This window comes from Sturnira hondurensis, unplaced genomic scaffold (assembly GCF_014824575.4).
Source record: "Sturnira hondurensis isolate 20B ecotype Veracruz unplaced genomic scaffold, ASM1482457v3 Scaffold0006413, whole genome shotgun sequence".
Lineage (NCBI taxonomy): Eukaryota > Metazoa > Chordata > Mammalia > Chiroptera > Phyllostomidae > Sturnira > Sturnira hondurensis.
Window position 1 is genome coordinate 3073288 of NW_028079044.1, and position 72089 is coordinate 3145376.

Consider the following 72089-nt stretch of genomic DNA (forward strand, 5'->3'; position numbering starts at 1 on the left):
GTCAACATTTTATTTTGATTTTTAAATTTTTACATATTTCATTGTCTTAACATAATGATGATTTTATAGTGGGTCAAGGGCTTTGCAAAAATTATTAATTGCCAAGAATATTGCCTTTGTTTTTTTTGTATTTTTCTTAAAGTTCATGGTAGGTCATATTTCTTTCTTTAGCCATTTATACCAATACTTAAGAAGCTTCATTCAATATTTTGAATAAAATTTTTATCAAGGCAGAAGAAAATACTATGGTAAGACTTCAGAAGGAATCCAATTTCTTTATTGATTTACTTAATTCCCCAAACACAACAGTAGCATTTAATACTACTTGTACCAAATTAAGTAGTGTATTCTGTACGTCTTGGGCTGTAACACATGCTGCCCCAGCCCAGGTTTGATCAGTCACTTCTGTACCCGCTGGCTTCCTGTAGGTGGAACTGGGCATCTAGCTCCTCATCTCAGCAACAGGCTCTTCCTTTCTGGGGATTTTCTGATACTCAGTGTAGAAACCCGAAGCAATGCTGATCGCTCATGGCATGTACAACCTCACCATGCTAGAAGGCATTCACTCAGTGGGGAATCCTAGAACAATGGGAGGAAGCAGCCAATGGATAAATGATTTCTCCCAGCCCACAGATAAAGCATTCTGGGGCAACTTTGACACAGCTCTCAGGAGGGCCCAACAGGACTGAGGACACATTGCTCTTTGTGGTAACCGATCTGAAAATGTCCTTTTATATTGGTTTTGCCCTCTTCTTCCCAGATTAACTCGCATTCTTGTGTCAGTCTCTACTTTCTTAGAGAACACAGTTAAGACAAATAGAAAATGTCATTTTAATTTCGTCATATATTTTATTGTACTGTGTTATTTTATACTTTTATTATAATTTTATTTTTGAATATATATAGCATATATATATGGATACATACATACATACATATGTATAAGGGAAGCACCCCAAAATCAGAATTATCTTCGAGACAGTGGGCCCCTATAATACAGGCTCTTCCCCTTTAGGGGGGTGTTCTAGGATCCCATCTGTATCATTGTACCAGCTTGTGCTGGTGTGAGAGGCTGCATTTGGCTTCAGCGAATACTTATTAAAGACTCATTCAATGCATACATTCACCCATTTCCTGATGGGCGATTCTTTGGCACACTTGCACACACCGTGCTGAGTGTTCAGCAGTTTTTGACCAAAAATGGCATGACCCTATGCCCCAACCTTCCTATTCACCTGATCTCACCCGGCATGACTTTTTTGTTTGTTTGTTTGTTTGGATGAAAAAAGTCCTCAAAGGGAAAGGTTTTGCTGATGGGGGAGAGGTGAAACAAACACCAGCAGAAGCCCTAAAAGGCATCGGAATTGAAAGAGTTCAAAAACTGTTTTGAGCAGTGGAAAACAAAATCTCGATAGGTGTGTTGCATCAAATAGAGAATACTTTGAAGGTGACTGAAGTTTAAACATGTAAGAATAAATACACAACTTTTTATAAATAAATTTCATTTTGGGAGTCTCCCTTTGTACGTGTGTATATGTGTGTGTACCTTGTACTTTTCAAAGGATTTACAAGCCATATCTATTACTTTGAAGCCATAGGTAGGCAGCATAATTAACATTTATTTCATAGAAAAAAAACTAACATACAAAAGGGTTAAGCGATGTGCTCAAATGTTTCTCCACTCAACCAGTATTCACAGACTGGAGTAAAAGAGGTGTCTTATATGCAGCTGTAACCAAACAATCCACTATATATCTCTTACCTTGAGTTAATGTTGATAGCACTTTAGTAAGTGAAGCTTCAAATGATGAAATAGAATGACCAAGGCCTTTTCAGAAACTGGATTGGCATCCTAATTATCCTGCACTCGGCCATTAGCAGCGAACCACTGTTCCATCAGCAAAGGTCATGAAGGAGAAGAAAGAGTGGCAAAGCACTAACTTCTAGAAGTTTTTTTAATCCCAAAGAGCCTTCAAGACAATACTAAGTAGCAAACACTGCTGGTAGGTCATCAGTTATTTCAGTCTTATCAATATGAGAAAATTTTACTGTCACTTGAAACTAACAGTCTTCCTCCCCACGTCTTTGTGAATCAAACCTTGAGAAAGTATTTTCACTAAAAGGAGAAAAAAATGCTGAGGTCCTGAGAAGAGATCCTGAAAATATCTGCTTTTTCAAAAAGCAGAAATATGTCACCTGGAGAATGTTTATCTGCTTAAAAATAAAAAGGTAACACCATTATGTCTTTCATATATAAATTACTCAGCAATAGAACTCTGCCCTCTGACCTCTCCTTCTGCATTCTCCGTACTATTCAGTTTAGCCTCACCCCGCCATGCTCATTTGTCTCTCTCACCCTGGACTCAGTCTGTCTTTTACTTGGAACACCCCTACTGCATTGTTATAGACTAACAGGTCACAAGGGTTCCCTGGGCTTTGCAATCTGTATTATCAGAATGTAGCCTTGCTTTCTGGGGCACCAAACATATATGTACATTCTTGAACATTGTGCACTGTGCAGTGGAGAAATAGAGGCTAAGGTGACCTTACATTATAATAGACAACATTCTTGAATGCAGTGTTGGATTATTACATAAATGTTGCTTTCCACTTCCATTATAAAAATAAAAATGCCAAATACTAAGTTGTACAGACCTTTTGATTATGTTGATAATGTTTTCTTTTAAATTCACAGATTCTTTTTTTTTTTTTTAGGTTCCATCATGACTTGATAAATTTGCTTTAGGCATCACTTAATTTCTTGAGACAGGAGTGGTTTGCAAGCAAAGGACTTGCTAATTACAGTGTTATGGAAACTGGCTTTGAAAAATCAATCATTTTTATATATCTGGTTCTATAACTCAAATACTGTTCTGCTCTAGTTTTACCAAAATATAATGTACAACTAATAAAGCACACTCTAATACGAGAACGAGTAAACTATAGCTCAAACTTCAAATATGGCCCACTGCTTGTTTTTGTAAATAAAGTTTTATTGAAAAACAGCCCCACCTATGCATTATCTGTTGATACTATATTCTGACTGAATACAAGTTTGTGCATCATGCTAATATTTTTCCTTACCATGGCATGATAAATCTGTGGGGAGGAGAAGAAGAAATCTATAATCATTTCAGCTCACTGTGCTTAGCATATTGGTTCGGCAGTATTCTTTTAGTTGTTGCTTATAATTTGTTTTGTTTCATGAAGCATGTAATTCTTTCATAAGTTTGGGATTAAAACCTATATAAATAGTTAGGATACATCAGCATAGTCAGTGGGTTGTCAATCTTGTTTTAAAGGATTTAAATGAAGGCAAATAAAAGATAGGCTGTCAAGGCAGGGACCAAACGATGATGCACGTCTGTGTAACAGATGAGGGCTCTGAGCACCAATGCTGTATGCAACGCAGCCTTGGCTCCAGGGGCTGGTGACTGCCGCCTGGCTGGGCCAGTTAGCTGTGGGGTAGTTCCAAAGGCTGAGACCTTTATTTGTGAGGATTCAAGTGGAAGAGATTTCTGTCCACCTCTTTGCGATCAGGCCTTAGAAGCAGATTTCACTTACATAAATATTAAAGTACGAAGCCTGATTCTGAGTATATTTCCCACAATGCACAATAATTCTGTTAGTGGCCGCAACTGGCCAACTGTTAGAAGAGAAACATTCTTAACTCCTGACCTTGGCATTCTTAGAACATGTGATTTGGGGCTAAAAGTGGTCTTAGTGATTTTTTTATTTCAACTCTCTATCTAACTTATAAAAGTTAGATAACATGCACCAGAAAAGTTAGGTGGCTTGTATAATGGAGCCAGAAAATTAAAGTGAAAATCAGAACTAGATTGCTTTAGCTTCTAGTTCATATCTTTTTTTAGCCCAGCATACTTCACTTACACTTATTGACTATTTTTCTGACAATTTCACTTTATCTATTTTAATATTATAAACTTAAAATGACTGATTTGATATTAAATGAATGGTTTAATACAATTCACAGAAGTAAAATTATTTTAAATTATTAAGAACTCAAATGTTATAAAGTTTTGCTTTATATTTATACAAAGAAGCAATTACAATTATGTTTTTTGTTGAGGGACATAGAAAAGAACCTCTTGCATGAATCATTCATCTTACTTTATTTACATTATTTTCTAATTTTCACTGTTAGCATTCATTTTATTTAGTTAAACATTCTTCTCTTCCTATTATATTTTTTAGAATTGCAAACATTTCTGAGAAAGGCAACATTAAGTCACTGGTACTTTATTTTGAGTGTTAGCTCCTAAATTACATTATGATGACAAGGAGAACAAAAGGTTTGGGAGCACAAGAAACAGTAAATGGAGAAGAGAAATAAAATGCTTGAAAAAAAATTATGGAAAAAAACACTAACAACAAAATTTGTCGTTTGAACATCTTTTACTAGCCCCATGTGGTGCTTCAAGCCAGATTGCAGTAATTCAAATATTCCAGTAATGGGGAACTTTCTGAGGAATTCTATACCATCTATAACAACTGCAACGATTATTTGAGACAGTTAGCCTTTATATTGAACTAAAATTTATCTCCCAGTAGTTTTTTCATTAATTTTTATTTCCTCATCCCCTTGACATGCTTCCCAAGAATACAAGGAATGATCTGGCCTTTTCCATAAACTAAATATGCCCTTTTCCTTCTGGGAATATATTGTATTCATATGTCACATTCCTCCCACAGCTGCTTTATTTTCCATGTTGGAAAATAAAACAGACCAACACCTTGTTATTTTTGCTAGAATTAAATTGATGGAACTCAGACTCAAGTGTTATGAAAGGTATCAAAGAGAAACAACATATTTTTATTTTTTTAATCCACAGGAGGGAGAGTTAAAGGAAGCATAATGGGCTTCGATGCCTGATGCTGAAAAGGGGATCCATTCCATAATGAGGCACCTGGGTGCTTTCAAAGAATCAAATCAAACAAGTTCTACAGCTTTCAGGAGCTGTAGGTAAATATAAACTTGCCAAGGTACCAATAGGGGACCCAGAAGATTTAAGATTCTTCCCATTGGGTAAGATGTAGAATAGAAATTAGAACTAAAATATATAAATTCTGAAAAATCTGCACATGTCTGTAAACCTTTATCTAATAGCTCTGAGGACTTGCCTTTCAACTTCTCAATTAATTGAGAATATCAGTTTGTCAGTCTATACAAATAGTTCCTTTTGCCCTTCCAAAATAATCTATTCACAGGTAGGATGGGAAAATCTCCCAGGAGATATCACTTTTTAAAAAATATCTCTTTTGACAAGTCCTTTTCCACTACATAACATGGAAATTCCAATCTGGGTTGATGTTTGTTACTTAAAGTTCGTAGCATCACAGAAATTAACCTACTTTAGAGGGAGCTCAAGTCTGCCCCCAAAGGCAGTCAGATGTATGACAGGGTACTTAGGACAAACTCAGTTTGGGAATGCTCTCTCCTATATAAACACATATGCCTGGAATTTAACAATAAGAGAATAAGATTAAGGCCTTACCACTGATAACATGTACATTTATTTTGAAAGAGTAACCCACCTATCCCTGATAAAAATTTTTACCTTATGGTACATTTTTTGAGTACCTTTCCAGATACCACTAGTTGAGGGAAGAAGAAAAGCAGGAAACTGAGACCACCAAAATTGACTTTGTTCACTTGAGAAATCCTTCGGCAGTAAGAATGGTTGCTCTTCAAGTCACTGAACACCAAACCAGGACCCTTAATATATTTATGCAAGTTTCTTACTCAGTGTTTATATTAACATATTATTCCAAATACTCTTTCTCAGCTCTTTCTCTTTTTCCTGTTACTCTCCTTCCTGTTGATTTAGTCCATATTCAAATCTTAAAATGGTCCACCTTCTCTGGGCTTCTGCCCAGACCACTGCCCCATGTATCTTAAATGCCTCTTTTTCATCCATGCATCTAAATTTTCTCCTTTTCTAGGCAAAGAAATCTGGGAACTTCACCCTTATTCATACCCTGTAGACATCATGGTTGATGCTCCATTTTCCAACCTGGCCACCAACCATTTTTTTTATTGTTGATACTACGCACTCCTATGTTCACAGTGGTGTTATTTACAATTGCCAAGATATGGAAACAGCCCAAGTGCCCATCAGTAGATAAGTGGATAAAAAAAACTGTGGTGCACTTACACAATGGAATACTACACAGTTGTAAAGAAAAAAAAAAGAAGGAACTCACCCTGGTTGGTGTATCAGTGAATTGAGTGCCAGCCTGTGAACCAAAGGTTTGCTGGTCTATTCCCAGTCAGGGCACATGCCTGGGTTGCAGGGCAGGTCCCCAGAACGGGGCACTTGAAAGGCAACCACACATGTTTCTCTCCATCTTTTACTCCCTTCCTTCCCCTCTTTAAAAATAAATAAATAAATCTTTAAAAAAAGAGAAGGAACTCTTACCTTTTGCAACAGCATGGATGGAATTAGGGAATATTATGCTAAGTGAAATAAACTAGTCAGAGAAAGACAAACACTTTAATGATCTCACATATATGTGGAATCTACTGAGCAAAATAAACTGGCTACTAACCATTACACTGTTTTATCTAATTGATCTGTTGCCTATGCAATTATTAGTGTCTCCAGTTCTCCAGACTACCTTTCAGTGGTGACTGTCTTAGATCACAGACTCCTGGAGCTAAATGTTTGGCTCATATTTGGGAGAATGTCCTAGTTAGTTATAGAAAGGAAAGAAATCTACCTTCTATTAAGTCTTTTATTCATCAATTCCTCAATCACAATCCATTACAGATCTGCTGTGGGCACTCAAAATTACAATCATAATGACTCTTTCAGACTAAAATTTTGTTTTCCAATGACTTGGTTAAATGGAACATAAATTTTCTGGAAAGAGTAACATTACCCATTAACAGCTATTAGTTCACTATTAGAGTTTAATTTATAAGATTATCTAATTGTCAGGTCATAGAGAGCCAATCCTTGGGAAATGGGACACAAGAACAGGAGATTCAATGACATAAAAGGACATCAGATATGTTTCAGGAATTAGATGTTGTTGGTATACCCTCTTGTCCATAGCTTTCCCCAATCCTATGCTCACTCAGAGGCTCATTTACCAGTTGAGGCACAGGAAGTGCGGAAAAAAGAGAAAAGAATCAAGCATTTTCCGTCAGGCAAGTTCAGCATGTAAATGTAGACTAAATGCTTTTTGATGAGAATGACTACAATGAAGAAATATTATTTAGCATTTCTACAGAAAATTATTATTATATTCTTTCTATAGGATTTTATAATGTTTTCTCCACTGGAGACCTTTGATTCAAAAATGAAATCTCTAAAGAGGGGATGGAGGAGAATATTCAGCAGATTACATGCTCACTCCAGGATCAGGGGCACGCTAGAATTGGCCCACTCAACCACCCTCATCTTCCTCCTCCTCCTAGGAAAACAATCTCCTTGCAGACTGACAATAGAGTAGCAGTGAGGGAAAAAATGAAACAATGGGATGAAAAGGTCTCATGTGTGATCATGAACTTTAGTGACACTTTTATTTCCAAGAAAGAAGAGAGGGCAGACAATTAGTTACTATTATGCAATTTCCTGGTACTCTTTTATTATGCTAATAAATATATCCCCTCAGACAAACTAGAGAGTGTATTAGAGCCTGTGATAAAAGCTCTTAAATGTGGATTTCCTTTTCCTTAGAGAACCAGATTGTACATTTATTGTTCCTTTGAGCAAAATGTGAGTTTATATTAGAAAGGAATTCCAAAGGGAAGCTTACTTTCCACTAAGACTTTTTAATATAAAACACACACACACATACACCTATATAGGTCCTACTTTGTGTCAGAATTTATGGTGCAAAATGCTTTATGTGTATTATGTCAACATATGCCACACTAATTTCTAAGGTCAATATTATCTCATTATCTAGGTTAGAAAACAAAGATATAGTTATATTCTGATGTTCAACACACTCAATGAACTTTTTAACGGTACAATATGCATTTAAAATGTGTTTCTGGCCCTGGCTGGAGTAGCTCAGTGGATTGAGTGCAGGTTGTGAACCAAAGGGTCACCAGTTCGATTCCTAGTCAGGACACATGCCTGGGTTGTGGGCCAGGTCCCCAGTGGGGGCCACGTGAGAGGCAACCACACATTGATATTTCTGTCTCTCTTTCTCCCTCCCTTCCCCTCAGTCTAAAAATAAATAAATTAAAAAAATAAAATGTGTTTCTGTATGCGGAAAACAAAAATAACACTCCTACAAAATTTGGCAGGATTTAAAACTTCCCAAGCTGGCTGTTCTCTCCTACCTCATTAAATGACAACTACTTGAGGGAAGAAAGCTAAGTAAGATGATACCTGTTTTGCATATGAGCAAATTAAGAGGTTCAACATCTTGCTAAAGTTATAGAGTCAAGTGGTAGATCTGAAACTAGAAATAGTCTTGTTGACACTCTGTATAAAAAGTGACAGGAAAATCACTTTACAGTAAGTGTTTACTACAATTTATGCATGCATATATTATATATTTATTTACTTTTCTTTTTATTTAAGATAACATATGTTTGATGTAAAAAATATAATAAGACAGAAGAATGTGATTAAGAAAAATTATTTCCCTAGCCAAAGGTGATTATTATTATCCTTTTGGAGATAATTATTTCAGGTTAATATACTATACTATAATATGTTATGTTATGATAAAAATGCTAAAATAAAATGTATTATAATATAATATGCTATTATATAGACTTGGATTTGAACTTTGGTCTTATCTCTTAATGGCTAAAATTATTTACTTCATGAATTTAACTTTGCTCATCTCTAAATGAATATAATAATGAAATGTACCTTACCTGAGGTGCAGATTAATTGCTATGGTATATGCAAAGCACTTAGTAGAGTTTCTAGCTCTGAGTAAATATTTAATAAATATTAGTAGTCATATTCTTTGTCTTATTATTCACATGCATATATGTTAAATATATCCATGAAATTTTTATAAACATAAAATTATTTTGCTATTGCTCAGAAACTTGCCAAATTCTCCTCTCTCCCACACATAATAATAACCTATGGATATTTTGCTACACCTACACATATTCATAATTATCTTTTTAATGGCTTCTTACTGTCTAATGTGGGGATATAGCATATTTTATTTAATGTCTTCTGTATTGATAAACATTTGTTTCTAATTATAAATTATTATAAATAATTCTGAAATGAATGCCTTCATGAATATCTGTCTCTACATGTTCAGCTATTTCATGAAAATAAATTCTTATTATTGGGATTAACTTATGAAAGAAAAACAATGGCAAAGGAGTTGGTTCATCTAAAACATGGTGTATTTCCAAATTAGCCAAATTGCAGAGGAAAAAAACAATTAATTCAATTGCATATTAGGCATATCAGTTGAGATGACTTAGTTGCAAGAAATATAAAAATGTTAATGAATCTAGGGTAAAAAATAAAAGAGTTTTCATCTCACAATTAGTATTATGAATATTTCTAGTTTCTTTCATTGTTATATTATCATAAGCAGTAGATCAACCCATTTATTTCTCTCATATCTTTAAGATAACTATTGCTATTCTAGTTTTAATATCCAGAACCATGAATCCAATGCAAGAAGAGATAGCTTTTTGTATTTCCTTTTATCATCACAGAAAAAGACGGATATTTAATTAGATAGATATAGTGAGACAAAGGGCAAGCCATGTGGGATAGAGAAAAAACAAGAGTGAAGAGAGAGAGAGAGAGAGGAGGTAAGAGCTTGAGAGAAGAAATAGCTAACCTCTTAGGCATTGATTCTTTCTACAATATTTTCTACAAAGAATCAGGAAGCAGTCTATTATAAAGGCTAAGTTTTTGAGAATGAGCCCACCATAAGTGACATTGGTCTAATGGAGAGCCTGAAATATGATTAAGTATATAATTTTTTTTCTCTTGGAGGGAAGATGTTGAAAATGGGGTACAAAAAAATAAAAGACTACTATTGTGGTTAAAATGTTATCTTTTAGATATCCCCCTATCTTGAAATTCTTAAGTCAATATTCTAGGGAACCAAGCCTATCATTATTCAAGATTGGGTTGCCTTCCTTTCGGAAGAGATAAGAATACATCAGCAAGTCCTTCCACACCTAAAGGCTGTTCTCTGCATACTAGTCATTGGTCTTCTTGTGTTCTCCTGGGCTGAGACTGACAGTACAGCTCTTAACAGAAGTCTTTGAAATAGGCTGTAACCATGTTATTTAACCGCAGTAGAGAAATTTTTTAAAATGCCATTCTAGTCCCCATCTGAAATTAAACTTACCCATGTTATTCAATAGCTCACTAGATGTAATCAAATGAGCACCACATATCTCCATATCTATTATAAGGAAGAATCCTTTATATTTTCTTTCCTCATAAATACTGAAGTCCTGGGGAATTGAGTTGCTAATGTGTGTTAGTCCATCTTCAATTTCTTACTGACTTCCCCTCAGTCAGAAGGATCTTGCTCAGATTAGTGATATAGTCACCTTCTACAGTGATAGACTGGACTGTTTACCACTTGTACTGTGTATTAATTTTCTAGAGCTGTCGTAACGTGATACAACAGACTGGTGCCTTAACCAGAAGTGTATTTTCTCCTAGTTCCGAAGGCTAGAAGTCCAAGTCCAGTGTGTTGGCATGTTTTGTTTCTTCCGACCACTCTCTTTCTGGCTTGCAGAGAGCCCCCCTCTTGCTGTGTCCTCACGTAGTCTTTTTTCTGTGAGTGTGAATCCTTGATGTCTTTCCTCTTCCACATTTTCCTTCTGATGTGGACACCAGTCAGACTGGATTAGGGCCTGCCCATTGGTTTTATTTAATCTTTTATAAATCTTTAATTTTATTTACCTCTTTAAATGCCCTGTCTCCAAATAGAGTCACAGTCTGAGGTACTGGTCATTGGGACTTTGACATAGGATTTTTGGGGGGTACACTATTTCAGCCTGTAACAGGTGCCTATAGCTTTTCTATTAAATTCAAAATTTTACAAATCTTAACAAACTAAGAATGTGAGTACTAACTTTTCTCAAACAAGCAAACATGATATTTCCCAATTTCCGTATATTGCTAAATATCCTTCAAGCATTTCTAACTGATGTTTGAAAATAATTAAATTCGAGTTTACTTCAGTTTGTCTTCTACCAAATGTAAATTTAAGATACTTTGCTCTTGGGTTTTGTTTTCCCAACACAGTTATTTAAATTCATTCTCAATGTATCCTGGAATAAAAGAGATATAATTCTAGATATTCACCCTTGGTCAAAGCATTATTTATTTAAGATTGGCAATTCTCACTTTTCTGACAAGAACATATCTTCGGCAAAAATAATCAACCATCAATTCAATATTTAATCCAGGTTTAGATTTGACTTATTAGGACTCTGTTCCCTCTTTCATTGGTTTATCTCCTTTATACCTTACTTTAGGGTCTTAAAACTATTTATTCATAGATAGATTATTTTAGTATCATAGCCATTATTTTAGTAGAAGCCTTTTGGCTTCTCCAGCTGAGACCCTTGTCATTGTAAAACTTTCCTAGGATTGCATGAAGGATTTGCATTAACCTCCTCTCAGATATTTATTTGTTTTTACCATTTTTTGTATCCCAGTCACTAAGAGGGAATTCCCAAATTGGTCTTATTGTTGACTAAATATGTGTAAATTTTAGATATTTCAGATTTTCTCCACTGCTTTCTGAACTGAGGGTGTTTCTGAGGGAGTCACTGAAGTAAATCTCACCTTCAGTCTTCCAATTTTCCCCTTTCTGGGCCTCAGAATATCTTCCCAAGTCACTTAACACTGCCCATATGTCCATTTTTATCTCCATCCAAGTGAGAGAGCCAGTGTACCATGTAAGTTCTGCCAAGTGGGAAGCCTGCCCCTTGCCACTGCCTTTCAGGGCCACCACTGAATGGGAGCAGAGTACAGCAGCAGTATATGTTGGGCTTACACACACCTATCAGGCTGTGTAGGTGAGTATAAGCCTAACATGTATAAGCCTTTATGAATCCAGCTTGGTATTTTCCTTTCTCTGCTAGCTTGTGACTACAAGGTGTGAGCTGGTAGGGAGGTACCAGAACAACATCAGCGGGTAACATGGGATCTGGGCTACCTTCTTACGCGGCTCTGTTCTGATTCTGCTCCTGCCTCATGTCCCACTGCCATCTTATAATGGATGTCTTCTGGACACTACCATGTTTATGACTTGGCTCAAAATAAATAGCTGTGGCTGGATAGTCATTTGATGCTCCAAGATCAGTTGTTGTATTTGTACCTGGGCCTAGGTACATAAAATATTTTTGCTATATAACCCTAGAGTTCTAAGTTGTGATTCTATTTTGGGGGCCTTACGACCACCTCCATATTACATAGATAACTATAAAGCAATACCATACAATCACCACAATGTATTCCCAAGAGGCAGAGTTGCTAGAATCATAGCATGAATCTACTGCCAGTTTGTTTCCTTCTTTGGGCCCCCGAAACTGTCATCTGTTTTTGGCTTTCAGTAACTGTGTTGGAGCAATATTTTCCAGTGTGCACTATGCCGCCTCTATATACCCTGAAAACGCCTAACAGACAATGTGCTTTCTCCTTACTGGTGGGAATTGGGAGGTGTAATAATTTGGTTTTTACTGTGGAGTGGATATCCTGGACTATCAGACTCCAAAAATTTTTAAAGATATGGCAAACCAAATTCTGGAACTCATGTTTCTCATCAAAGCCTCTAATGCACTTACTACTTTTTGATCACATGGCTTGGTTAACACAATGTGTTCAATATAGTGGACCAATATGTTATTCTGTAAAATATCTAGATAATTTTAGTCCTTTTGAACTACATTTAAGGAGAGTGTGGAATAGTAAAAATGAGAGAAGAAATATTGTTATATAGTTTTTACCTTTCCCATATAAATATGAACTACTTTTGTTTCTCATTTTGATAGGTATAGGAAAAGAGTACGTTTACCAGAACAATAGCAATATACAAGTCTTTATATGACTTAGCAAATAGATCTGTAATCATCACAGCTTTGATTGGGTCTAGTATTTGTTTGGGATTGAGTTAGATGAGCATAATTCTTCATAATCCATCTTATTTTTGTAGAAGCATGATTGGTGAAGTAAATGGACATATTATTGTAAATACTGCTACTGTATCCTTCTCCTGGGATGTGACATTGTTTTTGATTTAAACTTTTGTTTAGTATTGGAGAACAATTTTAAGGGACTCCACTTCATCATGTCCACCACAATAATCTTCCCCCCAATAGGCCAAGGAACCAATGTAAAGTTTCAAACAAACCACAGAGGTGTTCATTTAAAGAATATAGTCAGGTACATTGAAAATTACCCTGAACCTAGTAAAGCCAGCAAGAGTTGGACTTCAGTCTAAATTCATTTATTTCTTGTCCTCCACATTCCTCTATCAAAATTGCTATGATGATATCTTCTATTTCCAAGTGTTAATTTCAGCTCAGATCCTGTGTCCATTGGTCCTCCAAATGTCTTGGTACCCCTTTCTCTAGTGTATGGTATCTGAGTAAAAGCCTCTATAACCCTACGAAGAGGGGCAGAATTATTTTATATACATCTGTGATTTTTATGCAGCTCCTTCCTCCCCATCGATCAATGCATTCTGAGAGCTGGCTCGTGTCTTGAAACTGGGCAAAAGATCATGACTCTATTGGAGCAGCTGCCTTCAGCTTCCTGATTATTAACCATTGATTTATTCAGGGTATATAGATGGATCAATAACCTTTTTGACTGCCCATCTATCTTGCCTTTAGAAATGCAGCATTCTATTAAATATTTCCATAGCTCTCTGCAAGTGAGGCCATTTTGATTTCTACTCTGGCTTGCTGTTCAAAACAATACTTACACACATCTTGCTTCCAGCATTTAGGTACCACCGAGTGGCTTTTATTATTTTAAAATCCTAACATTTGCTTTGTTATTAGAGAAATATGTCTATAATCATACCATGTTCTTCAACTCTTCCTTACAGAGACAATCTCATGAGCTTTTTAAAAATTCCAGTGCTTCTTTTTATCAGATTATCCCTTATTACTTTGGTAAATATAGCACATTCATGACCCTATTGCAAAACAGTCACCTAATAGAGACCATTAATTAGTATACTCATTCTATCATGCCCAATTCTTTGAGAATGTTGATTCCCTTTTTATGTTGTAACAGCATTTCTGGCATTTTTATCTCATTTAATGTAAGTCATTGGCTTTTCTGAATGTGTGAGAAGCGACAAGATTCTATTCATTAGTATCATCCAGTATGATACATAAGAGTCCTTTCCAGGACTCTTATGATGTTAAATTTTATACCTCAGCTGTGTTCCTATAACTGATTTAATATGCCATATTTAAATTTCTCTTCTTTTACCTTTATCCAGGACTCTGAGAATCCAGTCACATGTTTATTCTACTGGTTTCTGCTGGTACATGCTGGCTGGGTCCTGCAGATCCTTTGGCATATAGCAACCTTTCCCTTTAGGAAGCTCAGCATTCCCCCCCACCCCCCCAACGCAATGATTCTGACTTGACCCTAGTTGTTAGTCTAATGACCAGAAGGAAAAGTGAGAGTCAATCTTAAGAAGGAGCCATAAGAGACATGCATTCTTGCAAGACAGGGGCCTCTGTATTATTTTGAAGCAAGTGGAGAAAGCACTAACTTTTCACAGGATGATGCTACTTACACAGCCCCAGACATTAAGGAGAATCTAAGGATTAATAATTTGCAGCTGCATTATCTCAAACATCCCCATTCAAAGTCACAGGGCCTCACTCCTTCCCAAACTCGGACTGAACCTTGGCATAGCAAACATGCCAGGTTTGAGAATTCAGTCTTTTCTGGAGCTCTACTACTCTTATAATCGAATCCTAAAACTGATCCTCTGCTCCCAGATCCTCTGTCTCAGAAAGGGTCAAGACTGTTAAACGTAATTGGGTGAGCAGCGCAAATTATGACCTTCAGATCTTAGGTAACAGTTTTAAGTAAATAGTGTTACCAAGGAGCCCTAGGGTCAGTTCACCGAAGAAGGTAAAAGAAAAATGACTGAGAATATGATGATAATTCTGTTCATTAGAACAAGCATAAGATTGTCAGAGCTACATGTTATGAGAGGAAACAGCATGGGCAAAACAGTTCTACTTACAGTTAGAGCTGATCAATACCGTGAACGGTATGGCTTATTGAATACATTTTACAAAATAGGGAGTATATCCTTCAAATTTGAACAATCAAATGGTTCAAAATACGTTAAGTTATTTAACCATGGTCCGTCACAAAACAAGTAAGAGCTAATATAAGGGCTAATAACTTCATTTCAAAATCTGTGTATGTGCATTTTTTGTACTACACTCCTTCATACAGAATAAAATATCTTGCAGTTTGAACCTAAGGTAGCAATTATGATAAAGGAGGCAGGAAATTGAATCTCAGACCAGAGGACATGTCAAAATGAGTCATGGGGAGGGACAAGTTTAAGTGGAGTTTAATTTAATGGCCCCGATGTTCCACGTGAGGCAGTAAATGGTGGGAGGCTATTGGGACATGGAACTGCTAACTTGAAGCCTTATAGGGAAACCTCTAAAAGATTTCTGAAATTGTATATATTTTTTCAAACTTAAGTCCTTTATCATAAGATCTTTGGCAAATATTTCTGTTTATGAGCTGAAGTAAATTTAAACAGAAAACTTCACAATTTTCTTTGTGATTACACAGCAGCAATTTCAAGACTGTTTTCCTTGGGAATCTGGTTGGTAATTACTACAACTCCAAAGCTAATTATGTTCTAATGCTAGTGGGACTATAGCTATGGATGAGAAGTCTTTTCCATTAACAGGCTCGATTTGTAGGCACGAGTAATTCCACTTTCGCCTTAAACACTTCTTCTTATTCCTACTTCTTAAGGTTGGATGGAGTCAATGATTCAATTGCTTCACTTTATAAAGAGAGATTTTGCTTAAAAAATGTTTAGTCAGAAAAGAAAATAATTTATCTTTTTAAGAAGCTTGTGACCAAACTGTATTTATGTCTACTGAGAGGTTCTAGAAACATAAAGATGCTATATTTTAATGACAAACTGGTTTTTATGAGAACTGAGACCTCTTTAACAAGTCAGAGCTAAAATAAGATTATAAATATGTTACATTAAATGAATAATCATAGACTATACTGCTGTGAAGAGCTAATATCTGACACCTCACATGAGAAGGATGCTGCTTCTATAAGCTATCAGATGTGTACTGAGGTGTGAGGCTTTAAATCTACAAGAGTATAAATAGACATGGGTGCGCAGTGTATCTATCTACAGTGTCCTGCATGGAAGCAAAAGGAACTGTGTTCTTTAGCAATACCACATTTGGGTAAACAAAAGAGCAAATTTATTTAAATGCAGTGTCACAAACAAATAAATAAGCATTTATTTGAATACATTATTAAGTTGTTTTTTATGAGTGGTTCTTTTTTTCTTTCAAATATTGTATTGTTCAATATTGTATTGTTCAATAGAGTTGTTTTATGACCATTAAAATATCTGAAAGAGACTAAAATATTTTTAAAAAATAATGATCAAAGGTCAGAGTTTTGGGTGCTGAATGAATGTGATAGACATTCTAAGCAGTTGTCCTAATTTATTTCTATTTACTGCAGTGAACTGAATGAGCACCCTTAGGACATTCATGCAATACTTCAGGGATAACCTCCTTAATGTGACCCTGAAACTACAAGTGTTGAGACCTTCAAATAATACACGATTTTATTATTTAAGTTTTATGAAACTCAATGAACTGTAAAAATGGAGTTAATAGATTACTTTTCATCAGAATTACATAGCTAACCTCATCTTTTAAATTACAGTTCTATATTATTCTGAAATTTAATGCTGTGTTATTTCACAATGTTGAGTTGCTTTCCATGAACTCCTAAGCAACTTAGGAAAAATGCCTAGGAGTTGGTATTCATTCTTTTTCTTTTTGACACCAGGTTTAATTTCAGCATAAATATTACAGCAAATAGCCACACTAGTAGAAGAGCTAAGAGAATAATTTTTCTTTTTTATTGAATTTATTGGGGTGACCTTGGTTAACAAAAGAATTATGTTTAGCAAAATATCAACAATAACTAGAAGAATCCTTTTTTAGGCTTTAAAGTAAGATGAAGTGATTCTCCCTCCTAATGTGCGCATGACTGGAAATGAAGAAATGAATATGCCAAACTGTGGAGAGATGTGATTATGATGGCTAATGGGTTACTAATTAGATAAAAAGGGAGTTTCTAGGATATAAACACTGAATTTGGGCTCCACCCCCAATGAATTGATAATATCTATGGATCTGAGTTCAAGTTTACTGATTCTATATTTTACCATCTGAAATCTCTTGTTGAGGCATTCATTAAAATTTTCATTTTTGTTATTTTATTTTTTGGCTCTAAAATATTCTTACTTTAGTTCTTAGTTTACATTTCTTGATTAAGATTGCATGTCTCTGTACTTGTTACTTATATACTTTCCATAATTCTTTGAATGGATGGATAACATCGGCTTAGGAGCTCTTGGGTACTTTACTAAACATCGTGCCTGCTTAAAATCTCTCTATATTGGCTACATTTTTTCCTGAGTATTCATTACAATTCTAGATTTCTGTGCCTGTCTAGTAATTTTTGGTTAAAATTGGACATGGTAGATGTTATATTGCAATACACTGTATTCTCTCTTTTTTTCTTGAGGTTTATTTGTTTTATTTCTTAAAGTGAATGATTATATTTTCTGGACTGAAACATTAAAAACTGTCTCCCTTACGGTGTGAGGATTCTGATGTCTTCAGTCAAATGTGTGTGTGTAAATCTGTCTGTTGGGGATCCCTTTAATGCCTATTTAATTTTGCAGTAAGTCCATATTTAAAAGAAGTCATTCTCAGCCATCTCAAACCAGTAAGGCTTCCCTCCACTCCTTATTAGGCTATGTTTTGTATAAGAAGTTTACAAAAAATCACAACAAATTCCAGGTCTGACCATGCTTTTATTATTTTTTTTTCTGAAGCTTTCTAGGTTCTTTCACATGTGCACAATTTTGTAAGATAGACTGTGATGGGAAGGAGTATGTACTTCTCCAATATTTTTATGGCTCTTTTGCTTCCAAAATCTTTACCTTAGCTTTTCTGTCACCTACCCTTAACTGAGTCTGCCTACCCTTTACTTCTGGAAAGTAAAGCTGGAAGTTTTGTTGCCTAAGCTGAAATGAATGGGAAGGTCTGTAGTCAAGGATATCATAAATGCTACATTTTTATTTTATGATTCAGTAACAAGTGCTGAGAAATAACCACTTCTCAAAATTTTACCTGCTTTTAATTATTTTCCAGTACCTTTCAATAGTTGTTTATAGTTATTTTATCTAGTTTTATACTTATTTCTGTAGAGGAAAATCACCCAGAAACCTCATGCTGCCATAAGCAAAAATAAAGTACAAGATTTGTGTTTGGGATCTTCTCCCCTATACCTAGATGAAATATTCTACAAAACCCATAACTTCAATGTTCATTATTATATAATAAATAGTCCTATTATTGCTGTAAGATTTTGAAACACAAGCTTAGTTAAGAAATGAGAATGTCTAATCCAAGATAGTAATAAAATGTTTGCATTGAATTTATGTTAATTTTTCTCTCTTCCCTCTGACCCCTCCCATCCCAGGTCAGTCCTGCTTCATGTAGCACAAAGACATAGCTTTGTTGGTTTCTCTAGCATTAAAGAAACTCTGTTCCCTAGTATCAGAATTAGTTGTCAGTCTCTGAGAGGTACATTGGAGGTTGGAGGGGAACAGAAGAATTAAGAGGGAAAAAAAAGAAATGCCTTTCCTGATTCAGTGCAATTTTAAGTTAGTTCCGTGCTTTCTCCACCTGGCAAGAGTTCAAAGATTCATTTAAAGTACCTATTACCAAAGACTGTTCACCTAATCTCCTTGTATTATGGAAAATGTAGATTTTTTTACCTAGCAGGTTCTTTTTGCTCCCCTTCAGCTTTTGTTTATCTGACAGTCTGCCCTACGCAGATACTATTGAGGTTTCCACTTTCTGGTGGAAGCCCTTTTGAATAGGACTTAAGTTAGCTCCAGGTCAGCCCCCTCTCCCAGGACCCACACCCAGCACAAAGGAAAGATTTCCGTATCTGATGCTCTAACACATTCTGGGAGCTCTGGCCTCTCCCAGTAAAGGCATATTTTCTGTGCTGCCATAAGCCACTTTCATTTCTCAGGTCTGAGTTAGGAACTGGTACATGATTGCCATATATCTGAGAAACATTTAGGAAGCTTTTGTCCTGGTGCATTTGAAGCTCATTTCACCATACTCTTCTGGGAGAATGCAAAAGGGACAAAAGCTCATGACAATCCCTCACACGTTTCTTATCCCCTTTTAGGACCTTACTTGGGCCGTGGGGTCTAAGAGTGGAGAAACTGACTACTAATAGTTTCCTTGTAAATTATGCATATGGGGATCTCACTTTGACATTTCACAGATACCTTATCTTGGAGTCTGGGTCAAAATGTCAGTTGTAACATTTTATTTTACGTAATTTAGTATAGTTCAGTGATTTTTCCATTCAGACCAGCTTACTCGGAATACTTGAACATTCTGCCTTAGGAGTGGTAAAATTCTTATACTAACTTTTGATCTTTTTAAACAATTTGATCTGTTTTTTTTTTTCTTTTTGTTTTGTTTACTGCCACTCAACTGCAGGTTCTATATAGGGCCTGATACAGATCTGACACAGATGATACTTGATGTTATTGAACAGCTACGAGGTCAGACAACCCAAAGCTATCAATGTGCTAAAATTAAAGTTATTTGTGGAACCTCACAGACATTTCCAGAATTGGTTTCTACCTCATAGATGGGAACATATTCAAGAAACCTAGAACAGGCTCACTGGTCTGATTCAGCTCTTCCTGGCATTGAAGCCCTATTTACCAGTGGCATGAACAGTGGGTTCTTTAATACAGCATTATACATAACACCTCTACAAACTACACATAAACTTTTTTTGTGGTTAAATGCAGAAAGTCTATGTGTTTTCCACCCTCTTCTTCTTTTACTTAGCGAGTAAAGCTCACTGGCATGGGAGTAGCCTCTATCTGTCAACCTTTGGCCAGTGAAGAGGATTCAGGAAAAATAATACAAACGTCAATCAGAAAAAGGAGAGGATAGAAAGGAAAATAATCAAGCCATGGTCTCAATTGTGAATTTCCGTGCAAGGTGCCCTTCTCCGCCACAGTGGGAACAGTTGACTCCTTCCCCTGACTTGCAGCAGCTGATGGGTGCAGGATCAGTTTCACCACAGCGACAACACTTCACTTTGGTGCAGTCTTTTTTGAATAATTTGCTCTTTTTGAATAAGCATGTATTGTGCAAACTACAAACTATAAAAAGTACATTGGATTGGAGGGCTGGAGTAGCTAAAAGCTTAAAATTCAGAAGCAAATAATTTAAGATCCAGGGGATTGGTTGACATTGAAGTTTTATGCTACTTCTGAGAAGCAGAATAGTATAATGTTTAAGAGAAGATACTCTGTATTATTATAACTTTTTCATTTCCTGCTTCAGCATTTGGTAGTATCATCTAGAACACGATGTTTCAGTTTTCCTCATTAGTGAAATTATGTACTGACATAAGCTACCTCATAAACAACAAAATATATTTATGCTAATTAAACCCTATAACACTTTCAAGCACATTTGAGCTCTCAATAAATCTTGACTTCTATAAACATTACTATCGATTTTTAAAATTGTCTAGTTAGACACCATAGAAATACCAACATATAATTAAATTAGTAGATATTTTCAGCAATACAAATATATGATCATAGTCATGGATCAATTCATTATCACAAATGTCCAGATCAAAAGTTATTAAATTTGAGTCAGGACTGCAGACTCTCTGGTCTGCTGGAAAGCTCTAGGTAAAGACTTCGTCCATGAGCTTGCAGGCACAAATACTGATTTCTTTCACAGACATACTGTAACCCTGTTAATATTGAATTTGGCTCAAGAACCAGGCAGGCCCTGGATAAATGAACATTTCCTATTCTTCTTTACTAACTGTGTAAGATCTGTGTTGTAAACGAATTTCACTTTAGACCTGGCAGGACAGACCCCGTCTTGCTCTAACAGTGTAAGTGACGGCCATTTCCCACCCATTAGGTACTCTGGGGATCAGAGAACGGAGGCACCACGATGTGCTGCTCTGCATGCGCCATTGATTTTGTAAGATTTTGTATCTGTCAGTAATTAAGTAATCACGTTAAGAATGTAAACTAACTTTACTGAGTATGTGCATGTCTGTGTGTGTACACGTATGTGTGTAGTTTTTCTTCACTAACCCATCTGAAATAATGCACATGGTTGTTTCCTATCTATCCGAAGTTACAATTTGTATCATTAAAATATGTGAAATAGCTGTCCAACCACTCAGTGTGTAGTAGTCTAATGCTCCCAGTAGTCTCTGCAGAATCTGTAGATGCCCATCTCCAAGTATAAATGTTTATTCATGTGAATACATACTTATTAACCACTATAAATTTGGTCAAAACATTCGATTTATCTGTTTTTCAGCAACTACTAGGTATAAATTTATGTTTTTTAAAAATTATCTCTTTCAAAATCTTTCACAGCTCACCATATAATTGGCAAATAACTATCTTCATCTGAGTTTCACTTAATGCCACAGTCAGTGCACAGACTGAATAGGAAAAGTAGTTCTGAATGTACTCGAGCAAATTAGATAATTGGCGAGAAACATTCAGATCACAAAGCAGTGATTTTTAACCCTTTCCACCTCATGGCACTTATAAACTAATAACTAAAATTCTGTGGATCACCAAAAATATATTTTTGCGGATCTGACAAAAATAGGTAACATTTTGATTTCATTCACACCAGAAGGCGATTATTGTGCTGGCTATGGTCATTTTTCTTAAACTCAACACCTAAGGGAAAAGAGGTCAGTGCCTTTGACTAAATAGTCAGGTGTTGCTTGCTTTAAAAATTCTTACAGCACACTGGCTGAAAATTGCCACTACAAAGCGAAATCACACACCCAAGTTAACAGATATGGGCAAGCTAAAAGAAAGTTAGTGGATATGCCTTTGTTGAAAATGAAACATGAACTCTTGTGGTATTTATTAGTAAATACACCACATACATATGGGAAGGTTGCCTGTTAGTAAATTTGCCCCCTTTTGCATGTACAAGCAATCTGTGAATTTTTCAAGTTGCAAAAATTTATAAAGGAAGTCAGGCCATAAAGGAGATACATGCTGATGTCATTAATGTCAATGCAACTGATATTTGCCCTGAGAATTGAAGTAAAAAATGAATGCTCACTGAAAAAAACTAAGACATCACACATAATGTGCACTACACATATAAATATGTACAGGGTGGGGCAAAGTAGGCTTACAGCTGTTTGTATGGAAAATAACTCAATAATTAACAAACAATAATATGAGGATAAGCTCTGTTTTGTGTACTAACCAGTGTGAACCGACTTTTGCACCATCTCACACATGTGTGTAGTTATGTGTCTCTCTGTTTATGCAGGCTCTAATGACAGCTTGGACTGTAGCAAACATAAAAATAGAAAAATTAGTCTAATCCTTCTCCCTCCTTTCCTCTCTTCCTTTTTACTTCAGTCCTTTAAAGTCTTACTAAGTTTATTTGCCTTAAAAAAATTCTCTGTGAGCACTAGAGTCCACAAAAAGTGCAATAGTCCAAAGATAAAAAGGGTTTCAAAATTATTGTTAAAAATATTTGAGTCATGTTTCTATTATTTATTATCTGGGTGACATAAAAATAATTACTTAACCTCCAGAAGCCTGTTTTTTAATCAAACATTGGGCTAAAATTACATGCTCATGTGCTTTTATGATAATTACATGCAAAATGTGTGGAAACTCCAAGGATCAAAGCCTGGGGCACATAAGCAGTTTAATAACTCACAATTTTTACTGCTGAGACCAGCCCTGAAAATAACACTTTAATACTAAATTATGTTTGTTGGCTCTTCTCTCACCTGATTTATAAAAGTTGTGTGCATCTTTTCATTATTGCTAGCAGTAAACATACTAATAAACAGACAGATCAATTTTGTTAAGTCAAATAACTTTGAATCAGGGAGGTTATTTATTTAGTGTCTCTCATTTTCAGATGGTATGGATTGGTTTCCAGCGACTTGCTCAAAATCACAAATTTATTTTTAAAGTACCCAAAACCAGATTCCAGGTTTTCTGTCCCTTGACCATTACTATTTCCACTATTATTCTTCACTTTATATCAGATATACACATACGGGAAGATAGACACATATCTATATATTTTTTAAATATTTTATTTATTTATTTTTAGAGAGAGGGGAAGGGGAGAAGAAAGAGAGGGAAAGAAACATAAATGCGTGGTTATATCTCACGAGCCCCCACCTGGGTACCTTGTCCGCAACCCAGGCATGTGCCCTGACTGGGAACCTAACCAAGGATCCTTTGGTTCACAGGCCTGCACTCAATCCACTGAGTTACCCCAGCCAGGGTAATATATTTTTTTATTATTATAATTTAAGTTCTAAAATAGTTCCTTTACAACTGTATCTACCTCAGAGAAATTAAAACACATCCTAGAGTTACATTTTCTATTTATTTTTGAAACTCACCACTGTCTACGGCACCCGCACCCCTGGCTTTCTTTGGCCGTATCAAGGACAGGGGGATCAGGTGGTGCTCCGTGCAGCTCCTTTGCCATCGTCCGTCGTCTACTGCTTTCTCACTTCTCACTCTTTGCCGTGAAGGAGGTCAATGTCACCAGGGCGGGTTGAGAAATTTGCCATCTGCTCAGTTTTCTTACCCAAGAAAAGGTAGAACCCTTTCTTTCCTCTTTCTTCTGATGAGTTATCATTAATTTTTATTCATTGCCTGTTTTAAGTGTAAATACCTAACTCTGCCTATGTGGAGGAGTTAAAACAAAAAGTTTTAAAATATTCTCCCAGAAGTTCTGAGTGCAAAACACTGTACAAATGTACTCATCTGATGTGAATGAATTATCAATTAATTCTTGTAGGAAAAAATAAATATATTTCAGAATTTGAAATCTGTAGAAACCTCAGTTGAAAATTGTTTATTTTTGGAAATGAACAAATGTAAGAGTTACTATGCTTATGAATTTTCTTGACTTCTTCGGGTCCCCATTATTTTGATCATGATAACCAGTCATTGAATATACTCTGACAAACTTACATCCACTCAGCAATCATGCTTTCCACAGGAAATTAATGCAAAAAGTAAATAGATTAAAAATAATTAAAACCAACCATAGAAAAACCTATAAGGCCAGCAGGACACTAAGTTCTTCCTTTGAATTATTTTTCTATATGTCATCTTGTTCTCCCATAACTCCAGAAACATAAGGTAATGACTGACAAAAAAAAAGAAAAAAAAGATCAGACTGGATAATAGTAGCATGATCCATAGTTGAACAGTTCTAGATTCAAAACAAATCTGTGTCCAAATGAGAATGAACCTAAGTAAGCCTCTGAAATGCACTGAGACTTAATTTCTGGATCTGTAAAAATGAGCTAATAATGTTTAATTCATAGAATTGGGTTCCATGGATGAAATAACTGATATATACTGCTGAGCACTTTCTAGAACATAGTATATTCTCAATAAGTATTAATTAGCTTCTCTTATTTTTTCAAACATATGATACCTTGTTTGTCTTTATTTTAATGTTACATTGCACACTCTCAAATTTCTCTCATTTTTTTGTCTTTAGTTGTAATCACAGTCTTAATTTCTACACTGAGTATGTTTAAATGTGGGTTAAAAATAAGTTGCATTCCATATATTCAATTGCCACTTTAGCTGACATAGAAATGTTAAATGCTTACTACCTTTACAAGTCATCAGGTTCCAAACAATTTTAGAATTTTATTAAAGAAATAAGATATATGTACTCAAGAGAAAAAGGGCAGGCTATAAGTCTGTAAGTGCACATTTTGTTTCTTGCTTATTAATAGAATTGTAGTGCCTGTTCCAGTTCAACTTATACTAAGTACTTAACAAAACATGATGAATGCATTATTGAAACTATGGGTGAATGGACCATGATGAGGGCCCAAGGGGTAGAAATGTAGAGAAAGGGGTGATTATTTCCTGGAGATATAGCAGAAACATTTTTATGATGAAACTGTTTCTTAAGTTATAAATTAAGAAAAAAAGTTTAAGGGGAAATAAGGGAGGGATTTAGAGGAACCTATATAAAGGATACATGGACAACAACTGAGAAGGGTGGAAATGGAAGGGAGGGGGGAGCATGGGGAATGGGATGGGATGGGAGTAATAGACAGAAAACTGTACTTAAAAATAATTAAGTAAAAAAATTGGAGAAAATTTTTTTTATTTTAAATAAATAAATAAATAAATAAATAAAGTTTAAGAACTGTCGATTTCAACACACTAATTTTTATGACTTTAATACTGGTAGAATTTCAAATTAGAGAAAATTTGCAAGGTTATGTAATAACTCATATATGCCTTACCCAAATTATATTTTGTCTCATTTGCTTTATCATTGTTGAGAAGAATGAGTTGAGATTTAGTTCAAAATATTGTGACTCTTCATATCACATTAATTTATATGCATCTCCCCCAAACAGGGTATTATTTATATAACCATAATATTATCAAAGTGAAGAAGTTATTTTGATACAATTGTTATCTAATCCATTGTCCATATTGCAACATCAACATTATTCCCAATAATGTTTTTTATTTTGTTGCTACTCCTGAATTCAATGCAGAATACACATTTTATTTCATTGTCATATTTCATTAGTCTTTTTAATCTAGAGGTGATGAGCTGATGTTGGTTTTGTGTCTAAAGAGTGTTTTTAGAAGTACAAGGTAGTTGAAGTCACGTAATCTGCATTTGTCTGATGGCTCCTCATGATAAAATTTAGATTACATATTACTTTTGGCAGGAATATTACAAAGTGATATAGTGTCCTTCCCACTATTAAATTAGGAGGCATATAATATTGGTCTGTCCCAATATCCGTGATGTTAAGTTTGATAACATCTTTACCCTATAGATTTCACACCCATTGATTAATCATTATTTATTGTTTCTACTCCAAGAAATATGACTTCAAAATGTCTATCTATGTAGTTTTTTAGTATGAAATCATGAATTCTTGTTTTATTGAAGAAGTTGTAATTCATTACTATCATTATATAAACTGATGTTCATTTTTTAATTTTTCATGCAATTACATTTGTCCCCACTATTTTTCCCTTTTCTCACCTCCACCTAGTGCCACCCACTACTTTCCCTTAGTCAGTCCCCATATCATTGTCCATGTCCATGGGTTGTGCATAAATGTTCTTTGGTTAATATCTTTACCATTTTTATTCCAGACCCCTTACCTCTTTGGACATGGTCGGTCTGTTCTATGTATTTATGCTTATTTTTATTCTGTTCCTTAGTATACTATGTTCATTAAATTCCACATATAAGTGAGATCATGTGGTATTTGTCTTTTACTGACTAGCTTATTGCACTTAGCATAATATTCTCTAGGTCTATCCTTGCTGGTGCAAAAGGTGAGAGGCTTTTTTTTCCTACTGTGTAGTATTCCATTGTGTAAATGTGCCACAGCTTATTTATTCACTCATTCACTGATGGGCACTTCGGCTGTTTCCAGATCTTGACTATTTTGTAATGTTGTTTCATATGACCCCATCATTCCTTTTTAAATTGTATTTTCCATTACAGTTTACCCTCCCTTATGCCCTCTTCCATCTCTACCCACCCCTTCTCCACCCACCCCCACAATCATCCTACTATTGTCTGATTCCTGAGTTCTTTCTCTTTTTTTCTTTTTTGCTTGATTCCTCTACCTCACAATCTCCACCCTCTGAGCTCCCTTTCTTCCTCGTGTGATAAGATGTTCAAACAAATTATTTTTTTACTTTACCTGCTCCATCCCGTTCTGGAGTCAAGCCTTTATCTACTACTACTTAAATATGCCAACCAACTTATTGTTTAAATAATGAATAGAAGAGAAATTCATGTGAAGATTTGTTTGAAATGCATGTGAGAAATGCATGCTTAGATTTTAAATCTAAAATATTAAAAAATCATATCTTTCACATTACAAGTGAGAACATGCATAAACTTAATGTTGACTATATGTGAGCTAGTATCCAAAGTATAGAATATGAAACTCGGGACCACAATTCAATGAGTACTTTCAGCCTACACATTACTGTTAACTCTATGAGAGGAAAAAAATCTTATTTTATTCCATCTTTCAAGCACATTCCTTTGTCTCCTTTTTCATTTCTCTCTGATCCCCATTCTAACTCCTGGGTCCTGGGAATAATAAACTTTACCAAAGATATAAAGCTCGTGTTTTCCTCCTTGTACAGATGTCCAAGGAAAGACATCTCTAAGTGTCTAGCTACCTACTTAGAATTTTTTTGCATGTTAGAGGTAAGGGAATAGAAAAATAATACACAGGATTTAATGTACCAGTAAATTATCTTGTCCCAGCTCCTTTTCCCATATCAGAAAATAATTTCTACCTGCCACCTTAATAACAACACATCCACAGTATGTATGTGGTCGGACATCAACAGGGGGCAACGCTACATAAACTGCTTTCCTGCTGCCCTGGGTTCTTGTGAAAGAAAGCTTGCCAGTCAATTCACTTTAAGTGGATATGAATATAAAATGTTCACCCTTTTCAAGACATGTTTTTACACACTGAAAGAAAGAAATACTTCACTCTAAAGAATGAAACTGTAGCTATTTTGGAAGCTATTGTTTGGAGAAAGGATCAGGACCATTAGAAGGTGAAATATACATTTTTTTGAAAGATCGCTAGACCTAAATATGTAGATCTATTCATACTAAAAAGGTCTGAGTCACAATAACTAAATGATATTTTTGAAATGGGAATATATTAATTTAGACAACTTAGGACAGGTAATAATATGTTGCTCAATTATAAAACCAGAAGGTAGAGGTTTGCAAATACAGATCCAACCCATCTGGAGTGTATTCCCAGAGCCATTGCTAAGTAATAGGGATCCTCATTTCGACAATTTGTGCTTGCAGGTAGTGAAATGAGTCTTCCCCTTTGCTCTGGGGGTTTAGAACCTAGAATCGTTGCAAAGCATGAAACTCTTGTTCATGCAGAAACAGACAGAGCTGGGAGTTAACATTCATTTGTAATTTCCTTAGGGATGATGTGGGTTCATTTATCAGCAGGAAAGGTAGCTAGCTGTCTCTGGAAAAGCTAATGATGATGACTCCTACATTTCCTCATTTAATATGCATCAAGAAGTGGACACTAACGATCAATGAGTATAGCTTTCATTTACTGAGTAATGAAGCAATTTTCTGTCAAATTGTTTCATCAGTTCCTATTAGTCACCTGGGATACAATGGAAAGGAGTTTAATTTCATTATTTTCATGGAACCAGACTATTGGGATTGAGTAATTTAGGGAGCCACAGTAGAATGTGTATTTTCCATAGATTCTTGAGGAAGAGTACTACAATTCTTTAGAAATGATAGACTATAAAAAGTCTTGTAAGTAGATTTACTTTTTTGTAAGAGGGAAGCAATTCCAAATGGCAGTTTTGCCTCTATGGCCAGACTGTCAAAGGAAACCTTGCAATATAATCTTTTTGCAAAAAAGAACATCTTACATCTATTCAACAATGCTTCAAATTTGCCATTCAGTTCTCTTCCCATTCCAGGGTCAGCTCTACTTCTTTCAAGCAAATTACCTGAAGATCAGACAAATGTACTTTAGCAAACCCAAAATGGAGAAATTTTTGGTTCTTAGCCTGTATTGGTTTAGACATGAGTTTATCCTTCACTCAAATGAGAATGGAACCCATGAAGCTATTTCAATCTTATACTACCTACTCTGTTACCATAAATTATATTCACACCATTTGGATTTACCTAACTATCAGCAATATACATTAGTTACACACAAGAATCTCTCCTGAGAATTCAGTGTTTTCTAATTTCATCAAAGGGCTAACTGAGGCTATGTAAGATAGCGTCACGATCTGATTCCATTTGCTGGATGTCTTTCTTCATATCACAATACACCATCAGAGTATTACAAAACTAAATATTGTTGACTTTGATTCTTCTGAAATGTCTTTGTTAGGTTATAACTCAATATTAATATTATGCTGTTGACCTTTAATAAGGATAAAATAAGAAAGATTTATCATAATTTATTCTATAATACTAACATTAAAAATATTATGCAGTATTTTTTCCATTGTTGTTAAAAATCTTCAAACTAGGCTTTCATTATATTTCACATAAAAATTGTCAAAATTAATTTTGATTAGATGGAATTAATTAGAATTCTAATTCCAATTCTCCATTTGCCTTGGTTTTTAGGAAGCATGGGCATAATTTAATATTTAATCACTTGAACTTTGATATACTTTTTTCCATTTCTTTATTTTCTATTCAATTGTGCTATTGATGGCATTTGTGATTTTGTCTTTATTAAAAGCCACCTGATAAATGTGGGGCATATGATGGGTGATATTCATTTTATAAAAATACATTCATCAGAATAATACTACTTCTGAAGGTAAAGCTACCATAATCTTTATTAACAAAAGACAAACAATTTAAGTGTCTTTTCAAGCAAAGTAACCAGGAGGGAGTAGGATGAGAGAGATTACTGAAAGTTCTCTCAGTCTATTTTCAGCTTCCCTACTTCCCTTTTTATAAGATAAATACTTACTAACCTGAAATATTGGTCCAAGAAATAATGTCCAAGGCTGTGTTGGTATTTATTCTGTAATATTTATTATCAAAGATTTTTTGTTGGCTCCCATGGAAGGCTCATGTTGCTTATAATGTGGTAGTTATGAATTCAGTTCTTGAATTTACACATGCTTTATTCTAACACCTCAAAAGCACCTATATCTTTAGCTAATTCTTAAGCAAGCAAGCACAGGCTTCATGTTAAGTGGATATGAAAAAATCAAGTATTTAATTATGCAAATACAAAAGTATCAAAGGTAAAAATAAAACATTCTTGTAAAATGTAGCCTTTAAAAAATGTGTTATTGCTTAGTTTTGTCCAGAACTGGGATGTCATTCTGTAGTAAATTATAAATGTATGAGTAATGCAAAATATTTACCTATAGGTGCTGGCAATTGTTGATTGCATATATGCAAATCAAAATTCTTTTGATATGTAAATTAACAGACCCACTGTTATTATGTTGGCATTGTAAGGTTTCCCTACATTTCAAAGAAGCACTATACTAGCCTCTTATCCTTCCTTTTGCATTACAATCCATTCATTTCACATATTCTTTTTCTTATAGCAGAGGATCAGCAACATAGAATAATACACAGAATGGTTCTATTTTATGAAAAGTATAATCTTAACCTTTCTTATTAAACATTTTGCTTTTAATTTTACACACATTTATAAGGACGGCTTCAGAAATTTAAGATCCACCTTTTATTCTAGCTGTTCCTTGGATCAAATCAGGTCAGCAGATAAGAATACACCTGGAATAGATTCCTCCTAGCCATGGATAGAATTGTTTATACTAATTATAACATTGGACGAGATGGAAGAGAATTATAAGGTACAAAGTGTGAAAACATTTTTTTTCTGTAGGAAAATTTATGAGGGAACAACCTCTTACACTACATGGTGACCTATTTGTAATGGTTGGGATCAATTTGGATACATTGGTCAATCCCAGCCCGCTGCTTGTTTTTATAAATAAAATTTTGTTGTAACACAGCCATATTCAATTACTTATTATCTATGACTGTTTTCACCCTACAGTGGCAGAGCTCGGCAGTTGGCTTGCAAAGCATAAATTATTTACTATCTAGCCCTTCACAGAAAAGAATGTTTGCTAACCTCTGATATTGAGTAAAACTTCCACTGAAAAAGTCATTTAACAAATTCTTGAGATGGTGAATTTAGTCACCATAGGCGTTTCCTTCTGCCTCGCCGAGTAGAAAGTTCTTAATCCAACTTGGTACCTACCAATGGTATCTATGTGCTAACTACTTTGTGTACTAATGTAACTCCATCTTCATCTTACTGCCACATTTTTATTTTTTATTCCTCCGTATGTTTCAACTTCTAAAAATCCAGTTTTTCTAAATGTATTTCTGTAAAAATTGTTATACAATTTCTACATTCTGCAAAGAACATTTTTTTATTTCTTTCCATTCAAATATCTACCTCTCTTTACAAATCGAGTTTTTTTAATAAAAAGTCTGGGTAGATAGATCATTACCTTGTCTCAAATTTGCCTTGGAAATTAAAGATATTATAGTCCTTAACGTAATATAAAAATTCAGCTCTAAAATATTTTTTAAATAAAAGAGTGGTAGTTAGACATTCAAAATAAAGTGTATGAGGAACTAGTAGAAAAAATAGCAACAAGATGACTGTGAAAGTCAAATTTAAGCAGACTCGGGTTTAGATCTCAGCCGTGCTAGCTTTGAGATATGGGTAAGTTATTAAACACTTTCTCATGTGTAACATGGGGGGAACATAATAAAATTTTACATGCTTAAAATGAGAATTAAGTGAGATAGAGTTGATGTATTTTTCTGTTTTTTTTTTCCCACTGATCTATCACCAGTGCTTAGCCTGTAGTAGGTACTCCAGATAGACAGACACACAGATGAGGACACCTTGTAGATTCATGGCATACATTATGTACTCATCAGCTTCTGCTTTTCTTTTTAGACCTTATTATTCACAGTAGGGGTCTTCAGTCTTATTTAGAAATAGTTAACAGTCTTGGGAGACAAGAACTGACCTACCAAGGAGAAATAAAAGAAATTCTGCTTATACCCAACACATGGGCTACTTTGAAGTCTGGCAAAAAAATTCAAAAAACATGTTTCTTATGAGGGTCTTTTAAACTCAGATTCTTAGTTCCTAGAGTGATGGTCCCATTTCTACTGAAGATTTGCATGTACAACTACAGTAGGCATATGAGAGAGTGGGCAGGTGGAATGGGTCTGCCACTAGTAGATGAGTTCAGTCCATTTACTGGTGGTAAAAGGAAGAAAAAGTTATTAAAAAAGCAATTGCATCATATCATTCAGTGGTCTGTTGATGCATTAATGTATGTATGCTTTAAGTAATAGTTTTACATTTATTAATAAAACAGACAAGGTCTCTGTCCTCTAAAAGAACACTTAAAATTGGACGGTTGGATTTGTCCTATTTTCCTGTAGATCCTGTAGATCCCAAAATCTTGACCTTAATGAATGTCTTCTTCTTTGTTTTGTACTGTATATTCCTGTCACACCCAACCAAATTCATGCTGAAACTTCAAGAACATGGGATGGTACTAGGCAGAGAGGCATCTGGAAGGTCATTCCATTTAAATCAGGTCATGAGGGTAGAAACTCCATGATGGAATTAGTGTCTTTGTCAGAAGAGAAAGTGATAGAGCGTTTTCTCCTTCTGCCTTGTGAGGACCCAGCTGGAAGACAGCCACCTGCAAACCAGGAATAGGGCCCTCACCTAAACCTGACCATGCTGACACCTTGGACTTCTCAGCCTCCAGGACTGTGAGAAACACATTCCTATTGTTTGAGCCACCTGATCTGTGCTTTTTTTGTTATAGCAGCCCAAACCAAGACATCCTTCAAAATAATCTATGATGTGCATTTTCACCTTGACTTAATCTTCATAAAAATATTGAGATAGGGAGTACAGAAAGTTTAGTTTTCTTAGTACATGACTTGTGATGAGCACTCTTTGAGGTAAATTAAACAGCCATGAGCTTGTAGACCACCCCAGCTTCTCAGGGTTGGCTGGTTTAGCTTAGTTAGAGGTGGATTATCTCCACTATATGATGGTCCTTTTCTTTTCACTGTAGAGGGTAACTGGCATCTCATTCAATACTAAATGGTTATTTAGGATTACGTGACTGCACGTATCTGGTAGAGATGACAGTTGACCAAAACATACATTCTTTTTCTCACTCACTTTGAAAATATAGTAAAAAAATTTTAAAAAAAGCTTTCCATTTTTTTCCATAATGTATAGATGGAAAGTAATAGCAGACTTGATAATAATTAATAATCATAGAATTGCTACAATTAGAATTGAGCACATATTTGAAATATCAGGAAAATGGAAAAGCAAACCTGTTTCTCCTGGTCCCTGACCCTGGCCAATCCTTTATACCACTTAGGGAGCAATGGTGTTTACATGCTTATTTGTCCTTTTTTAAAAAAAATATTTTATTTATTTATCTTTAGAGGGGAAGGGAAGGAGAGAGGGAGAGAAATTCGATGTATGGTTGCCTCTTGTGCATCCCCTGCTGGGAACTGGCCTGCAACCCAGGCACGTGCCCTGACTGGGAATCAAACCGTGGTTGTGTGGTCCACAGGCCCACACTCAATCCACTGAGCTACACCAGCCAGGGCCTTTATTTGTTCTTTTGTTATGATCTGAAAGAATGCCTGAAATGCCACCTCTACACAGAAAGATGTATAGTATTCTACATCTTTAACTTTTGTGATGGAAGTGGATCAGTCCTGGCACAGCTATGCTTCATTTCTTAATCAACTCAATCAATTCAATATTACAATTGTGGGGTGTTTTGTTTTGGTTGTTGCTTTAATCAATTTGTTTTATATAGTTTACAACTAAAATTAATCCATCATTCAGTTGGAATTTATTTCCATTCAATTTCTTGGCCAAATTGCATTTTTACGTTAAACTGCCTTCCTATGGATCTCAGTTCAGTGTGATTACAATGACTAATAAGGCCATGTAACTTCACAAATTAACCATAATTAGAAACAATGATTGATAAGATAAATCCCATTATAAAAGATTGTATTTAAGACACTGAAGATAGGGTAGGTGGATGAGGGGCTTTTATATATAGTTTTAAAATGTTTTGTGAACATATCCATTAACCTAGAAGAATTATTATTTATTCACTTGTAAACTTGTTTCATTTAGCTCAACCCTACTGTTTTTCTTTAAATGAATGAATGAATAAGGAAGTGACCAAAAATAGCAATTTCCAAGTGCTGCTTAGGGAAGCAAAATTATAATCATAATCCTTTAAATAGACCATAATTTCACACTAGGAAGAATACTTTTTCTACTCAATTTTGAGTGTATTTATGGAAGAAGAAGAGTAAAAATAATGTTCAGTGTTCTGGGCTAAATACCTATGAATATCATTCATATACACTATAGATGTTAAAACATGAAAGGAATTTTACTCTAGTACAATGGAATTAAATACCATTTTAAAGTAAAATTGACTTTATGGAAACATTACAAAATATGTACCATGGCCTTGGCTGTGTGGCTCAGTTGGTTAGAGCGTTGTCTGCTATGCCAAAATTATAGATTTGATTACAGGTCATATACAAGTATCAATCAATGAATCCATAAATAAGTGGAACAACAAATCAATGATTCTCTCTCTAAAAAATTATAAAAAATATGCATTAGATCTTCAAGAGACATGTATCTCCTCCCTCCACCACTAAATGATCCACAATTTCATTTTAGTATACTTTGGTAATGAAAATATGTAGAAGAAGCCAGTAACTAATTATTTTATTTTCCAAGTTGCTTTTATATAGCCTGTCTCATTATGTTTGGTACCAAGCTGTAGACATACAAAATAGGTCTGATGGTTAAGTTTGTGTGTCAACTTGACTGGGGTAAGGAATGACCAGATAGTTGGTAAAACATTATTTGGGGGTATATCTATATTGTTGTCTATGGAAGAAATTAACATTAAATTGGTACACTGAATAAAGATCACTTTTACTAAAGTGTATACATTTCATCTAATCCACTGGTGGCCTGCACAGAACAAGGGGTTAGAGGAAGGGTAAATTCTCTCGCCTTGCTTGAGCTGGGGCATCTGTGTTCTCCTACTGTTGGACATCAGGAGCTTCTGGTCCTCAGGCCTTTGGACTAGACTGGGACTTACACCATTGGCACCCTGGTTCTTGGCATTCAGACTCAGACTAAATCACATCACCAGTGTTCCTACATCTCTAGCTGGCAGAAGGCAAATAATGGGATTTCTCAGATTCCAGAACCATATGAACAAATTCCTATCTTCTCTTAATATATACCCATATATCTATGTCTATCAATTATCTATCTATCTATCTATCTATCTATCTATCTATCATCTACCTAATTGATTATGTTTCTCTGGGGGACCATGACCAATATAGTGGGGATGTGACACAGGCATTTGGGCTAGGTCTTCAGTTTCAAAGCATCAGGGGTGTGAACTAGACAGCTCTACTTGCTGGAGTTCTTGAACCTCTTGATTGACAAAACTATAGATAGTGACAAGAAAAGCAATGTAGCAGTTTGGATACTTGCAGTTACATATAACAAAACAAATGTCTTACACTTGCTTACTATATGAAAAGTGTTATCCCTGGCTGGTGTAGCTCAGTGGATTGAGCGCGGGCCTGTGAACCACATGATCACGGTTCAATTCCCAGTCAGGGCTCATGCCTGGGTTTCGGGCCAGTCCCCAGCAGGGGACGCATGAGAGACAACCATACATTGATATTTCTCTCCCTCTCTCCTTTCCTTCCCCTATGAAGGTAAATAAATGAAATCTTAAAAAAAAAAGAAAATTGTTAGTTGACAAAATTAGGATAGCTTTAGCTTTAGTAAGCAATTTAACTTTAATTCCTTTGATGTGTTCTCATTCTGATTCATGCTGTATTAGGCTCCCAGTTTAATAAAAAGTTAATGAAAATCAAAGAATTTTATTTTCTCAGGGTTTTGGTGGCTAGAAGTCTGCAATCAAGGTGTTGTAAGGGTCATGTTCTCTTGAGGACTCTAGAATTTATTCCATGCCCTTCTCTTCACTTCTGGTTTTGTCAGGAGTTTTTGGAGTTCCAATCTCTGCCTCCATTGTTATATGGATTGCTCCCCAAATGTGTCTCTGTGCATCTTCTCCTCTTCTGATAAAGCCACCAGTCAATATGCGAGTAGGGCATTGAATATAAACCTGTTGAGCATGCTTGTCTCTGTCAAGTTCTTCAAATAATGGGTATTTTTCAAAAGATGTGCCTTACCAGGACATCATGGACTAGTTTGAGCAAAGGCTAACAATCTGACCAAGGGTATGATTCAGAACCCTATAGTGTCATCAACAAAAGGCCCTAGTCTTCTCTGTTGCCATTACAACAATAATTTAAGTGCCAATTACTATTTATATATTAATTTTAGAGCTCTGTGTATATTATACTACTGACCCTCTAAATATCTTACATATTTTAGAACATTGCATTATTTTGACTATAACATCAATACTTTATAATAATATTATTATTTATTCTCAAGAACATTATTTTTTAGCTTTTCTCAAAGTGCTATCATAGTTGTATCAATCCTTCTTGGATTTATAGTATAACATAAATCACAAGAAGGATTTTCATTTAGTTTGGGTCTATGGTTTTGCTATATCTGGTTCAGGAAATGTCATTCTAGTTGTTAAGAAGCTATCCTTGGGTTATTTTCTATGTTGATAATTTTTATTTTTTTAATTTTCCTCTGGTTTTCTAGAAGTATCAAGAAATTTTAAGCTATAAATTAAGTAATTAATATTTGGGGTGTGTCTGCATTAAATGGAGAGGCAGGATGTAAAACTCCTTATATGAGGAAACCTGGTATTTCCCCTGGGTATGATGCTTTCAGATCTCCTTTGACCGATAAACACACACACAGTACTTTTCTTCTAACTTTGTCTGGAGGATTTGGTAGAATTGTGGAGACCTGTGTGTAAATGCGATAGACTATTTTTGTGTCTAAGAGAGTACAATGTTGTATATAAAACATTATAAAAAATAAAATTTAAAACAAGACAGGCCAGACTCTATTTTTTGTTTGGGTGTACAAAAAATGGAATAAAAAAGGAATATGTGCAGTTGTTTTCAAAAAAGTCATAGAAGAGCTAGGAAAGTGCACAATTATAAATCTAAGCCAACAAATGTCTTTGAGAGACGAACAATGGACGGCGAGCTAAGAGTATCTGAGAGAGAATGCAAAAAGACCGTTGTTTTGATCAATCACTAAGTCTAGGCAAGCTAGCAGAGTACTAATGTTTGACAGTAAAATAACTCTTCTTGTTAAAGATCAGGGAGTTTGTGGACAAAGAGAAAGATCAGAAGTCTTTTTTATGGTGCCTACTGACCTTCAGTCACAAACCCTAAGTTTTCGCTTCACCATTGCAGTTTATTGCTTTGTCTTGCATATAGCAGTTAAAAATATCAAAAGCACGGAGCAAAGTCATCAGCCTGATTATCAAAATTGATTTCTAGGTAGGTTAAAAAGGAAGTATGGTAGCTGTGAAGGGCTTTTTAAAAATGGTTAGCAAGAAATTTGACAGAGGAAAAAATACAGTACCAGTAAAGACTAAATAATTAATGATGCAAATAAGAGAAGAAATAGCTCCAAATCTCTGATGTACAGTGGGATCTCAAATATTCATTGAAATAAAAGTCAGATGATGTCAGTAACAGAAGAGGGGCTAAGGTCAGAACAAAGGGTGTTGGGGGCCACTTCAGGGAGGAAGGAAAATTCAAAAGAAGAGTGGCTGTTGAATGAGGATTGTAAAATACTGGTAAGAGAGAAACAGAAATTCAATGTTACCTATTTCCCATGGTCTTGTGCATTGTTCTCCACCTCCATCCACTCCCCTCCCCATCATTTTATTATTTTAGTTTCCTTGTTCATTTTATAAGGAGTCTTAAAGCCTATACTATAATTCTGGTTTCTTTGTAAGATCATAACTTGCTTATACAATATTTTTTTATGGTGGCAGCTGAGAAACTACATAGATCTACAGTCTATGTTATCTACCAATATTAGGGAGCATTTTTTTCTTGTAAAGATGAAACAAATAGATCACATTTCTTACCTATATGTTAAGTGATTTATGGGAAGCAGAAGGGAGCGAACATGTTGGAATGTTAGCATGGCATTTCATACAGTGACAGAGGCCACTGTACTTGCCAAATTAATTCAGGTGGCTCTGTTATGAGTCTTAGCCACATGGGTGAGGAGCAGGTAGAAGTGCTATAAAGATAATAATACATGGCAATGCCTCAAAAAGGAGGTGCAGAGACGTCAAATAAAATGTAACTGAAGTCAGGGCTAACTAGACTGACTTAACAGCCTCATGGTCTGGTGCATGAAGAGAACAATACAATAAGCGAAACCCACATACCTCTGAGTCTCCTTCCTGTGACACAGGGTGGTTAAGAAAACACAACCAGAAGAGCGAGAGCAATTCATAATTTCAGAAGGACCCGGTTTGTGAAGGGGATAATTTCAAATGATAAAAATAAATCATATGACAGCAAAAAATTTAAAACAACCTAAACAAATGAGATTCATATAAATTAATATGAAATATTTTACAGAGTTTCAGTGTATAGAAGCATGTTACATGTTTATTTTAGTAGAGTCAAACGGTCAATGTTAGGTTGAAAAGAAAATTACATGTGATTTAAGTATAAATCTCATGTTCCTTTACTTAGGAGGATTTATTTATTTTTAATACGAGATTTGTTTATTTTTCTCCTATAGGTACCTGAATTTCCCTGAGTCCCATGAGGTCACATGTGCTTAAGAGGCTCAATATAATAAGAGGTTAATATAAATGTGACCTATTTTGAAATCCTATTTTTTCTTTTAATTCTCACCTGAGTATATGTTTATTGATTTTTAGAGAGAGAGGACGTGAGAGAGAAAGAGAGAAACATCATTGTGAGAGGGAAAGATCGGCGGGCTGCCTTCTGCACATGCCCAAAGAGGTGATCAGTTCTGCGCCCGAAGTACGTGGCTCGACCAGAAAACAAACTTACAGCCCTCTGATACATGGGCCGATGCTCCGACCAACAAAGCCACTTGACCAGGGCTGAAGTCATACATTTTGAAGAGAAATATGTTTTAATTCCTTGGGGACATTGTAGTATGTAGAAGGAGATATATAGAGGATAGGGCAACCGTAGGTTTACGGTTGCTTGTATGGAAAATAATACAATAATCAATAAACAATAATATAAGAATAAACTGTGCTTTGCATATTCACAGCTCTAAACTTCCTTTCGCCCCACACTATATTGATTTATCATTTGACGAATATTTACAGTGATTTACTTTGGGAATAGAGCAAGATATAGACAGACCATGGCCTCTGCCCTAACAGAACTTACAGTCTCAGAGGGCGAAGATCCCTGAGTTTTAATTCCAGTCCAGCCTCTGTATTGTATAAATTTCAGCAAGATACTAAAGCTTATGGGCCTTATATTTTGTTTTTGATATATAAACTAGAGCTAAGAGTACTTCTCCTATATTGTTGTTGTGAGGATTTAATAAAATAAAATGTATAATGCTTGGCTCTGTATCTGTCAAATAAGAGACATTCTTATTGCTTTCCCCCTCAAATGCACTATCGGTAAATAATCTGACAGGGACAGAATTCCATGAGCACAAAGGAAACCAAATAAAACCTTGACTCTTAATAACAATTGAGATGACAAGACACATTGTTGATGACTTTATTTTTTACCAGGGATTGATATTTTGGAAGGAGAGTCTGTTAAACTCTTAGCTCTAAGTAAACTTTTAAGGTAAAGAATGACTTTATTAGTGCATAGAATTGAGTTCAACTATTGAAATCTCCACATTTGTATATCAAAGATGTCTATTAACCATACTGCATTATGAAATTTAATTTTTTCATCAAATCATTGGATTAAGGTATAGTCCTACATACAACTTCTTCTGTTTTTAGATTTTTTATTCAAAATAGGTCTCATTTACAAGAATAATGGCTAAGATCATAATAGACTGCACTCTTAGAAAGTGAGATATTAAACATTCCACATGGGAATAGTCTATGTTTTTCACCTTTTATATAATGTCATAACATTAATGCCCAAGTCACATATTACTTATGTGCCTGCCAGGGAATAAGCCTTCCTATAAAGAAAGAGCTGTAGAAATGATCCTTGATCTAAATGGACATATATCTCATTATCTTTTGTTTTTTAATTTCACTTCAATTCTATTTAAGGCATTATAATGTTAGAATTTTAAATTGGCTACACCCAAGGTGAAAGTACAAACTACAATGTGAAGGCCAGTCAATTTAGATGGATTAGGTAAGGTCAGCAGCTTAAAATGAGAAAAAAAAAAAAGATACATTGCCTATATTTATCTTCCATCTGCTCAGAAACTGTTCAGATTGCCAACACACTGATGCATCATTTACTTACAATAATGCGTTAATCACAATAATGAGCAATCAATTTTCACGTGTTAAATGAACACTCAGAATAGGAAACCCTGTCATTTAGAAGGCCAGTTAATGAGAGCAAGGTGGAAAAAATCGCTTGATTAGGCAGTTGACTTTTTTAATACAAATGTTGGTGTCGCCATGAATTTAAGGCTGCTAGACAATTGAGCTTCTTTATGCTGATTTGCAGCAAATTAAAGAGAAAACATGGCTTTAAGAGGGAACTTCAAGTACAACAGCTTCAGTGAGAACCTACTTTCTGCATATTTGATGCTTATAAGTATGTGTCAGATAAAAATGTGGGTATGGTTGGTGGGACGCATAGAATAGGCAACTGATAACCTTAATTGAATGGGTAAACTAAAAATGGCAGTACAAAATTTATTGAATTTATTTTGCTGGAATTATTCTCAGCTATAATAATCTAAATATAGACAGGTTCTCATATACATAGCTCTGTGTCTGAAATGGAAAATTCTATTTGGGAGTGACTTAGCTACCTACGGTGGATGAGAAGTCTTTACTTTCATCGGTTCTCCTATATAATAGATTTTGATTGCTTACAAAATATAACTAATTTTCTTGTCGTATAAATAGTCCTGGATCTGGAGTAGAAGTTGGCAAACTGTAGCCCACCAGTCAAACTCAACCTGCTGAACTCTTTTTGCACAACATGTGAGCTAAGGCTTGGTTTCTACCATTTTAAATGGTTAAAATACATCAACAGAAAAATTATAATTGTGACCCATGAGAAGTATAAGAATTTCAAGTTTCAGGGGCCATAAATGGAGTTTAATGGTACCACGGCCCCGTGTCATCATTTACATGTAGTCTAAAGCTGCTTTTGTACCTCACTGGCAGAGTTGAGCACAAAGATGGTGTGACTGGCAAAGCTGAAAATATTTACTATCTGACCCTTGAATGAAGAAGTTTGTTAACTATTAGACTAGAAAGTAGAGTGTAGAATATAAGTACCATGGGGACTGGAATGAAGTGCAATACAGAAATCTAGTTCTATTCCTTATTCGGCCAAATGGATGAAGAGGGCAAAATAGTTTCTCCGCATCTCTGGCAGAGTACTTACAACTTTGAGGTAATATTCATGTTCCTCCTTTATGCTCAAACTAATTCTGTTCTAAAAACAATAGTGTTAATTTTCTATTGGCTAATGTTCAATATTTATTTACCTAAGATCTGGAATTCTCATTTTATTTAAAAAAACAACTCTGAATTGTATTTGGGAATAGTGTTCAGATCATTTGAATCTTGTATGGAGGTTATTCTATACATTAAGGCTCTGTTGAAACCCATTATGCTCCTTTACTACTGACTGCACTCACTGGTAGGACATGGTTCCTTACGTCTTTCATGTTAGAGTAGCTAACATAAGACACTGTACACCTTCGCACCTAGCATGCCCAAAATATAATCTCACTGTGCTCAGCATATCGATTATGATACTAAGGATAAGTATAATAATAGTGTTAATATACAAAAAGGATTAATTAAATAGCATTTTGTCCCAGGTCTGTTTTAAATACTATATATATATATATATATATATATATATATAATACTATATAGTATTATATAGTATTATATATAGTATTATATATAATATTATATAANTCAATATTTATTTACCTAAGATCTGGAATTCTCATTTTATTTAAAAAGACAACTCTGAATTGTATTTGGGAATAGTGTTCAGATCATTTGAATCGTGTATGGAGGTTATTCTATACATTAAGGCTCTGTTGAAACCCATTATGCTGCTTTGCTACTGACTGCACTCACTGATAGGACATGGTTCCTTACGTCTTTCATGTTAGAGTAGCTAACATAAGACACTGTACACCTTCTCACCTAGCATGCCCAAAATATAATCTCACTGTGCTCAGCATATCGATTATGATACTAAGGATAAGTATAATAATAGTGTTAATATACAAAAAGGATTAATTAAATAGCATTTTGTCCCAGGTCTGTTTTAAATACTATATATATATATATATATATATATATATATAATACTATATAGTATTATATAGTATTATATATAGTATTATATATAATATAATATAATATATATTATATATTATAAAATATAGTAATATATATAATATATATATTATAGTATTATATATATATATATATATATTCACTACTTACAATCCTGTGTTGTGCATCTTATTTTATCTCCATTTTACTGATAAGAAAAGAGAAACAGAAAAGATTCACAGATTGTTGTAACTCTGTTGAAATCCTTCTGTATCCAAATGTCATGAAATTGAAGACCTCTGAAGCCAAACGTGAAAAAACTTTGGAGGAATGACAAGATCTCAGTGCTGCAGTCCAGGGCTTGCTAACATCCCTTATTTCCTTTACTTTAATGTTATATTGGGATCTATGATTCCATCAGGATGTCCTTTAGTTTATTTGTTAAAAAGTATTACATTCTTGCTTTATAGGTGAAACTATCTAAACCTCACAGAAACTAAATGCCTTAGTTCCCCATGACATTGAAAAGGTAAAAGGTATCAGATGCACTCCTGCTCAGAAAGTTTTGAATGGCTTAGTAATGAGCCTTTGCGGGTGATTCAATCGTATCACACTGCTGATGTGAATAATTTGACACTCTTTCCGTGTTGGAGTGAAGTGGGACAATCTTGTGGAATATAGTTCATTTGCATAATGTTCCCTCCAAGATAAAATCTACATGGCTATGCTAGTACTATGTATATTTAGAAGTTACAGGCATTATGTATGCCTATTTAAAAGACTCAATTATTAGATTATTAATTTGTCTTGTTTTCTTATTCTCCTGACTGCAGCATTCCCTTCAACCTCCCTTCCTGCTTTCAAGTACCACAGGGCAAAGTTGGGATGCAGGGGTCACAAACAGAAGATACTCAGAGACGTTCTGCCAGTTGCATAGGTGATAGGGACAGAGAGTGAAGTGGAAACTCCCTGAGCCTGGGAAGGAGACCAAAGCACTAGAAGCCGCCCTGGTGGAGGTCCCCATTTCCCTATAGGAGCCTCAAGGGAGATGGCAGTAGCTCGGAGGAAAATAGCTTAACTCTAGGCAAACCCAAGTTCTGAAGCCCAGCAAAGATGTCTGTTCATCAGCATGAAATAGGAGCAGCGTTTCCCCTCCGTCCCCCCACGACCTCCCCATTGAATATCTAGGACCCATCTTGGCTCAGACAATGAGGTGATTAGGAGTAACTGTGATAACTGAAAACTAGTACTTTTGCCAAGTACTACTTAAGCCCTCCTTCTTTTGGGGGGCAATGTTAAGGAAGACACTAATCTTCCAGTTAATTCCTGAGAATTAAGTTTCTTCTGTTCTAGCAGTAGAGAGGCTTATATTTGGATTTAATTTGATTTAAAGAAAATAAGTAAGTCTCACATTTCTTGCCTACTTGAGATTGTGAGCTACAATTCAGAGCCACTACATAAACACAAACAAATTCTTCTGAACATCCCAACCATATGCCTGTACATCATTTTCCCTCTGAGTCATATAAAACTATGCCTGAGTGAAAGTGAAAAAGATTATCCAGTAGAGAAACACACAAACCCTCACTTTAATTTCTCAGCATGCTTCATGAAACAGAGCACGTTGGCTCCATCGGTAAAGAGCAACAGCACATTGCCTCAGTTACTACTTTTCATGTGTTTTTCTACAAGTTTTAGATATTTTCCCCAAGGCTTTTCTTCTGCCCCGTTGTTTTGGGAGATTTTTCCCCAATGTGGAGATGGGTCTAGTGTACCTGAGTTCCTAATACAGTTTCCCAACTGCGTTATAGGAGACCCCCAAACAGCCATTTAATTTCCCCCTCACTAATGTACAGCCACCAGAAATACCCACCAAAACATCTCAGGTGCATTTGTTACTTCTACTCAATTATTGTAAGTTGATGATCTGGGATTCTTTAATGAAAACTTCTATTGCAGAGCAGCATGTTGCACTCTGATTAGGTACTATTATCCTGCCTAGTTCTGCTTTCAGAAGGACATGCAGAAATCAAGCTTTGTAATAAGTAACACTCTTTGTGAGGCAAATAACTAAGAACTGAGGATAAAAGTGGAAATTACAGATTCTATTCAGAGGAGGCCAAATGGCCAATTCTATAAGAAATAAAGGGATTTAACTCACCGTAAGCCAATCTATTGCAAAGAGAGAAAAATGTTACCTTCTTGTCTACTGTTTACAAAATTTCCTTAATAACATAGTATATTTTAAGCTGGACTTAAATACAGTATTTTATTTTCTCACCTCCACTTATTATTGAAGTTATGTTTAGACTACAAATTACTTTTATTTCACTTGGGGCCTCTGAATACTAAGCAATGACAGATATGCAGAGATTAGAAATTCCTATTATTTTTTCCTTTCTAGGGATCTGCTGATAACACAATAAAGAATTTCAATTTTTTACATAAACAGGCACTATCTGAGGTAGCATTTGGAAAGTTCATGGAATGACCTAATCTCATTTTAGAAAAGTTATATTTTAGTCATGGTTCAGATAAAACATGGTATTTGAAGACCATTAATAAATCCTTGGTACTGTCTATAAACAGAAATTTAAAATAAAATAGTCTAACTTGTTTACAATATGTTGGTCTTACCAAAAAAACAACAACCAAAATTAGTGTGACTGGTCATTGATTTCTTGTAAACCATAGAGAGAAACCTGTAAAAATATGGAGAGTCAGTAAGTTCCAGCAAGATGTGATATGTAGGACCATGGCTGGTAAAGCTCAGTGGACTGAGTGCTGGCCTGTGAACCAAAGGGTCGGTAGTTTGAATCTCACAATATGTCTGGGTTGCCAGCCAGGACCCTAGTGAGTATCCTTGGCACTAAAGACACAATGGCAAAAAAATAAATAAATGAAATAAGGAAATCAAAGACTATATTCATATAAAGCTTACACCTTGAATTATAAGACTTAACTATTATCATTGGCCATTATTCCTTAAAGCAAGAGGCTTCTCCCCATTGTCAAACTGGCTAATGAATACAAATGGTAGAGAACGCAACACAATTGTCTGCATTGGGATATTATTTTAGTCATGTTAACACATGTGTGCCCAATACCTAGGAAGAAACAGCAAAAAATAAGAATGGGAGCTTGCCATAGGCTGGCTCTAAACATAAGTGTACATTGCTTTTGCAGATTGCTTTCCAGATCATTTGTCAATAGTTCCCACTGGGTCACTGATACCCCTTCCTTTCTCATCATGACAACAAATGTCCCTAAGCCATGACACAACACATATCATTCAGCATTGTTTTCAATAGTCAGTTTAATGGGAGTTTATCCTTCCAATGGCCCTGGAAGAGACCTTTAATAATGACATCACCCAAAGACCAGTTAAGGTCAAACAAGTTCAGTAAAATTTTATTAATATTTTATAGAAAGGAATAACATCCTCTAAAATATTACAATCTAATCCTATTGCTTAGTAATTACTTAAAGTTGTTGTTATTATTTAATGGCTTTTCCCACATCTGTCCTCAGTAGAATCAGAGAATAACTTTGGATGACTCACTTTTCCTTTTAACTGCTCCTTTTCAGGCAACAGATTGATTGATTTCTTTAACCTTCTGTACTAGATAGGTTAGGAGAACAAAAAATAATTTTGAAAAGTCACTGGATTGGACATCTCTTTGGCAAAACAAAGTAAAAATGATAAAATTTAATCATTGAAAGTGACAATATGGATCATCAAAGACAGCAGCTTTCGAGCTTAACTTTTTAAGCCATTAAGTTCTTTCTTCAAATAAAAATGTATGCAGACGTGCAAAATGTAAAACAGATAAAATCAGAGGTGCTGTGCTTGAAATGAGGTCTAAGCCTGGGAGATTGACTCCTGGGGTGAGGGCAGTGAAATTCACTGCAAGTCAGCAAGACTTAGTTTATCCTGGCCAAATTTAAGTCCTTCATTTCATTTTGAAGAAATGTAAGTCTCGAGAGGTACAGATATTCATTTAAGATCAGAGAGCAAGTTCAAGCAGGGCCAGTAGAAGAACCAAAGTCTGCCAACGGCTATTTGAGTTTTCTTTCTACTAGAAAAGAGTATTTTGCACGATAATTAAATTGAAGGTTCGGCCAGGTAATACACTACTGTTCCAATGGCAAGGTCACATTTTTAAGTAGTGTAAGTGGGCTGGGAGATATTGTTTCAACCTCTTTGGAAAATAGAATCTGCCACCATCCTTCTTCTGACCACAAGAGTTCACATTCCTCCGACACGAAAAAGGCACTTATCCCCTTCTGGGCATATCCCAGTTTCATCCCATTATCACATCAATTTAAAGTCAATGATCTCATCAAAGCTAGTTTCCAAAGATGCAGTTTTAGAGTACTGTTCCTCTGGATCTGAACACTAGTAAGTCAAATGGACCAAGTATCTCAAACATCCCATCTAATAAACAATAGTAGAACAGACATAGGCTAACTGCTATATATATTCAGGTTTATAAAGGACAGGAGATGGGAGGCACAAAGCAAACATAGGTCTATAGCAATTCAGAAATACAGACTGGCAATAGGTCGTAGTTCCTTAATGAAGTCTCAGTCCAACTCTCCAGGAATTATTATGTAGAGTTCTTGGTTTCATCTTCTACCTCTTGCGTTTACCCTCTGCAAAACTGTTTCTTTTCCATAAGAAGTGGCTGTTTGTAGCTGAGTTGTTTTATCAGATCGCTTCTTTCTTCTAGAAGGAAGTAGTTCAAAAGTCTAAAGACCTTTATAAAATTTTGTACTGCCTGTGCTTTTTTAGCTCATGGTGACAGTATTTTCTCATCTTGTTAAAAATTTGTGGGATCTTATTAGATCTTAGATGATTACACAAATAGCACACTTTCCTCTCTACTTGGAGCATTTTATGAAATTGCTGTGAAACAATACATTTAGGAGCCTTTGAAATACGATTCGAGATGCATATCTTTGAGATTCTGAAAGAGCCTTTTGTCTAATTGAAAGAATACCCTGCCTTATATTTTTCTGTGGTATTGATGGAATTCTTTGCAGTCTTATCCTCGGCTTCATTGTTGAGCCTTTTTTTTTTTTTTTTTTGGAAAGCATTCTAGATTTAACAACTACTCAGAGGTGACTTACTAAATTAGCATCCTTTGGCACCTAGAGACTAAACATGAGGAACAGTTTTATTTCCAAATCACCAAGCCCTTACTCCTTTATATATAATTACTTTTTCTTTAGCTTGCTCTTCTTATTTTTCTTCAGCATTATTGCAGTGCAATTAACAGACACAATTGTGATATATATAAAATCATTAAAAGATTCCCACAATCAAGTTATTAACACATCCATCACCTCACATTCTTTGTGTGTGTGTGTACTCTCTTAGCAAATTTCAGCTTATATAATCAACTATAACCATGATGTTGTACATTAGGTCCTCAGACCTTATTCATCCTATAACTGAAAAGTTGTACCTTTCTCTCCCACTTCCTCCATTCCCCAGCCCTGGTCAACTACCATTCTATTTTGTTTATATGAGTTCTACTTTTTAAAATATTTTACATGTAAGTGATACCAGGTAGTATTTCTCTTTGTTGGTATGGCTAATTTCATTTAAAATATTGTCCTCATATCCTATTCATGTTGTTGCAATTAGTAGAATTTTCTTTCTATCTTTTTTTTTTTGGAAGACTGAATGAAATTCAATTGTGTGTGTGTGTGTATCACAGTTCCCTTACTCATTCATCAGTTGACATGTAGTTGGTTTCCACACCTTGACTGTTGTCAATAATGCTCCAGTGATCATGGAAGTGCAGATATTTCTTCCGTATAATGATTTTGTTTCCTTTGAAGATATATCCAGAAGTAGAATCCTTGGATCATATGATAATTCTACTTTTAATATCTTGAGGAATCTTCATATTGTTTTTGATAGTGGCTGTACCATTTCCCACTCCTGCCGACACTGTACAAGAGTTCCCTTTCTTCCACATCCTCAAAACCCCTTGTTACCTCTTGTGTTTTTCCCGATAGCCATCTTAAATAGTGGGCGGTAAAATCTCACTATGGCTTTGATTTGTATTTCACTTGTAATTTTGACAAGATTGCTTCCTTTGTTTTATTCTAAGAATTTAGGTCTTCAAGTGTTTAATCCATTTTGAATTTATTTTTGTGTGTAGTGTAATAAAGGGATCTTCATTTTTAAGCATATGGATATCCAGTTTTCCCAACATCATTTGCTGAAGACAGTATCCTTTCTCATTGTATATTCTAGGCACCTTTGTCAAAAATCAACTCACAATATAAGTTTGGGGTTTTTTTCTGGGCTCTTATTTTTGTTCAATTAATCTATGACTGTTTTTATGTGAATACAATACACATTTTGATTACTGTAGCTTTGTAATATTGTTTGAAATTAGGATTGCAATACCTTCAGCTTTGTCCTTCTTTCTCGACAGCTTAGCAATTTAGGGTTTTGTGTGGTTCCACATGAAATGCGGAATTTAGATTTTTTTCTATTTCTGTGAAAAAATGTCATTGGAATTTTGATAGGGATTGCATTGACTCTGCATCTTCTCAGTTGCCTTATACAGAGGAGCCTCTCCACGGATTTCTGGATTCTGTCAGAGGGAATGGGTCTTTGTGCAGCCGTGTATTTGGTTCAGCCCTGGGAGGAGGGAACTTCAGAGCCTACAAGTCTCCCATCCTGGTGACAGCACTCCTCGTAAGTTCATTGCTCGTTTTCTCTCTCTCTCTTTTTTTTTTTTTGATTGACGGCTAGAAGAAGCTAAGCATGTCACGCAACATTATACGTAGAAATCTTCTTAACTAGATCATAGAATTCATTCATTGAGTTTATTTCCTATTGTATACATTTGCGCACGGAACAGTGGTGCTCAACTTGCTGCTGCTGCACAGGAGTGTTTATCCTCCATCATTCAGTTGCCTTTTCCTCACATTCCTTTGAGCTTCACAGACATTCCCCTAAGGGTGCTTTCTGTTCTGTTAACAGTCTCAGGGTTTTCAGAGTCCACCCACCATCCATTCCCAAAGGCAAAGCCACTTATTTTATGTTTTATTTCAGCATCATCCCCCTGTTCTGGATATAACAGATGCATAACAAAGCATCCCAAAGTTATCAAAGTATAACAACAACAATCATTTATTATTATTTTCTTTTTTAAAATATTTTATTTATTTTTCGGGGAAGGGAAGGAGAGAGGGAGAGAAATATCAATGTGTGGTTGCCTCTCATGTGTCCCCCACTGGGAAGTGGCCTGCAACCCAGGCATGTGCCCTGACTGGGAATCAAACCGGCGATCCTTTGCTTCACAGGCCCGCACTCAATCCACTGAGCTATGCCAGCCACAGCCATTTATTATTATTTTCCATGGCTTTGGGACGTGACTCTGCTTAGCTAGGTAGTTCTCCCTGCAGGTCTCTCGTGAGGCAGTACTCAGACACTGGCGGTCTGGAGTCATCTCTAAGGCTTACTTACATAGCTGACAGGTGATTATAGCTGTTGCTAGGAATCTCAGCCTTACCTGCCCATGTGTCCTAGGCTGTCCTGCATTATAGTGACTGAATTACAAAAGCAAGTTCCACAGAAAGACAGGCATAGGCAAGCTTTACTGCCTTTTATGACCTAGCCTTATAAAACACATAGCACTTCTACTATAACAACATTCCACCCAGATTCAAGAGAAGAGAACACCATCTACTTTTCTAAATGGAGAAGTGGAAACATCACATAGCGAGAAATCTGTGAGTGATAGGAGATGGTGCTCCACAGGTCTTTGGAAAATACAATGTGCCACAACCACTTACCATAAAGTGTCGGCTGTAATGCATTACATCGCAATAAGAAAACATAAAATATAGAATAATTATATTAAAGTATTTTATATTTGCCACATGAGTGATATTTGAAAAAAATACTATACCAATGTTTTGGTATTTGAAAATAGATCCTACAAAATGTATGATGGTTGCCACTGTGAGAAAGTAAATATTTTACAATAAATAAGACAAGTCATATTAGGCAGAACAAATAAATATTTCAAACCATTTTGAAGAGGTAAAATAGTTTGAATACAAAACAAATTACTGCCTAAATTCTAAGATACAGTTATGTGATAAAACAATTTCAGAAAAAAAACCAAATTGCATGACTTTTAACCTCTTTGCTTAAGTGAACTTTCTCTTTTTTTCCAGAGATTTTTATTGTTAGATAAAGTATATTGACATAAACTAAAAACTAATTACTTTAAATGTCACAGTTGCTTTTGGGCAGCAACTCAACATGCTTTCAAATAGGAAACTGGAAAAATTCTCTCACCTTTATGGGAGAGGAAAATGGGGCTAGATCAATGGATTTTAAACTATTAGATTTTTTTTAAAATATTTTATTTATTTATCTTTAGAGGGGAAGGGAAGGAGAGAGGGGGAGAAATATCAATGTATGGTTGCCTCTGGTGTGTCCCCTGCCGGGAACTGGCCTGCAACCCAGGCATGTGCCCTGACTGGGAATCGAACCGTGATCATGTGGTTCACAGGCCTGCGCTCAATCCACTGAGCTACACCAGCCAGGGCTAATCTATTAGATTTTTTTAAACTGTTGGAATCACAAATCAGGAATTACTTAAGTCATAATTACACAAGGTTCAAGTAGATGGCCATCTGAGAGAATGCCTTCTCTTAGCTATCTTCTTTTATGAAGTCAAACTTACCTCTCACTAGTTCTAACTGTATATTGCTTCCTTGCTGTTCTTTGCATTTAAGACTCTAAAAAAATTTCTTAAAAAATATTTCTTTATTGTATGTTTAACCTGTGCTAGGCATTCTGCAGGTCTCTTTCACATGGTATCTTATATTTTCCCTTCATGGGCTTTCCTCCACTATAAGTATTCTCATAACCATTGTGTCTTAGAGTTCATTTGTTTAGTTGTTGCTTAATTTTATTTGAAAATTACTTTTATAAAATACTACAGGCATGTAAAAGCATAAAAAATTACATAATGAACACCTGTGTACCTATCACCTAACTCAAATAAAATCAATTAAATTGAAGTCTTCTGTGTACCTTTCCTAATTTCTATTCTTCTCATCCACATAGTATTATAAATTTATCACTTCTACACATAAAAATATTTTATATAAATTTTAATATACTAAAATTTAAGAGATGTTATCATACCTTCTGCACCTCTTTTCTCTTAAGAGTATATTTTTACTTATATTCATATTCATACAGTAGAGGTATGTTCATTTTTCTTTTACTGCTATATAAGCTGTATAATATTCTTCATATTTATCCATTCTTTTATGATATTTACAAGGTTTAAAAAATTTTCAACTGTACATGCCATATTATAATGCGTATTTTATTTTGTTTTTATTTTTTAATATATTTTGTAAGTTTTTTATTTATTATTTGTAGAGAGAGAGGTAAGGGAGAGAGAAAGAGAGGGAGAGAAACATCAATGGGTGGTTGCCTCTCATGTGTTCCTTACTGGGGACCTGGCCTGCAACCCAGGCGTTTGCCCTGACTGGGAATCGAGGTGGCAACCCTTTGGTTCGCATTCCATGCTCAATTCACTGAGCTACACCAGCCAGGTCACATGAGTATTTTAAGCATTATGGGCTTCAGTTATTCTCTCAAAACATAAAATACATTTTTGTTTAAATTAACATTTACTTTCTACATTATAACGGATATAAAAACACTATTCATTACTAAACCACATAGTGTTCTGTGAATAATTTCCTCTTCTTTTTTTAAAAAAAACTATTTATTTATTTTTAGAGAGAGGGGAAAGGAGGGAGAAAGGAAGAGAGAGAAACATCAATCTGTGGTTGCTTCTCATGCACATCTGAATGGAGACCCAGGCATGTGCCCTGACTGGGAACCCAAGCAGCAACCCTTTGGTTCACAGGCTGGTGGCCAATCCAATGAGCCACACCTGCCAGGGCAATAGTTTGCTCTTCTTTTACTACTTTTCTTTTCACTCATGTTTTTGTGGGATGAGGAGATTTGAGACAAGGAAAGTCTGTTTTTTTGGTATTTAAATTGCTTCTTTAACAGGAAAAGTATATTTATAAGACTATAAATAGCACATTGGTAAGATTTTAACTATTAAAATTAAAAAAGCAGTGTCAAAGAGAAAGTAATGGAAAAGAAAAGTCTTGAACAATACACAGTATACATTATTTGTTCAAACACATTCAAATATGTTTGCATTGTCTCTACTGATTACTAGAGACCCTCTATATGACCTTAATTTTCCAATATAAAATAAACTTTCTAGACCTTAAGTCCTCCTCCAACTACCTTATTCTCTTTGTTTTACTTCTGTGGTAGGGAGAATAATGACCTTCAAATAGGTTCATCTTCTAGCCTCTGGAACCTATAAATCTTACTTTACAATGCAATACAACACTTGAATCAAAGACTTCGCAGAAGTGAGTAAGTATATGAACCTTGAGACAGGGAGATTTTCCCGGATTATACAGATGGGCTCAGTCCAACTATAAGAGACCTTAACATCAGAGAACCTCTTCGGGCTGGGTTAGAGAGAAAGAAATACGGTGATGAAAAAGGCAAAGAGAGATCCAATGCGGTCGATTTGGAAGAGACTCAATGTTACTTGCTCAGGAGGCACTGAACTAAAGAATGTAATAGCATCTAGAAGATGGGAAAGACAAGGAAACCAATTGTCTAGACACTCCAGAAAGGAATGTAGCACTTTCGACATTTTAATTTTAGCCTAGAGACACTTGGGCTGGATTTCTGACCTACAAAAGTGTAAAACAATAAATTTGGTTTAACTTAGGCTGTACAAACAGTAAAAATTTGTTATGATAGCCTAAAAACTAATATACCTTTATAGCTAAATTTCTTGTAAGAGGCACCTCTTGTTGTCAACACTGACTCACACTGAATTTTCTCTTTAACCTACATCTTATTAGGATGATATCCTCATGACCCTATTAATTTTTTATATCAAAGACACCTTTAACTTCTTGAATCTAATGATTATCTCTCTATTGTTAGCTTAACTGCCCCCTTAACAAAATTTAACTCAGTTCACTGTTTTTTCCCTTATTGAAACACTGCATTATTTTGGATTTAGAAAAAAACCCCGCCCACCTAGTCTTCTTCTTATTCTCATATTCTCCTTACATGGTTTCACTAATCCATTTTCACGTCCATAGATGTAGCATATATATTTTTCACCATCAAACCTCAATAAGCATCTGTCTATCTTTTTAATTGGATATCTACTTACACTTCAAACATATGGCTAAAACAAAATTCTTAATATTATGCCAAACTTCCTCTTCCTACCAATTCAGTTGCTCAAGCCTACTCCCCCAAATAATCCTAGAGTTCTTTCACTAAGCCCTCACATTCATCCTTCAGAAAATATTGTCTACTGTACCTGCAACACGCCCGCTTCTCTTTGTTTCCTTTACCACTGATCTCATCCAGCTCATTATCATCTCTCGCCCGGACATCACACTATAGAGTGCACTAGAAATACCTGCTGGTTTGTAAGCTCAGCCAGATGTTATGTACTACAAAATCAAAGGTAGTGTCACTTTAAAATGTATTTGCTTGCCATATGTTAAATATTTCACTTCAAGTCACTTCACCTGCATATTAATTACTTTCTTTAAAATATAAAAAATATTCACGAGACCACACATTCTCACACAAAGATTCCCTAACATGGGAAGAAATCTAAATTACTTTTCAGACTTACTGATACTTCTGTAGATGTTGATAAGATGCCTCATATCTATGAATAGAAATTTGTCTCTTCAATACTTTGTCCATTACAAAAATTCAGTAAAATGAAATCCCTTATTGCCAGTGAAATTAATTATTGTTAGTATATCATGTGACTTAATAGCTTTCCAATATCAGACAAAACCAAATAGTATATGAAATTGGTTATGGAACTTGGTTATGGGACTTGGTTATATCAGGAACTTGGTTATGTCGTTGAACATAGAAAGAGGACTCCATAGAAAATAAAAGATGCCGTATGACTTTTCCTTTACCTGATAAATCACTAATTGCAAAATACAAGATTGAAATATAACATGATGGTGAAATTGTCACTGTTTATAAATATCTATTGAAGGTCTTGTGCATAACAGTTTTAAATCCCGGACCCAGACTGCATAGACAAGTAAATATCCCCAGCCCATCCCAATCTGCATTTTCTATTGCCGTACAGACCTGGCAAACACATCGCTTTTGTCACCCCTCTCTTACCTTCCCCAACCCCAAGTCTGAAGGCCCAAATTTGGCAACTGTGTTAGTGACTGTGATGGAAGAGCTGTGAAGTGCTAAATCAAATACAACTAAATTTCAAAAAGATATAAAAAATGAGAATATCACCTTTTGGTAAAAGTATGCTTCCTGAAATTAAAAGAGCTGATGGTGGTATAAACTAGTAGAAGTCTTCAGGAAAGCAATTTGATATTCAGGAATATTACCTAAATTCCATAATTATTAATCTATTGCTAATTTTATATTTTCTACATCTATCCATTTTTTCTGCCACAGAATTATTTTTAAGCAAATTCCAAATATCATGTATGTTCATCTGTAAAATTCAATATACTCTTTCTAAGACATGCATCCTACTTTAAAAATATACTGTAATACCATCATCCTACTTGGAAATCAAAATAAAAATTTTAATAGTCTCAGGCAAACAGTAGGTGGTCATATTGCCCTGATCGGTTTATAAATCACCACTATCACCTCCTTCCTTTTCTTTCTCTTCCTTTTAAAAACATTAATAGAAATCGGTTGTTGTACCTCTGAAATACCCTTTAATCGTATTAAAATTTGTTGTCTCTTGGCAGGGGCAAATTGCCACTGTGTTCATTGGCTTGTTTTTGCATTTACATAATCAACAAAATAAATGTCAGGGCTTGGAATATAAGACAGAAAACTGTATCTGAACAAGAATTAAATTTAAAAAAACCAAAATAAATTAATTGATTTTAATTTTTTAAATGAATACAAATACATTAAATGAAGACAAACTTCAATTTGACTAAAACTTTCAATTTAACTAAAATGAAACAATCAGTTGAGAAAAGTAAAATATTTGACAGTAGAGTGAGAGAGATATGATGATTACTCATTTTTAAAAATTTAATGGATTTCTATGTTCCAAGCAATTTAATGAGATAGTGAGGCTACTCCACTCTCTCCTCTTTCATCTGTCTCCCATGGTATGAACTGACAACCCCTGAATTTCAATAAATTCCCCCACCCCTTCTCTTTTCTGTTTCCTACCACAATTAGCTTCCTAAGTCTCCTGTGTGTTTAAGGAACTTATTCCAATTAACTGGGGTCAGGAGGTGGTGCAGCTCACTCCTCTGACATAGCCAGTTATTGAATCGCTGACAATAACTCCCTTTTCTAATAAGCCAGCTGGGTTAGAGAAGGGCTAAAAAGAATGAAATATACTGATTCATAACCCATTTTCACTATATTTTTCCCAGCGTGTATTGTCAGAGGAAAAGAGAAGTTTGGAATTGATTTATGAGGTGAGTGCACATTTGCAAGTCCCATCCAGCAGCCTAAGAAAAAACAAGTAGACACTCTTGCTAATAGTTTTCCATTGCTGCAGAGTTTCTACATTATCATTCCCCACACGTGGTGAGTGGCTACATTTTGAGCCCTAATAAATTCTCTGTTTTAGATACCATAGCTATTTTTCTCCAACCCTCCAAAACAGAACACAACCACAAAATATATTTTCTTTAAAAATAACCTACAGAGTGATCCTATCTTTTACTATGACCTAACAAAATAATAAGTCCTTGTTTTATACTTTTTTTCCTTGCTTGGTGATGTTGTTTTTACAACAGGAAAAGTTAAAAATGGTCTGAGACTCCCTTTCATCCCTTCAAGTAACCTTCACGTTTCTCGGAGACTCGGCAGGTGTCCGAAGTTTTCAAGCTGTCCAGCCTGGAGTGGTCTAGGTCCCGGGTAACCCTCCTTCTCTCCTACCATCAGAAAGTCCTGTTCTGTCGAAAGGTACAAAGTGCCAGTTATAAAACAAACAAGTCACGAGAAAGTGATATGCAGCATGGTGAGTGTAGTTAATAACACTGTACTGCACGCGTGAAAGTTGCCAAGAGAGTAAATTTTAAAACTTCTCGTCACAAGAAAAAATATTTTATAACTCTGCACGGTGATGAATATTAACTAGATTTATGGTGATCATTTTGTAATATGTACAAATATGGAATCATTATGTTGTAAATCTGAAAGTAACATGTTCTATGTCAAATAAATCTCAATATAAATTATATATATACTTGAAATTGAAAAATTTCCCCATTCTATATCCATGCCCATTGGTACATTTTTCATATCAATGTGATGATTATTGAGTACTTAAAAATCTATTTATTGAACATCTGCTATGTAGCAGTTAAAGTTTTGTGATATAAACTACATTTCATAACATTCACAAAAAAATTTTTGTAATCCTTCCTGTCTCTAAGGATGACATTTATACCTGTAAAAAACCTGAGGTTCAATACTTTGAGACTAAACAACTAAATAACTTGGCAAGACTTACAAAAATTGGACACAATAGAACTAGGTTTAGAAACCTGAACAGCTTGATTGCAAAGCCTTTTTTTAAAACCATTTTCTATCTCAAGTCTTCCCAAACCCCAGAAGATATTATAGACTTCGCAGGAAGATGTCTGATTTTATCCGTGTGTTCTTATGATATAAAATGTCTCATGTGCACATGAATTTGGCAAGCAGAAAACTGTTGTTACAAATGCCAATTTCACAGGATATTTGTAGCTATGGTAAATGGCAAAATTTAGCTTTTTAGCACATCTAAAAGAGAACTCAGAATCATGGTCTATCTTCTGACATTCAAACAAAAATAGTGAAGTGTATTTTTAGAATATAAACATGTCTTTACGATATGTTGCCAACAAAATCTATTCGACTTCGTTTTTTAAGATTTTATTTATTTATTTTTAGAGAGGGGGGAAGGGAGGGAGAGAGAGGGAGAAACACACTGATCAGTTGTCTCCCATACACATCCACACCCTGATCTCACACACACCCTAACCAGGCACAGAACCCACAATTCAGGCATGTGCCCTGTCTGGTAAAGTGAGCTGGTGACCTATTGCTTTCTAGAACCATGTCCAACCAACTGAGACACATCAGGGTCAGGGCTGTTAGAGATAGATTTTTAAAATGTCCCATTGACATGTAAAAAAAAAAAACCACCTTAGGAACTAGAGCTATGAAGATAAAGCTTGAACTATGGCTATTTGCTTACAAGCAGTCACACACCATCAATGGGAAAAGGAGTACTGAGTTATTTTTTAGCAGACACCTCCAAAAATAGGACTTATTTTTTCACAGTTACAAGGATTAAGTTGTATCACTTGCTAAGTAAGGAAATGTGACTAATTTAGTAAATGCTTTGTTCACAAACTAGCTTCTCTTCTGCAACATGAACAACTACAGTGAGAAAGTACACAACCCAAAAAACAGCACAAGACAAAACCATCACTCCTTCCTTATTGGCAGCAGAGTGATGGTTCCCAGGTGATTATCAATGGCCAGAAGCAGTCTTAATGCCCACATAGAAATGATACAGGATAGTCTATAAAAGTATCTACCTCAATGTCCTGAAAAATAACAGTGATGGGTTACACGAAAATGTGGAAAAATATGTGACTAAATCTATCTGCATTCACAAAGGCCTCCCATCTAAACACCAAGTATTTTGAGTTGCCTTTTGACCTTTCCGACAACTCTCACCTAGGCTCCCTTTCTTTTACAAAATGCTACAGAAAGTGGAAGTGTTGTCAATTAAGTTAAAAGGGTGTTTGCATCAACCTTTTCATGTGTGGAATTTAATGACATTTTAAGGTTAAAGTAAAAGTCAAACATCGATTTTTGTAGTGTCTTCCCCTAATGCACCTAATGAAGAGAGATTTCAATAAAACCTTTTAATCCAATTCAAACCTTCCACTATCAGAAGGCTTATTTTCCCTTTTCTCTTCTTTTCTTTTTCTTTTTCTGTTTTATTGCCAAATGTTCCCTCCCGCCCCTTCCCCACTCAGTGAAGAAGATTCAGGACAGAAAGAAATGCCTCGTCAAGATGACCTAGGGTGTTCAAATCCAGAAAATCTTGACAATGATATATTCTAATATAAAGTTAATTAGATAACTTACACATATAAATGCTTTTCAGAACTCACAAAAACTGAAATTTAGAATTCAGCTAATATTTGATCAGATACTGATACTTTGTTTTCTATTTTAAAGATTTTATTTATTTATGTTTTGGGGGAAGGAGAAAGAGAGGGAGAGGAATATCAATTGGTTGCCTCTTGAACCTGTGAATGAAACCCACAACCCAGGCCTGTGCCCTGACCCAGAATCAACCAGCATGTGACCTTTTACTTTGGGAAACGACACCCAACCGTCTGAGCCATGCCAGTCAGGACTGGATGTTGATAATTTTCTAGATGACTGAAAAGATATTCAGATCTCTCTTACTTTCCTATAAGCTACAAAATAGAAGGTGATTTTTTAAATCTAATATGTGCTGCATTCTACAAGACCAGGAGGATTAATATAATGAAGCATAACAGAAAAAAAGTGTCAACAAAGAAACTGTGAGGTTTGGTAAGCAGGAATCTGGCAGCTCACACCAGAGAAAAATATTAATAAAAAGTTAGCTGGGGCAATATCACAGCTTCATAGCTCACAGGAAATTTTTGTGCAGAGGGGAGCTAGCATGATTCTTTTAATACAGTTGGACCATAGCAATTCTGATTCTTTCTACTCTATTAGAAATGTTAAAATATCTCATCTTCCTTAGCTAAATAATATGGACTCATATGTCTTACATGTAATTCCATTTTTTTCTTCAGCAAATTGTGTTTATATCGATGGTTTTTGGTAAATGATTTGGTAAAATCCATGTGAACAGGTAGTAGACTCATGTAAAGTTTCTCTTAAGAAACAGTAAGTTTAATTTTATGCCACTTAAGTTTGAGCACTACTGACCCCTCACAGACAAAGTTAAATTTAATAAAAGCAAATGTCTTTTTCATCTTAATGGCTTACAGGGCTTGTGCTCCATTACTCAGAGGCAGGATTGTTTTCTAAAGGTGAACTCACACCCGACTTTTTTTGTGAGCCTCAGCAATGCACGTTACCATGCTGTACCTTCAATTTTCTCACTTAGAATGTTTATTCAGAGGGATTCACCCATGTTTCCAGTTCTAAAGTTAATCTCCTTCGTTTTAAGTAAATGTCAGAAAACGAGAAGTACTAGTCAAAACAAGCAAAAATAATAATTTGTTGTGCAACTTTTAATCAGTGATATATACTTAACTCTCCATAGGAGAAGCCCTAAAACCTCTGGATTTAAGATTTGGAAGAAAATTGCAATGTGTGTCTGAAGTCCAGCTTAGCTTGCAATTGTGTGCGTATGCATGTTTTTCTCTACCTTCAGTAATTTGTCATTCTATCCATCTCACATTAGGGAGAGACCTCCTCTCACTGACACCGTAAAACAGACTCGCCTATCCTATTATCCCCAAATCCCCTGTACTCCAAGCTCTATCAGCATTTGTGAAGCCTGGAAGGGACTGGGAGAGCGGAATATAGGGTACCAGTCACACTAAAGAAAACAAGAGTGTGAAAAATTCTCTCAGACAAAACTGAATTCCAAGATGATGAAGATCTCTAGATTTCCAGAAAAAAAAAATGGAGTAGATGGATCGTTTTTAAATATTCATTTGTTTATTTACTTATTCAGTGACTCATCCACTTACGAAAGGGTCATTGACTATTTACTAGGTGCCTGACCATCACTAGGCACCAGTGAGTAAAAGACAAACCAGCCCAACCATTGGCTCACAGAGCCTTCTACTTNAAAGCCGCGTCTTTCTTCTTCACCTGGCCGCAGGGATCTCCATTCTGGCAAAGTTGCGTGGTTTTCTCTTCCACCTGGCCAAGAGGGGGTCTGCACTCTGCTGAAACTGCATGGCTCTCCCTCCTAATGGCTACAGGGGTCTACATCTTTCTAAAACAGCGTGGCTCTCCCCCTCTCCTGGCCAAGAGGGGGTTCCTCACTCTGCTAAAGCCACATGCCTCTCACGCAGGCACTCTCTCTGAGAAGCAGCTTTCAATTCCAGCCTGGTTAGCCCCCACTCTGCTAAAGCCACATGGCTCTCAAGCAGACCCTCTCTCAGAGAAGCAGCTCCCAATTCTCGCCTGGGTACCAGCCACTCCCTTCTCCCCGGCCCAGAACTTGGCCACAGCTATTTAACATATCTGTGAAACCAGTTAAAGGTTATAGATATGTTAAATGCCATTCCAGAGGTTAGCTACAAAACTGTTGCTATGCAAAACAGCTCTCAATGGCCCTGCTCCATTCATCCCTTCCCCCAACTGACACCTTGGGGGGGGGGGGTGAGGACATCTCAATATTTCCTCCAATATTCCTGTACACCTTGAGTTCTGGACACCATTCCAAATCTTTTCTGGGGCCTCCCTTGGCTGCACCCTGTATCAAAACCAGCCCAACCATTGGCTCACAGAGCCTTCTACTTGTTGAGATGGACTAACAATTAGAGGCAATATGTAAGCTGAGTCGTGAATAGCAAATAGATGTTAGTCAGTGGAAGGGGGTGGAAGAAGAGAGTTTAGTGAATTTGGGAGATGGAATGGCATATGTAGAAGCTCTGGGCAGAAAGAGCCAGCAGCTGGGGGTGGAAGGTCATTCAGTTTGGTCGGAACACTGCAAAGTCAGAGAAAGAGCTGTAGTAAACAAAGGTGAGAGTGTTAAGCAGAAATCTGGCTATAAAGTTTAAAATCTTTTAGGCTGTGGAAGGAGTTATCAAAGTTTTAATATGGGAATGCTTTTGCTAGAGTGATTTTAGAAAAAGTAGTCTAAAGGAACTGGAAAGAGTGGACCCGAGAGAAAATGCTGTGGGGACTTGGAGTGTCTCAGGGGCTGGGGTGGACCTCAGAAGATGAACGGGCAGCCTGATTGGTGCTTCTCCAAGTGGACTCTGGACTGGCAACAGCATCACAGAAACTAGTTAGAAATGAAGAGACCACGAAACAAGCGATGACTTACAATAAATAGGATCATTTAAGTAAAGCTTTGAAATGTAAACTTACATGTATGTTTACATCACAAAGTGATGTGAGGTTGAAATGAGATCATCTCCATTTTATGGGTCATTCTTAATGATTTACTGTAATGGCAGTAGGAGAAAATTATTATTTCTTGCATCAACAAATATTTATTTTATTTCAAATTCTAAAGATCACTGAAAAGATTAGCTTATTATATGTACAAATAAGCATTTAAGCTTTCTCCTAAGAGCTAGTTAATAATAGAGATAATGATAGTAATACTGATATATTAGCTAACATATACCTAGAACTTATTGTGTACAAGGCAATTTTCTGAGTGTACAGCATGTAGTAAATCACTTAATACTCATAATATCCTCAGCCAGTAAATGTATTATCATTACATTGTACAGAGAAGGATAATGAAGCAGAGAGAATTTTAAGTAACTTGCTAAAATTTTTATAACTAGTCAGCTTCAGAGCTCAGAGTCAAACCTGGCTTATTTGTTCATATACTTAATCAAACAGAATGGAAGGTCCTGCTGGAAACTAGTTGAGGTATACTGAGAGAATGGAGTTTTAATCCATTGTTGAGAAGCAAATAAGTGTAATTTTTAGAAACAATAAAAGCCAAGAAATCAGGATGGGCTGTTGTGTTTGTGTGTGTGAATGTTCCCGAAGGTTCAAGGGATGCCTGGCAAACAGATCGGAATGAGATGAGAAGGTACAAAATAATAAATTCAGTTTGCTTTGCTAGCAAGCTTCTGTTCCAATCCTAAGATTATGAACTGAGTTTCTTCTTTACATAAATTTTCAAAACACACATAAAAGAGACTTATATTGTATAATGGGGATCATACTTTTTTCACAGGACTGTTATGTTAAATAATACTTATATATGAAATGACAGTGATGAATAGCAATAGTCTAATAATAGGCCATTTTAGTTACCATATTTTACCATGTATAATGTGCACTTTTTGCCAAAATTTTTGAGGAAAAGATGATACACATTATACATGGGTAGTATTAAAACATGTGTGGGCATTATACATGGCAAAATACAATAATTATTAATTTCAATAGACATTTAACATGGCTATTTTTGACAAGTTATATATAATATTTTTTGTTAAATTAGAGGGTAGTGAAAGACAATTATCACTAACAGTATACTGAAATATTAAACATGTGACTTGTGAGTTTATCATGAATTTGCAAGTCTTGAGGGATAATGTGATCAAACTGATAAAAAATTGCATTAAGCTGTTATTATTTCTGTAACAAAATATGTACTACATATTTAGAAGCTTCAGACAACACAAACTTTTTAGTTCAAAGTTCTGTGGGTTAGAAATCTTGGTTTGGTGACCGGCTTCTCATCTGAAGGCTTGACTAAGAAAGAGTCTCTTTTAAGGCACAGCCAGGCTGATGGCATTATTCAGTTCCTGGCAGTTGTAGAAGCATAATCTCCATTTCCTTGTGGATTATTATGCAGATGTGCTCAGCTCCTGGAGAGCACCCACATTCTTTTCTGTGTGGCTACCTCCATCTTCAGTGGAGAATCTCTCCACACTTCACTTTTGAAGGGCTCACCTGGGTAGCTCAGACTCACCCATGATAATCTCTGTATTTTAAGATCAGATAGTTTGGGCAGTTAATTACATCTTCGGCATCTCTTCCCAGCAGAACCTAGATGAGAGTTTAATGAATAATTGGGTAACAATATATGTATATCAAGTAGAGGAAACCCTAAGGAATAAACTTAGAATAGAATTCCTCCCACAGGGGTCATTCGATGCTTCCCATTGCTAGCATACTCCATTGAGTAGCTTCTGGAATGTTCTGCCTGATCCAGTGGCTTAACTCTTCACCCCGTCTACCACTTTTTGTAAGGAAACCCCCTTGCATTTATCCCCCAGCTGTCATTGATGAGTGCCCTTTTCCGAATCCAAAAGGGTGTGACAACCCTAGTGTAGACGAGTCCCAGCACGTATTGCCTAGACATATTTTCGTACTCCTTAGCCTAAAACTGGTATTCATTCCCAAAATCCTGATCCTTTTTTCTCACACAGCATTCAAAAATCAGGCTTTGTCTATTACATAGTTGGAGTCAGAAACTGGGTGAAATAAAATTAAGTCTTCATAGATTAGAAGAATGTCACTTAGATTCTAGATATCAGGTAGTGGGCAGAGAGACATGTTCAGATATGCTGGCAAACAACTTCTTCCCTTAAACTCATCATGAGGTATCATACTGTTCAGATTTAAGTGAAACAAAGACTGGCATTCAGCCTGCAGTGAGAGATTTAATAGCAGTGATGGTTTCTTGATCATTCACTGTCTTCTCAGTAAGAATTCACACAGCTGCAGCTCTAACAGTGGCTTAGGAGAAGGTTTGTCAAAGTGGAGTTCATCACACGATCCGGGTCAGAAAATCTGAAAATAATTGCTAAAATGCACATATACTGGACTCTCCAAAGACTTCCCAGAACAAAATCTCTAGATATGGGCTTCAAGAATTAATCTACATTCTAACTAATTCCCAGCTAATTCTTAACTTCACTGGTTTAAAAAATTGGGATTATTAAATACATTTCTAATTCATTTTTATAAAGCTTGACTACTTAAAGCCTTACAGAAAGAGTTTGAAAAATGGACTGAACATTAAGATTTAATCTCTGAATCATCCCTTCTGCGTTGGAAGGCATTCCAATGGCTGGGGGTCCAGGTCTGCCAACAAATAACACATTCTCCTCCTGAGTCATCAATAACGTTTTGTCCCAGTAGAGATTTTACAAGTCATTTAGACCAATTTTCTTATTTTACAGATAAGAAAATTGAGGTCTAGGAGGCTTGTGACTAAACTCAAAGTCATCCTGATCTTTAGTGGGGAGATAATGCTTTGTAAACAATATTCAAGATTTAAATTATGGTGATCCTGTCAATCCACTGTACTGCCCAGAATTTTTATGTGACTAGCCAATATTGAAACACTCTCTGTAAAAAAATATTAATATTGAGGACACTCACCCACAATCATCATTTCTTCTTAAAGGCAGATAACTGTGGCTTTTTAAAACTTTGACTCATAATACTACATTTTGGTTTGTAACCAGTAAAATACGATATTCACCAGTTGAAATGTTCCATATGCCATTCTTAATGTATTTAAACCTTATTTTATTTTACATGTAATTTTTAATCCTTTACACTGCAGATGGCAAACACTTTAGATTTATTTAGGTTGCCATATTTCTAAGTACATTTTATTTACAGTTTAAATAATATTAAACTTCAAAATTTTGTTTTTATTTCACTGAATGGTAATACTGTATTTTCACATCATCGATCTCTTATTTATCTATCTATCTACTTACATGTCTATTGTAAGGATTCATGAAATAATTCAGAAGTTCACCTCATTGGAGTAGGATAAAAACATTTTTAAAAGTCTCTCCATTGTGATAATAGTTATATTTACAGCAAATATACTAAAACAGAGGTTCATCACATTTACAAGTTAATGACCAAAAAAATAATTACTTAAAAACATCCTTCTCACCTAGATGATGTCATCCTAACACAATATCCCGTACTTTGAGCTTGAAAAACATTGCGAAACTGGGTATTTTTAGATTATGTGGACTCATAACTGAAAAAAGAGAAGGACCTGGAGGTGAAGTAGAAGTAGGATTATATTAGTGAAGCCAGTTCTGAACCTAGACATCCAGACTGGCCTCTGATTTTTACTGTATTGCAATACACTTGTCACTTTATCTTGTCAGACAGCAGGACTGTCACTAATCTCAGGTTCACGCTCCTGATGTTAATAAGCATTTTCCCCATAGTTAAATATATTAAAGAGTTTAAAGGGTTATCGCTCATTGCACACAACTGAATGATTAAATAAAATCATTTTCCTCCCGTTGGGGTACATTTATTTTGGAGTTTTGACTTATGGAAGAGAATGGAGCAAGAACTTTTAAACTAAAAAGTATTTGGCAAGACTGCCAAATATGGCCAGTGTGACATAATCAAGTTCTCAGAACAGTATGTGGAGAGAAGGAACCATAGAGGATTCTTAGAGGTGAAGATGCATGTGTGTGCGTGTGTGTGCATGCATATGAGTGAGTGAGAGAGAGAAGAGAGAAAGGAGAGACACATAAAAAGATAATAGAAAGACACTTGCCAGCTCTCTGGCTCTCATCCCAGGTTTCAATGAAGGCATTGGATTCAAATTAAAGTTACTTTCCAAGAAAATAAAATCCAATTCAACTCCCAATATATAGCCATTGTATTTCTACTATATGCAAAGCATTTTGCCAACTGAGGAAAAACAAACAACAAAGCAGTCCTAATTTTTTCACATATTTATAGTTCTTCCAAAAATGATATATTTTTTCAATGTATATGATCATAAAGCCACAGAACTTTTATAACTAGAAGAAACTCAGACATCAAAGATTCTAATTCTCTCAGCCCACAGAAAAAGGAACTTGGTCCCAAGGAGGTAAAGCGATTTGTCAAGAGTCCCTTATCAGAAAATTTTTTTGTCAGAAAAATCCTCTGATATCATCCAGCCACCCAAAATAGACTTAAATAACCGAGAAGAAAATGGCTGAAGAGACAGGCCAAAGGAATATTATGATTGCTATGGTCCCAAACTTGTTAATAAATAACAGATGTAATTGTATATGCAACTTGCTACAGAATCTCCTTGATCCTAGCTTGGCTCTGAAACACAGTTGTGAACTACTGAGTCTTCTTTCATAAAGGTGAGACTTTAGCAGACCTCTCTTCTTTCCTTAGGAGGTCCTCAATTTCCCTAACTCACTGTGAAAAAAACATTTGAGAAGTAAGGCAATCAGTATAATTTTCCAAGTCATCTCCAGCGGGGATGCTACACTGACACTTTTGGCCCCAACGCACTAGGCCATAATCAAGACCAACTGGGAATCCTCAGCGTTGGCAATGAACCTGATGCTCCAGTCAGAGCAAGGGCCACCTTCCCCTCTGAAATTGAAGTACCAGCTGCCAGTTGAAGATGATCTTTGCAGCGGCTTTTAAGAATCTCTCTTGAAATGATTAGGAGATAACTCAAAGAGAACCTGAGATATGTCAAACAAATTGTCAGGTTAAAACACTGAAGGTCTAACCCCTCACCATTTTCACTAGAGAAACTTATGTTATTTTTCATTGCAAGCCACAAAAGCCTTTATTTAATCCTTTAGTCAGTCAACCCAATTTAGGAATATTTTCCTCATCAAAGGAACGTGATACAAAAACTTTCTTACCCTCCAGCAGCCCCAAATGATTCCAACTGCACAACTTTCTCCAGAACTCCCTCCTGGTTAAAGGCTCTGCCTCTCAAACCTATTTTTCTTTAGCATCATCTCTTCAATTTAATGTAGAAGGAGTCCTAAAGTACAATGAGTCCCAGATGAAGGACTAAGAAGGTTATGAACTTCTCAGCATAAGTGTCATGTCCAATGCACTTTTTTTAATCATGGTGACTGGTGCCACTCAGCCCTCGGGGCATCAACTACATGACCATTATGTAATCATGAAATCCTAGGGCCAAAATTACATAAGCATCTTTCCTCATCTTTTCAACCATGGAACCCCATGACTAAATACCCTGTTCTCGAGCAGGTTGGGATTCAGGAACACACGTCTGAATCTTGTCATTTTCTTGCCAGAATTTAACAAAAAAATAATTAAAATGCATCACATTGTCTCCAAGGTTTAAATGTTATTTTTCATTTAGAAGTACAGAAAAATAACAGACATATTAACTTGCTAATTATTCTTCCTAAACTGCAGGGCAAAATATCACAGATAAACACAGAGGGGAGCATGTTGCTGACGCGGAAGGAAGGAGAATCACAAGACAGACAGAACTTGGCTCAAATCCGGGCTAAATTCCAATTAGAGTTTTGACATGAGGAAAATCAGTTATCTTTTTCATCTGTCTCTTTATTTATAAAATCATACTGATAGCAACTATAGTATAAGTCATTTGTCTAGATTAAGCTATTTAAAATATGTGGAGCACAGTACCTTATGATGTATGAGGATGCCAAATAATAAATGATAATTAGTCCTAAATTTCCAGTTTCTTCTTCATAAATTAAAACAAAATTGGAAAAAGTGGAAGGGTCGTCAAGTGACATGGATAAAGGACACATAAACAAAGCCAAAGGGAAATAGGATCCAGGATGGCAGGTGGAAGTGGCTGGGGTGGTGGGGATTAGTGGGGGCAAAATGGAGACACCTGTATTTGAACAACAATTTAAAAAATAAAAATAAAAATAAAGGAACAAAATATTTAATATTTAATATGGACATTAAGCAATTTTAGGCACAACTACTCTAGTAATGCGGTGGTGTTTACATATAAGTAACATGGAAGGATTGTCACTGTTCATTAATGCATCATCAGTTATAAATGTAACAGAAAGTATCTATTTATGGACTAAACTATATGTACTGGATATGTAGAATGAGTAATTTTTTCTTCAGATTTTGTTTCAATATAACATAATAGAAATTAATATTTAAATGTATAAGTAAAGTTCTACATAAGAATACGTACTGCAGAATTTTACTTAAACATCCATTGGATAAAATAAATAAATAAATGAATGAATAAATAAATAAGTTGCTTAACTCAGCAAAATGTTTCATATCCTCAACATGATATTTTGTGTTTGGGTACAAAGATCCGCCAACTGTTTATATAGTGAAATCATTATAGGTGGCTAAATTTGCCTCTGTAGGAACATGGGTAGCATCTGGGGTTCATCAGAAACACTGAACTATTCAGAGTTCAAAGTAGTTCATGCAGGAAAATATTAGGGTGAGGGAAGAGAAGGGTGTCAGCGTAGAGGCCAGAAGCAGCTGACCCGAGAGAACAGAACGTGCTGGGAAAACTTCACGTCTGGGGTCTCTATACCTCCTACCCACACCTGCTTTTTGTGACAGTGGCTTCTGCTTCCCTCTACTTGCTAGAACTTTCAGGACTGTCTCTCACTGGTGAGACTGAATCTAGAACCTTGCTTTCAGGGGTTCTGGGATATAGAATTACAAGGCTTCTAATGCCTCAAACGAAGGAGAGAGCATAGAATGGAAATAATTTAGTTATCTAAAGATAAGTGTGTCACAGCTGTGACAAAATACCAAGACACGGTCTCACATTGAACTAAGAAGAAAGATGGAGCATGTAAGTAATTATAGGGAGAACATAATAAATCACTGTAGGCATCCCTATAAATATTTGGTTTACTTATTTGGATTTTTTAAAAGGTGATCCTAGAAGAAACATTCTATTGTATATATGGAATAAAGATGTGAGATTTAATCAACAAGTAGAAAAAGGACTGATATTCCAAAATTTCCTCTTCTTTTGAATATTGTTTTTCGATGTGTTCAATACAATGGTAGCACATATATGTGAAAATGTGGGCCCTTTTCATTCCCTAGGTTTGGTACTGATTTATAAAGATTTAGTATAGATTCTTCTAACTTGACCTTTCCTTCCCTCTCTAGAATTAAACAGATACAGATGCAGATACAGAAATACAATTGTGTGTACACACACACACACACACATACAGCATCACACTCGGTTATGTTTTCATATGCAGAAGATAGAAGCAGATGGTAGAAACTGTGAATTCCTAGCAACAGACTTGGAGACCACAATATGATTCTAGCAAAACAACAAACACACCACTCATGTAAACTGATCAATATATAACTCATTAAGTAATCCAAGTATTTCCAGCAATGTATTAATTAATTAAATCAGTGGTGATCTAGACAAAGTTAATAATACATTTCACTTGAGTTTCCATCCTCAGATCATTTTAGTTTTCCAGAGAAGATAAAAAAAAAAATAAAACAATTTAATTATTTCTGGCAAAGAAAATAGCTCAAAACAGACAAAGTAAAAAGAATATATATAGACACACACATATACATTTTAAAGACCAAACAGAACAAGGAAATACATACCACTTACTTAATACAAGAGAAAATCTAAATAAAATCAATCAAACAAATAAGATGCTTCTTACCATTCACAAAAGCACCCCAAAACAGATGATTATAGATTTAGAAAGCACAAGATTTTAGCCTGTTAGAGCATGTGTGTGTAAGCACACACACACACACACACAGTAAATGTGCATCTGTATTTCCCAAGGAAACAATAAAAAGTAAGCCTCCAAGACAGTGTAAGAAATAAAATACTCAATGAGCTGAGATATTAAGGGAGAAGTTGATATTGCTGTGTAATTTGCTTTATAATATCAGAGACTCTGCAAATAACCTCAGGATGATTCAAATACGCAAATAAATAATGAACTACCAGACTGTCAAACTATCCTGCAGATGTAAATGAAGCATACTGGTCAGAGCTGCTAATTCAATTAATTCAATGAATGGTCAATGTTCATGAAAGGAAAAAACAAAAGAACAAAAAAGAAATACCTAGGTCAGAAAAGAATTTCCAGAGGTCACTTTCCTTCCCTTGTCAAGATTTCCTTTAATGCAAGAAAGGTTTTGCTGTTGTTTTTACATTTTGCCTAAATGTATTCTGTTCCACGTAGGCTCCACAAATTACAATATTTAGAAAATGCTTTTATAAGATCTTGCCATACTTTCCATATTTTTTCTTATCTATTCTTGAAAAGCAAGACAAAACCATAATCATCCCAAACAATAGGAGAGATTTGGCCTGCATTGTGGTATTCAGTGTAAAGTTAGCATTGATTTTTTTCCCCTCAATTCTTAAAAATTTAGATTTAAGTTTTAGAATGTCAAAAATCAGCTGAATATCACTATCTGTAATTAGCTTCAGAATAGTTGTCTGTACTAGCGAATTTACATGATCAAGAAAAAAACCTTTGATTTCCTCCCACAAAACCACCAGGTTAATCTGTTGGTAAAGCAAAGTCCAGCGTATGGCTACAATAAGGGAACCCTCCACCTTGACAGAGTTCAGAGCTGTTCAGAGGGGAGGTTAAGGCTGGATAATCATAGTTTACAATTTCTGGTTGGAATTGTTTAAGTTGGGTCTTTCCATGTGGAATTTGATTGGCATTGGCCAAATATCATATTATAATAAACACCTTTTGATTAATGGACACAGTGAGGATATATTATTGATGAGTAAAGAGTTGTTTGATAAGCAAGCAGGTTACCTTAGTAGAGTCATCTATTTTCCCAAGAAGGTCTCTCCGTAGATGTGCAAGTTATTCTCTTGATAAGTAAACTAGTTTAACAGTCTTTTGTTTGGATTTGTGGTATTTGAGACTAACAAGAATGTATTTACTGGTTTATAGCTTTTTCTTCTTAAATAAAAGTTCTTCGGACAAATATGAGAATCAGGTTGATGTAGGGCCTCTGCTCTTGGTCTCCATAATGAGGCCACAAGGCTGTACGATTTCAGTTTTCACCACTGAACTCACATGACCAGAAAAATCAATATATCACGTTATATTTGGAGATATACCCCAGTCCTTCATGAAGAGTGCAGAACCACCTTCTTATGCTCAGATTCACTCAAGAACACAAAGTTGATAGTCATAAAAAAACTGAGGTCATGAATATAATGTAAACTTGCCCATTTAATCTCTGAGGACCTCACGCCAATGTAAGCACAGGCCAAGACAGAGGAGTGGAAGGATGATTTTTCTTTCTTCCTCTGAAGCATGTGATGAGAGCTGTGCCGCCTAGTATCAGAATCATTCTCAACCCTGGCAGCCCTACGGAGGTGAGGTAGAAGACAGATCAAGGGGTAAATGCAGAAGCTACAGGACTTTCCTTTTGTATAGAGAGACAGGCAACCCATAGGACAAACAATGGAGCAACGCTTCCAGACCACGTAGGTGTCTCCCTAACTCTGATTCAGATGACTCAGAGCCTAGCATGTGACACTGGAAGAGTGCAGGTCAGCCCAGGCCAGAGCTTTTCAGCCTCATCTCAGTCTTGTGAGTATGAAGGTGTGGTAGTGAGGGAAGTGGGCTGGAGACAGGGGACAGCAGAACAGGCATCGTCTCTGTGATCTCAGCTGTAGTGACAGAACATTTAGATCCTTTCATCAGGACTTGCCAATTTCTCTGAGCGGGTGGAAAAAGGAAAGAACTTATTGCTGTATAAAGAGAGGTAACATTTAGATTCATGCTAGGTTGAATTATATTTCCTTGTACTTGGCTGATACATATATGCTAAATTTACAAGAATATAAAACAGAGAAAAATGCTTGCATTCTCTAAGAGTAGTACATTTTCTCCTATAATCACGAAGGTATAGGTATAAAAAGTTTGACATAGAATGCAAGTCCAGAAGATTTTCTTAACAGCCTGGATTAGGTCATATTTTGACTTTTGTTTTTGATTTAAAATTTACTTAAAAACATCCAATATCTATGTAA